This window comes from Stegostoma tigrinum, chromosome 18 (genome assembly GCF_030684315.1).
Source record: "Stegostoma tigrinum isolate sSteTig4 chromosome 18, sSteTig4.hap1, whole genome shotgun sequence".
Lineage (NCBI taxonomy): Eukaryota > Metazoa > Chordata > Chondrichthyes > Orectolobiformes > Stegostomatidae > Stegostoma > Stegostoma tigrinum.
In genome coordinates this window covers 1,665,554-1,737,642 of record NC_081371.1, presented here as the reverse complement: position 1 = coordinate 1,737,642, position 72,089 = coordinate 1,665,554, and the positions used below count along the sequence as shown (strand labels likewise).

The window sequence follows — 72,089 nt, the reverse complement described above, 5'->3', positions numbered from 1 at the left end:
TGTGGCCCCATTCCCTCTCCTTGTTCACTGTTTCGGGGGCAGCACTCAGCAGAGCAACAAATGAGGTGCCCACCCGTTGAAGCTACACACAGGACTACACACACGTTAAACTGTGCAAGCAACAGGCACAGAATAAAGTATTCACATCATCACCAGATCAGATCGAAGCTCTGCTGTTCTGCAACATCCAGGTGTAAATGGAGCTGGACAGTGCAAAAACTAACCAGTGGATATATTTCCAAATATCAGCGTTACCCTGAGCTGCTGTCTGCTGTCCAGATCCACCCCACAATGGGATCTTGATTTCCGTGTTGTTCCCCACTTTGTTGACGTTCCTGGTTAGGAAGGTGAGCTTATCCTTTCGGAATGTTTGGCAATGGAGACAAGGGCAGCAGATGCAGGGGAACATCACCAGCTGTAGGTATCTCCTCACACCACTCACTATCCTGACTCGGAAATACATCACCGTTCCTTCATTGTCACTGTGTCTAAATCCTGGAAATCCCTCCCTAAGGGCATTGTGGTTCTGTGTCCAGCACATGGACTGCAGCCGTTCAAGAAGGCAGCTCCCCACCACCTCCTCTGGGGAAGTGAGGAATGGGACAATCAATGCTGGCAAAGCCAACGATCCCAACATCCCACATATGGAAAGAAAAGTCAGCATGATGGTTTGTTTCAGGGGGCAGTGTGACTAATTGTTGAGAGGATTTCAGGGACACAGCACAATAATTGTATATTTCACAGGCACAGATGTAGAGGGAGCATGAACACTGAAGTTTTAAGTTCACCCTTTGTACAGATGACAGCATGGTGCAGATTTCCACACTTCAAATGCCATGTGTCTCACCCAACTTTGTTTTCCCACAGTCTTTCATGTGACTTTGTTCTTTTACTCTCGGCCAGCTTGAGCAAAGGAGAGACTCGGACCCGAGGGCACAGCCTCAGAGTAAAGGATTACCTTTTAGAACGGAGATAAGGAGAAATGTTTTCAGCCAGAGAGCGGTGAATCTATGGAATTCCCTGCCACAGAACCAGTGGAGGCCAGGTCATTGTGTATATTTAAGGTGGAGTTGGATAGGTTCTTAATTGCCACGGGATCAAGGGTTACGGGGAAAAAGTGGGAGAATGGGGTTGAGAAACTTAGCAACCATGATTGAATGGCAGAGCACACACAATGGGCTGACTGGCCTCGCTTCCACTCCTATGTCTTCTGGTCTTATGGTATTATCCTTTCCAGGTTTCGAGCCGAGGATGAAAACATTATTTGATTCTACTGTCTATATCCACATGTTCGACAGCCAATTTAAATTCCTGTGCAGGAAGCAGGATGTGGGAGATGGTTCAAATTCGTAGGTGTGTCTGTCTATTCATTCCCCAATTCCACAGTCCCTAGGGCAGAGGACAGAGAGTCAATGTTGTCTGCAAACGCTCAGACCTTTTGCTGGAGTGTATAATGCGTCCCACACAATTACGGTCCCCAGGGGCACGAGTGGGATGTTCAGTCACTGATGGGACAACACAGGAGAACTTTTTAAGATCTTGCATAACACGACCCACTCCTTTGTATTACAGAGGAAAGAGCAAAGAACGATACAGCACAAGCCTGCGCTGACTTATTTTCCCCTTTCATACTAAAGCTGCCTTCACTGACAGGATCCATATCCCTCTATTCCCTTCCTTTTCATGTATTTGTCCAGATGCTTCCTGAATGCTGCTGTTTGATTCCACCATCTCCTCTGGCAGCACATTCCATGCACTCACCAACCTTTGTGTGAAAAACTTGTCTCACACGTCTAATTAAACTTTCCTCCCCGCTGCCCCTTAATTTGAATTGATGTTCCCCCTTCTTGACCCCTTCGCCCTGCGACAGAGCCTCATACTTCCCTCGCTTTCTGTGACATTCACAATCTCATATTCTAGAATCAGGTCGACCCTCAGCCTCTTCCTTTCCAGTGAAAACCCAATCTATCCAGCCTTGCTTCATCGCTAAAATCCCTCACACCATGCAACATCCTGGTAAACTTTTTCTCTACCCTCCCCAAAACATCCACATTCTTCTGGTAGTGTGCTGATCCAAACTGTCTGCAATATTTCAACTGTGGCCTCAGTAAAGTGCCACAAAGCTGCGGCACAACTTATCCATACATTTACTCAATGCACTTTCCAATGAAGGCAGCAATGCCACAGGACTTTTTGAGTCAATTATCTCCCTGTGCTGCCACCTTCAGTGACCTTAGGACCTGCAATCCCAGATCCCTCTGCATTTTCATTCTGTGAAGGGATATACTATGACTGCTCTGGTTTCTGCCATTCACTGTATCATTTCCACCTGTACATGATCTTCTAAAATGCATCACCTCACGTTTGTCTGGAAATTTAAATAGATACACCAATCTTTCCCAGCCTCAGTGGCACCCGTTGGTGTAAAAGCAGTGAATAGTTTTCAATTGTGCAAGATCGAATCCTGCAGCAATGTGTAAGACAATAAAACTCATCCCCTACATTTGTATGAGTTCCCTTGTCTTCATCCCATGTCCGACCCTCTCTCTCATCGTTGCCTCATTGACCTGACACAATCTGCCCATCTTCTCTCCCAGCTATCCATCCCACTGACCAATCCCCATCACTCACCTCCTGCATTTATCTATCACCTTCCCATCCAGCTTCACCAGCCCCACCCATCCTCTCCCTATTTATTTCCCAGCTCCCTTCCCCCTCACCAATTTGAAGAAGTGTCCCAAACCGAAACATCAACTCTCCTGCTCCTCTGATCCTGCCTGGCCTGCTGTGTTCCTCCAGCTCCACACTGTGATATCTCCGACTCCAGCATCTGCAGTTCTAATGACTTCTCTGATCATTTTATCTCCATTTCAAGCCATAAACTGCCCTTTATATACTGTATATCAGAGAGGCACATCCTGCTGAATGGGCTACTTCTGGACATCTATATAAACCAGGATTGATGATGTTCCTCACTGTCTCCACTGCATATTGCTGTATATTATGTTCTCTCACATATAACTACCTCAATCACGATCAGTGTATGATCATGTCTAACACATTCCACATTATACACATTCCTCATACATTCGTGTTAAACCCCTGAGGTGGCAGCTGACCAGCCCTTGGTCTCTGTGCTACGACAGATTAAACAAGTGAGCATTAGTTATACACAGGGCTACCTCATCCTGATCAATTTGTCTCAGGTTTTTCTTTCTCTGCTCAAGTACCATTGTTCCAAAAAAACTGCAGCCATCATTTCTGATTGTGCCATCGGAGATATTTTTCTGCACGCTGATTGATTTATGAATGGATCAAAAATGACATCTTCGTGGTATGGCCTGGCTCTGCATTATCCATGTCAGGCCTAAGGCCGTACTCAGCTGTCTGCCCTGAACGCTTGTTCCATTTCCAAGTTTTCTTCAAGTTGTGAACTTAATGTCTGAAGCTTTTGGCCCAAATCAACTGCATTTACAATGGAGTTGTCTGTGTTGGTATAGGAACAACATCATTGAGCAGACTGCATCACAGTCCGACCTTTGCACCCCGCCCGTACTCTCGTCCAGCTATTGCTCACCCTGCTCCATGAGGCCAAGGTGCCTGTGTCATCACTTGTTTCACTAAAACCTTTCCAGTGCTTGGGTCAGGAATGAACACCACTCAGGTCAACCGGTATTTTATAACTACAGGTTACCCCTCATAGGGTACATGATCCTGTCAACATTTATTGCCTTTACAAACACTGGTCCATTTTCCGGACTTCTCTATCAACTATTGTACTCTGTGAGGTGTTTTGTGTATTGTGTATTGTTGTTGATCTGTAGAGCGAACCAACACTCATCATCATTCCCAACAATATTGCTGTCCTTAACCCTAGCTTGATCCACATAAGACTTGGCGCTCCCATCAATGGAATGATTCAACTACTCCTGGAGTGTAATCTTGTAGAAAAGACACATCAGTTAGTGACTTGCTCCAATTGTGACCAGTGCTTACAATGACGTTTCCATCTCCTGTCTATCCAGGCACATGTATTATATGTAATAATAATTTCATCAAGCAGCCGAGGACAAATCTGATCCGGGCCTGGCGACTTGTCAATCTTAATGTTTGACAAAATTTTCAGTACATCAGCTTCCTCTATCTCTATCCATTCCAGCATGCACACCTGCTCTTCAAAGGTTTCATTCACTACACAGGTCGTTTCTTTCGTAAAGACAGAAGCAAAAAACTCATTTAGGGCTTCCCCTACCTCCTCAGGCTCCACACACAAGTTCCCTATGCTATCCCTGATCGGCCCTACTCTTTCTTTGACCATTCTCTTATTCCTCACGTAAGTGTAAAATGCCTTTGTGTTTTCCCGGATTCCTTCTGCCAAGCCTTTCTCGTGCCCCCTCCTGGCTCTCCTCAGACCATTTTTGAGCTCCTTCCTTGCCTGCATGTAATCCTCTCTAGCTGAACTTGACCCTAGCTTCCTCCACCTTATGTAAGCTACCTTCTTCCTTTTCACTAGAAGCTCCACCGCTCTCGTCATCCAAGGTTCCTTTATCTTACCCCGTCTTGCCTGTCTCAGAGGGACATATTTACTCATCACTCCCAACAACTGTTCCTTAAACCATCTCCACATGTCTATAGTTCCCTTACCATGGAACAACTGCTCCCAGTCCATGCTTCCTAACTCGTGTCTAATCGCATCATAGTTTCCTCTTCCCCAATTAAATATCCTCCCATTCTGCCTAATCCTCTCCTTCTCCATAGCTATGTAGAATGAGAGAGTGTTATGGTCACTATCACCAAAATGAGGGATAAGATTTATGACCATCTGGAAGAGCATGGCTTGATCAAATACAGTCAACACGGCTTTGTGAGGGGTAGGTCATGCCTTACAAACCTTATCGAGTTTTTTGAGGATGTGACTAGTAAGGTTGATGAGGGTCAAGCTGTGGATGTGGTGTATATGGACTTCAGTAAGGCATTTGATAAGGTTCCCCATGGAAGGCTCATTCAGAAGGTCAGGAGGAATGGGATACAGGGGAACTTAGCTGCTTGGATACAGAATTGGCTGGCCAACAGAAGACAGCGAGTGGTAGTAGAAGGAAAATATTCTGCCTGGAAGTCAGTGGTGAGTGGGGTTCCACAGGGCTCTGTCCTTGGGCCTCTACTGTTTGTAATTTTTATTAATGACTTGGACGAGGGAATTGAAGGATGGGTCAGCAAGTTTGCAGACGACACAAAGGTCGGAGGTGTCGTTGACAGTGTAGAGGGCTGTTGTAGGCTGCAGCGGGACATTGACAGGATGCAGAGATGGGCTGAGAGGTGGCAGATGGAGTTCAACCTGGATAAATGCGAGGTGATGCATTTTGGAAGGTCGAATTTGAAAACTGAGTACAGGATTAAGGATAGGATTCTTGGCAGCGTGGAGGAACAGAGGGATCTTGGTGTGCAGATACATAGATCCCTTAAAATGGCCACCCAAGTGGACAGGGTTGTTAAGAAAGCATATGGTGTTTTGGCTTTCATTAACAGGGGGATTGAGTTTAAGAGTCGTGAGATCTTGTTGCAGCTCTATAAAACTTTGGTTAGACCGCACTTGGAATACTGCGTCCAGTTCTGGGCGCCCTATTATAGGAAAGATGTGGATGCTTTGGAGAGGGTTCAGAGGAGGTTTACCAGGATGCTGCCTGGACTGGAGGGCTTATCTTATGAAGAGAGGTTGACTGAGCTCGGTCTCTTTTCATTGGAGAAAAGGAGGAGGAGAGGGGACCTAATTGAGGTATACAAGATAATGAGAGGCATAGATAGAGTTGATAGCCAGAGACTATTTCCCAGGGCAGAAATGGCTAGCACGAGGGGTCATAGTTTTAAGCTGGTTGGTGGAAAGTATAGAGGGGATGTCAGAGGCAGGTTCTTTACGCAGAGAGTTGTGAGAGCATGGAATGCGTTGCCAGCAGCAGTTGTGGAAGCAAGGTCATTGGGGTCATTTAAGAGACTGCTGGACATGCATATGGTCACAGAAATTTGAGGGTGCATCCATGAGGATCAATGGTCGGCACAACATTGTGGGCTGAAGGGCCTGTTCTGTGCTGTACTGTTCTATGTTCTATGTTCTATGCTCTAACCATTGTAGTGTGAATCCTGGCTCCTCCAACATGACCTTCACAATGACCTGATCGCCAACACTGGATAGCTCAGCCTGTTCCAATCCTGCCTCAACCTCCCTGTCCTATCTGATCAGTGGATCAGGAACTTCTAGTCTCAGTCGGTGCAGAGACATTCACAGCTTTCTCACAATTGGTTCACTTGTCTCCGCTATTTCCTCATTACCAGTCACAATATCCCCTGGCAATGTCATTATATGAAGTGATGCTGAGTGCAGTGTGACACTACCACCCTTTCCTCTCTTCACTAAATGCAATCAGCACCTTGTCTGTGGTACTTGATGCCTGAGGCGTTCTTTGCTGCCTCAGCTGCACATTGGTCACCCCACTGAATGGGATCTGCTCCTTTCTGATGTGGTTTAAGCTTTATCACAGCTATCTCTAGTGATGGTCACGATCTCTCTGGGATGGTATTGTCCACCCAGAGATTCGCTTCTATAATAACATTGTCGAAAAGACCTTGTTACTCATTCTAAATTGTTATTACTGTGACATAAATCCTTCAACAACCATTAAAATGAACTGTGAATGATAGAAAATTGCTTCAAGCTATTAAAACAAAGTGCATCGAATGATTCTATCTTCTCATGATTCTTAGAAAGGTCCTTACAATATTCTTAACAACAGTAGGCAAATCATTCTATTTGATCCTGCACACTAAGTTTGGAAAATTTACATCCTTTGTCTCTGTTATCATTTCCTCTGGGTGGTCTCCAGAATTTCTGGCTGTTCTCCAGGAGCAAGAGATGAAGAAAATATCTTAGTTTTGTTCCTAAGCCCATCTTACCTGACTCTGACATGATCCATTTATTTCTCCTGCCTCCCAGTCCTTCACGAACACACAGCCCCATCTTACTTGTTTTGTTGGAGGCTCGTGAGGGATCCAACCTCAGTGTGTTTGTTTCTGACTTTCTCACCAAACCTTTCTCACCCTCCTGCTCTGCCAGTGAGGTTCCGACTCCTCGCCCAGTATTTCTGTCCCGATCAGATCCGACCCACCACCTACAAGTCACATGTATTGCATTTCCAACAACACACAAATGTCTCCACATCAAAATGCACAAAGCAGGCCACTCGTGAAAAGGCCCTCATCATCCACCGAAAATAGTCACTCCCTCTACAGTCACCCCTCCAGTTGCTGGTCGGGCTGCCCATGACTAAGCAGCATAAAATGGCCATTGACTGCCTCTGACAAGCTTTGCAGGACATGGCTGACAGATGCTGGAGAGAGTGTGGGAAAGCCCTGCCTAATGTAGTCTCAGCAAGGAACACGATTGGCCGTTTGTCTAAAATACAGCAGAATGTACAACTGCAATGGCCAATATAGGTAAGAACATTTCACAGCAAGCAGATTTTTTTTGAGTTTTTTAATCATTCAATTATAATATGACGAGTGGCATTTAGTTCTGATTCTTCCAGATAATAATAGATATTGTTTTTGAAGTAGTTAATGAATTCACATATTTACAAACAAAAATATCACCAAACGCAATTTAAGGTGAGGTTCAAAAACTAATTTGAGGCAATAGAAGAGATATCTCTTATGTTTTAACAAGCACAGTGACGAGCAGGATTGCCATACATATTGAAATACAATGTTCTCCTTGTAATGGGAACATTGACAATCCCTGTCTCTGGTATATCCTGGTATGAGATAACAGATTTAGCAGACTACAAATGCCATAACTAGAATATAAGGGTGACTTGGTTTCTGAGAGATGCAGAATATCAATTCAAAGTTAAACTTCTAATGCACCAAAATGAGTGAATCAGAAAACAGCAGCAAGAAAATTGCTCATATAGAGCGATGTAACAAGAACGCAATCACTTTTGGACAACCCAGCATTATTGACCAGTAATACACAGTGGGAGGGAACATATGCTGCAGTGATAAAGAAGAGCAAGAAAAAGTATAAAATGAGAATCTGTTTGTCTGAGGGTCGAGTGCATTTGAAACAGCCTTTAAATGGAGTGTCTTGAGTACTTGTCCTTGCAAATTGCAAGTTCTTGCTCGAATAATCTACCATGTACCTGAAGTCTGCTGTCTCTGAAAACTTATTCCCAGATGGGTTGCCCCGACAGAGGCATCAGTGTGTACGACCTGCAGGATGCTCTGCAGCAACTCAACAAGTTTCCTTTGACAGCACCTTCCAGAGTATAAATCTTGACCTCTCCAAAGACATGGACGGCACACTCAGGGCACAACACTGAGCAAGTTCCCCTTCATTTCCAGATTCAGAAACATATCGACTTCCTTCACTGACGCTGGGACTAACTGCAATGATCTCTCCCAAATAGCCCAGTGGGTGCAGCTACACCCCTCAGACTGCAATAGTCTACAACCAACGTGATACATGAGATTAGAGTTAGGAAATGCTGGATTCATCAAAAACATTCATATTCCATGAAAGAAATAAAAAAAACAAATGAGAACAGATGAGAATAAAAGAAAAAAAAAGTTCTGCCCCCATTTACCAAGGACACTGGGTCATGATCCATCACAGGAAGCAAGTCTGTTGCTCCGAACACTAACCCGGGGTCAGTGGGTAATGATCAGGAGCAGGAGCTGGGTCTGATTCCCTCTCACAGTAATACAAGGTCATTGGGTAATCACCTCCAACAGGTATTTAGGCTGATTTCTCCACATGAACTGAGTTCAAGCTTCTCTCCTAAAAATTACTATTCACTATTGAGCTTTTTACTACTTCCTGTTATGTCTCTGAACTGACAGAAAACGTTAAGACAGTTTTACCACTTTTTGTTCTTATTTTAAACAATCAAATTGGTGATATTGTTTCATGGTCTTTGCTTACCTTATGAGATATCTCTCTCCGATGGATAAAGACATCACTGAATACTTGCATAATAAGACAAATTTTAAACTGTCAGAAATCCAATGAGATCATTTTGCTCACAAAATGATGCGTAATAATTTTATTTATTTATTCTTCTCACAGTAAGTTTACTGACAATTGTGATATTGTCTCAGGGAAAGTGTGGACTCTCCAAATGTGTTACTCGCTACCTGATGGCCATGGCAGTGATGGATCTATTGGTTATAATCTTTGCCCTGATACTGAGGCATATTCCAGTGTTTTTTGGGAAGGGTTTCTTTTCCTGTATTCTGTCCCTGTTTGTAATATCCATGCTGTCCTGGTTTATGCAGCCACTGACTGTTCAGTCTGGTTCACTGTCACTTTCACCTTGGATCGATTTGTGGCCATTTGTTGCCAGAAGCTGAAAACTAAATATTGCACAGAGAGAACGGCAGCTGTGGTTCTGGGAATAGTCACAGTCTTGAGCTGTTTGAAGATTGTTTTCTGGTATTTTATGCTGACAGGTTAGTACACGTTGATGAATGTACCCTGGTTTTGTCAAATCACACACGTGGCTCGGATGTCAGAAGCTTGGGGAGCAATTGAGTTCCTTCACTACATTCTCACCCGGGGAGTCCCATTTATTCTGATCCTGCTGCTGAATGCTTTGACCATCAGACACATTTTAATGACCAGCAGAGCCCGCAGGAGACTCCGAACTCACAGAAGTGGGGAGAGTCCCAGAGACACAGAGATGGAAAGTCGAAGGAAATCCATTGTTTTAATTTTTGTTCTATCTGGAAATTTCATCCTGCTATGGGCAGCGTTCATGGTGAGCTCGATATGGTCACGCATGATGGACATTGACAATGCAACTCCGTACATACACATCGCTGTCGGAGATATTGGATTCTTGTTCCAGCTCCTGAGTTGCTGCACAAACACTGCTATTTATGCTGTGACCCAGACTAAGTTCAGGGAGGAGATGAAGACTGTGGTGATGTATCCATGTGCATGAAACGGAAACTTCACCAAATGATTGAAAGAATGTAAGTGACTGAGAAAAAGGAACTCCTGCATACTATATCCAACAACAAATGCTTTGTAGTGTGAGTGATACAGACACAGTGGGGGCAGTCCCTCTCTCTCCCTGATATCTGTGATACAGACACAGTTTGTTCAGTTCTACAGAATCTGCTCCAGATGAGATAAATTGGAATGATGGTGCTGTGGGTGAAATGCTGTCTCAGCAGAGTCAGCCTCTCCTTCAGATGATGTTTCTCAAAGACACTTGTCAATTATTCTTCAGTTACAATGGGATCTCCACATTGTCTCCAGTGCTGTGAGAACAGAAAATCTTTTTCCACAACGTTTCTTGTTTGGAAAGGGACCAACACTTCCATTGATCCTTTCACCAAATCTGGTTTCACTGAAACAATGGATGGAGAAATTGGAAAGCTGTTTGTTGCTAAAACTGTCTCCTCAGGGAGTGCTCACAGGAACCCTTCATGAGCTCCTCTTCGGCTTGGACTCTTTGTTAACGCAATGTTTGAGGAAATATTGAAAATGGATCACACAGCCTTGTGTAAATATCTGAACCAGCGAGTCACTGTGCTATAGAAGGCAGTTATTCGGTCCGTCAACTCAATGCTGATTCAATTCAGACCAACCTATTTTCTCCTACTCCCCGACTCTCTCCTCAGAACCTTCCCAATTTATTCCCTTTGAGGACCTGTCCTATTGGTTTCTGATTGATTAATTGTTTCTGCTTCCATTCCCATAGTGGTCAGTCAGTGCTACTGCAGCATCGACTGCTGAGTGAAACTCACCTTCCTCACATTCTCCTGCAACTCGACCCCAAAACTAAACCTGTAACCCTTTGTTGTTGTACCATCAAATAATAGAAAATCTTTTCTTTATCATCTTTGTCCAAAACTACAACAATTGCATGCACCTCAATTTAATCTGTCCTTGATTTTCCTTGTCTCAAGGAAAACGTCCTCAAATCTGACCCTGTAGCTGTAACTCCTCATCTGGGACTGTCCCAGTGAGGCTGACTTTGAGTTGCCTGTTGGACTGCTTCATCCGATGTGATGAATGAAGACTCGCAGTGCTGTGAGGAAGGGGGTTCCAGGGTTTTAATCCAACAACACTGTGTCACCACTCACTGCGGTGTCCTCATAGAAATCCAGCCCTGTTCTTCTCGGGTTCCTCACAAGGTCATTAAAGATTTTGAAATGAGAGGTCAATATTTCCCAAGCGAGCTGATTTTTAGATTGAGGTTGATCCAAAACATGGTCCAGGGTTCTGTGCTGCCCACGAATTACTATTTATTACTAAAACCCCGATCTGCTGAGAAACTCTCCTTCATGAGACAGACAGATGTACGGACAGCGGGAATATGGCTTTGACAGACAGAAAACCTTGAAAGACCAGTTCAGGGGTCTTTGTTCCCAGGGTCTGTTGAGTTGCTTCTTGCTAATTCTGACAGTTTCTCCCTGGCTTGTCTTTTCCTCGATGCTTCCACTGGTTTGTGAGAGTCACAGGGTGGCTGGGTCGCTTGTGAAATGTCTCTGATTTATCGATTAAATATCACTGCTTATCACAACTGCTAATGAAAAAAGAATGCGATTTCTTCAAGGTGAGAGTGAGTGTTGTCTGCGCAGAACAGAGAGACAGTGCCTGAGCTGGTGGTGATCAAAATCGTTCTGTGCAACTTGTTCACAGCCGCATGCTGCAGTCCCTCCTATCTGCTGATGCTCTTCTGGGTCTCATACAGACAGAGTCTCAGTGAGTTGGTCTCACCAAGGAATATTGTAGATGGGACACACTGCTGCCCCTATGATGGGCGAGTAATTTTAAAGATGGTGGATTTGTTGACCAACAAAGACTGTATTATCCTGAATGGTGTCAAGTTCCTTGACTGTTGTTGGTGGACAGGCTTTGGGGAGGCAGGAGGAGAGTTACTTGCCACAGAATTCCCTGCCTCTGACCTGCCATTGTAGCATGAGTATTTATCAAACTATTCCACGTCCGGTTCTAACCCATTCCTGCCCTTATGATGGGGGGAGGGTCATTGCCCAAACATCTGAAGATGATTAGACCAGGATACACCCCTGAAGAATTCCTGCTGACTTATCGTGGAACTGGGATGACTGGCTTGAACGGTAAATCTGTCAATATTGAGAAAGACACATCCTGGTTCGAGTTCTCGTCTATCTTCAAATGGAACTGCAGTATGAGCAGTGTGCGTATTTCAAAATGCAAGTGGAAGACTGAGCAAGAAGATGGGGATGGATTTGAAGGAGGGTGTTTGGGGGTGTGGGATGGATGTTGGGTCATCCATGACCCCTTCCCCCAAACCTGGTCAACAACTGTCAGACCATTAACATTTTCAACTTGGTGTCACACTGAGGCTGAAACTTTAAAATGGAACCATTTCAGGAAACTATCTCAGGGGCTCAGCAGTGATCACAGACTGACGTTAGTCCTTGATCCACTCAGTCCTTCCTCTAAACCCATTCCTTCAACATCTTTTTCCAGTTCTGGGGGAAGCTCACTGAGTTGGCTAATTAACTGTCTTTTAGGAGTTTCTGACAGGATTTTTCTGTGTTTGCAACATGTTAGGTGTTTATTATTGATCATCGCAGCTTGGTTGGGACAGCACATGGGAAGTAGAAAGTGTTTCGGAGACCTTTTGTCCTGCAGGAAGGTAAGTGAGAGTTCCCTGATAGACAGCAGCCAGACAATGCAGCATGCAGCATGTTAGAGTGAGGCACACTCAGAGAGACTGGCCCAGGGCATGACCTGGGGGAGACTGATCTGGGGAGAGTTGCCCGGGAGACACAGACTCGGCTGGGTAGAAAGAACTGCATGGTGAGCGAGCGGAAGAGAGTGATCCAGTTTCATCTGATGTGAGGAGAGTGATTCGCGGGGAGCGTGATTTGCGGGTAGGGTGACATTGGGAAGGTGACCAAGGGAGAGTGACCCGAGGTGAGGGGCGAGGTGGGACGAGGAGAGTGACCCGGGTGGAGTTGGCCTGAACAGAGGCAGAAGGTACCCCGGAAGAGTGGGGAAGCTGCCTCTGGGAGTGTGTGCCCTCACACCCACTCTCCAGCTTCTCACTCTCCTTACTGCGACTCACCCTGCTTCCGGCCCTCTCGCCCTCCCTTCTGCACTCTCCCTCACCCTGCTGCCCTCTCACCCTCCCTTCTGCCCTCACACCCGGCATGCAACATGCTACAGCGAGGCTCCTACAGGGAGTCACCTTGTCACAGGGAGACTGGGGAAGGGAAGTGGGGACAGACCAGGCAAAGTGACCTGTGGAGAGAGACCTGGAGAGACTGACTAGTGGGAGAGCGATCGGGGGAGAGTGACCAGGAAGAGAGTGACTGGTAAAGACAGGGGCTTTGTGTGCGGGAAATCATGTTTCACAAACTTGGTTGAGCTTTTTGAGGAAGTACCAAAGAGGATTGATGAAGGCAGTGTGGTGGACATGATCGATATGGATTTCAGTAAAACATTTGACAATATTCCTCATGGTAGACCCGTTAGCAGTGTTAGATCACATGGAATACAGGGAAAACGAGCCATTTGGTACAGAACTGGCTCAACTGTAGAAGACAGAGGGTAACGGTGGAGGTTTGATTTTCAGATGGGAAGCCTGTGACCAGTGGTGTGCCACAGGGTTCAGTGCTGGGTCCGCTGCTTTTCATCAATTATATAATTAATTTGGATGCGAGTAAAGGAGAATTTCGATAAATGTGAGTTACTGTATATTTTAGGGACAGATCAGGGGAGGACTGAATGGTACGATCTGGGCTGTGTTGCTGGACAGATAGACCTTGGAGTGCGGGTTCATAGTTCCTTCAAAGTGGAGTCACAGGTCAATAGGACAGTGAAGAAGGCGTTTGGTATGTTTGCCTTTATTAGTCAGTGCATTGAGCATTGAGTATATGAGTTGGGAGGTCATGTTGTGGCTGTACAGGACATTGGTTCAGCCACTATTAGAATACTGTGTGCAACTCTGCTCTCCCTGCTGCAGGAAGGATGTTGTGAAACTTGGAAGAGTTCAGAAAAGATGGACAAAAATGTTGTCAGGGTTTGAGCGATAGGTAAAGGCTAGATACGCTGGTGTTATTTTCCCTCGAGGGGGAGGGGGTGACCTCATCGAGTCATGGATAGCGTGAATAGTTTCGGTCTTTTGCACAGGGGAGGGATTCCAAAACTACAGAGAATCAGTTCAAGATGAGAGGGAAAATGTTACAAGGGACCAAAGGGGCAACTTTTTCACACAGAGGGTGGTGAATGTATGGAATGAGCTGCCAGAGGAAGTGGTGATGGCTGGTACAACAGGAAAAAGCATCTGGATGGGCAGATGAGCAGGAAGGGTTTAGAGGGATCAGGGTCAAATGCTGGCAAATGTAACCAGATTAATTTGGGATATCTGGTCAGCATGAACGAGTTGGACCGAAGGGTCTGTTTCCATGCTCTACAGTTCTGTGAGTCTACGGCTCGAAGCTAATGAATGTGTGTTGTTTCCTCTTGTGAGCAGGAGACTGAACGATTCCCCATTTAGCTCTTCCATTCCTTTGTATTGGAACATGTTATTTTTCCCATCCAGGATGATTCTAGGATAGTCCAACCAAATCAGATGGTGAACAGCAAAACCTGCGAGTCCATTTCCCTTGAATGTGCCTGTTAGCCAGCAAACAGCTCCTCTGACAGTGCAGCATTGCCTCAATAACACACTGACATTTCAGCTTGTCATGTGTCACTCCTGGAGGCAAACCTGAACCCACAAGCTTCAACACCGAGACAGACAGACAATACAGAGACAGTCAGAGGCATCTGGAGATGAAGTCACAAATCTGACAGTGGGTCAATGCTGATGCAGGCTGGTAGCTCAGTCTGAAACACCATCAAACTGTTCTCCAAGTTCAGAGACAGGTGTGTGAGGGAGTGCAGTTGTTTGAAGGGGAGAGGGTCAGAGGAGACTCTGATGGACTGAACTCTTTTCATCGTGAGAAAGATCCGGGGTGAGTGTGGAATTGATGACAAGACAGAAACAAATCATGGGAGGTCACAATAGAGACCAGAATCTATGCAGAAACACCTTTTGACCCAGAAGAACCACCTTTAGTCAAGATCCAATCTGTACTTGAAGCTGAGAAAAATTTTCATTCCCACATCTCATTGGATCCTCTCTTGGGGAGAGGCCTATTGGTGTCAATGGCCAATCGTGAACTTTGCTCATTTTATACTCCCACTGCTGACCAGATTATTCTGCAATCACATTTCTGATCCGAATCTTGTGCCCACGGGGGATAAAGAATGGAAGGAATGAATAAAAAATGTTACGGTTCATGAAGAATCAGAGAAACATAAAAGACACAAACTGTCTTGACACTCAGACTGGAGCTCGAGATCACCCTCTAAAGGTAAAGCATGGAATTACTGAATTCCAGGACCCGGCAAACCCTGTTCAGATGAAGTACTCCCAGGACAGCGAAAGCCTGGGGTTAGATACAGAGTGAAGCTCTATAGTGTCCGTATGAAACTCTCCCGGGACAGGGACAGCACAGGATTAGATGCAGCGTAAAGCTCTCCTTACACTGTCCAGATCAAACATTCCGAGGACAGCGAGAGCACAGGGCTCGATCCCGGCTGTTATAATAATTTGGGTGGATTGTAAATGTGGACCCGGATTATTCTGGATGGTGGGCCACTCTGGGCTGGGATGGTAATCAGGATCTGATTGGGTAAGCTGGTTGTTTGTCTCAAGTGCTCCAGCTCATTCTTTAAGCTCACTGGCAGCAAGTACTTCCCATTCTGAACTCCTTCCCAAAGGATTCTTTCTGGGACACAGAGGGAGAAGGAGCAGGGAACAGGAGTGAAACGAGAAGTAGAGGGAGATGGGAATACAGAAAGTGTATGCAGAATGAATGAGGGATTGAGGAAAGGATAGAGCACAAGTGTTAGCAGGAAGGAGAGGGAGAGATAGCGCATGAGTGTGTGTGTGGGCAAGAGGGAGGGTGAGTGGGAAGGAGGGAGTGTGAGAGGGCAGAAGGAAGATGAGAGTGCAGGAGGGAGGGTGAGAGAGCTCTGGCAGGAGGGTGAGTGGGAAGGAGAGAGAGTGATAGTGCATGAGTGTATGTGAATGGGCGTGAAGTAGGGTGATCGTAGAGGAGGGAGTGTGAGAGGGCAGGGGATAGGGTGAGAGTGCACACTCTCCCAGAGGCAGCGACCCCATTCTTCCAGGGATGCCCTTCTCCCTCTGCTCAGGCTCACTGCCCCAGGTCACTGTGCTCCAGGTCATTCTGATGGAAATTGATATGACAGTGTGTCATTAAATTAATGGAGCAATGCATAGAATCATGTTACAGATGAGCAACAGATGAACACAGGCTGAAAATAATGGTAGCATAGTGTGTGAGGTTCGTCAAATCGCATGATACATGAGCATTGTGTTAAAGACAACGGGGGCATGATGTGACTGTTTAACTGTAAAGTAGAAGACCATTGTGGCAGAAGATGATTTCCTTAGAAAGACAATACAAGCTAATGTGATTGGTTATGATAATGACACCAGAAAATAGAAAAGTACAAAAGTTGCGAGCTCCAAATAGCTGGGGGGAGTCAGGAAACCATTTTTCTGATTCTCACAGCTTTTGTTTGCAAATAAAACTTGAACTCCTTGAGGAATTCTCTACGTCTCCTGGTGTTTTCAACAGAGAATTGGGAAGGGCCTCCCCACCACAGATTTCGCGTCACAAACAGGATCAGAAAGAGGCGGCAGCACCAGGGCACTTCCCGGTCCACTGGGGACACTCCCTAGACTGACAGGATAAGGGCTAGCCACCCACAAAAAGCAGGGTAAGTGTTTTGCTGTTAATTCAGACTACATTCTGTTAAGTGAGGGAGGTCCTCGGGGACGCAGAAGCGCAGGGAAACTGCCGAAGGGTCTCTCCGATCCAAAGAGCCAAAAGGAGTGAGGTAAGTTGAAGTTTGAGGAGATGTAGAGGATTGTTCAAGAAAACCTGCGCAGTGCGGTGAGTGAGCGTAGAACAGAGAGATGAACTAAGATAAAATTCCACGTGGTGTCGGTGAGTCCCTTTGGATACCGCCTCATGGGTAACGAGAGTTTGAATGGGCAGGGCAGTAAGTCTCTTTGGATACCACCTTGCAGGGAACGAGGATCAGAATGGGCAGCGCAGAAAGTTCTGCGGATCCAGCCCCGGAAAATGCAGGGGTCTGTACGGGCAGAACAGGTGCGGTAAGATTGTTTTATCAATAGTACTATCAAACCCGATTAAAGTTGAAAGCCAGCAAACTGGTAATAGACGGCTAATGCAAAATAACAGAGAATAGCCACACTTTCCAAAGCGCTACCAGATTGCTGAGTTGTGTAAAGACAAGGACTGTATGATAATTAGACTGACGTAATTTTAACCATGAACAAAGGGACTGCAGTTGAAATACTAAGTTAGAAATTTCCAGTAGCAAGAAATGATATCATAAAAATTTCCAAAAATTGGGAAAACAGAACTAAGAAATTACAAACTCAATCCCAAAGGGCGGTACCTTTGATATAAATTTGTGCCATGAAATGGAAGGGTTAACTATAAACTACAAACCAGGAGATGACTCTAAAAAAAGGAACCAGAAGAGGGAGCAGGGGGCTGAGATACTACAACTTTCGGACAGTGGGAGAAGAGTTGAGGAAAGCCCATTGTGACCAGAAGGGGTACCAAGGATCAAAATGAACAGCCTTCAGAAACAGAGGGTCAGAAAGAGAAAACCTCCATATATCCGGGCTTAAGGGAGCTAGATAAATCCACCTCCCTATTCAAACAAAGGGAACACAAAACAGCGTCCCATAATAAGGGGAAGGGTAGATATAGAGGGAGAATTGGATTTGGAGAGAGATGAAAAAGAGGAGAATCCATTAAAAGAGAAAAGAGAGGCAGAATAGAAGGCAAGGCATGAAGAAATGGAAGCGATACAACACGAAAAACATGACCTGTTGCATGAAATTAACACATTATACACGTTGAGAAACAAAAGGATTATGAGGAATATCTACACCATAAAAGGGATGTTCAGCGGGGACAGAAGGGGAGTGATGTGGTGACGGGAGAAGTGGATGCAGAGGAATGGGCAAGGAGTTGGGCCCGAGCGGGGCAACTGGGAAAAGGATGGGGTGAATTTGAGATAGAGTCAGAATCAGAATCCAATGAGGAATCACAATGTGGCAGCCTCAGCAAGGGAAAGAAACCCCCACAGGGAAGATGCTGCCATTGCTTATAAAAGGGGGAAGACAGCTGCAATATATTCCTTGGGGACCCAGGATCTGCAGCGCCTGTAAAATGTGTGTTGCCCAGTTTACATGAGGGAGCAGGGAAGTGGATGAGAGCCTTTGAAGATGAAACCATGGGACAATTATTGGCTCTGGGAGATTTGAAGGCGCTGCTGGTAAAGGTGACAGGGTTCCCGAAGTTAAGAGAGATAATGGACCGAGCCGGCTTGAAGAATGTAGTTGACAATCCAATGATTGATGGGGCTGGGTTTGATCAAGTAAGACCAAGGGTATGGCAGGCCCTTAGAGACTGTTACCCACCTAAGATTGATCCCAAAGCTCTGAGAGGGGATCCACTGGGAGACACTGAAAACCCAGCAGCTCATTTAGAAAGCCAACTCAGAAAATGGGAGGCTTGAAATGGAGCAAAACATGGAGGGTAACCAACTGTTGGCCACAATGTTCCGAACTGCTATTACTGAGGCAATGCCCTTTCATGTCAGGCCACAACTCAGGGAGGTGGTGGGTCTAACGTCAATGGCCTACCAGGAATTTAGAGGCCATATAGTCCACGCAGTCGAGAAGAACCGAAGGGACAAATAGAAACTGTCTGATCAACAGGAGGAGGTGCAAAGAAAGCCGGCACAAATGCAGCTTAAAGAGCTCAAAATGAGAAAGAAACAGAAAGGAAAAAAATCTTCCCCCGGCAACTGACTCAATGGCCAACACTGACAAGAACAAAAGTCCGGCTCAGGGAGGACCCCCTCACAATGCCTGGCAGGGGCCAGGAAACCCCACGTCGATTATAAACGTCTTTGGGTAACCTTTCCACAGATGCCATCCCAAAGGGAAAGTAAAATTAAACAACAGCCCAGACAGAACTGGGGCTCCCGAGGACAAGGAGAAAGAAGTGGAGGATCACCAGAAGGAAAAACGGTTGGATGCATTGCCAGTTATTTTATGGTCACAACATGACACAGATGTGGGGAGAGTGAAATCAGCAAGTCCAGTAGAAATTAGATTAAAACAGGGAGCAATTACACCTAGAAGACCACAATATCCCTTAAAACCAGAAGCATAGGATGGAATAGCAGGAACAATACAGGGATTGCTGGAAGCAGGAGAGCTTCGGGAAACGGTCAGCCCCTGTAATACTCCACTGATGCCAGTCCTAAAAGCAGAAGGATCCAATTGGAGACTTGAGCACGACTTGAGAGCAGTAACTGAGGTGGTGGAAGATTGGCCAACAGGAGTCCCAACCCACATACACTGTTGACTAATATGCCTCCGATGGCAGCTTGGTTTTCGGTTATTGATTTGTGTTCTGCTTTCTTCAGTATTCCACTGGCAGAGCAATGCCAGTACCTGTTTGGGTTTACATACAGGGGTCAGCAGTGCACTTAAACTTGAATGCCGCAGGGGTTTAAGGATTCGTCACATGTGTTTAACCAAGCTTTGAAGTCAGATCTAGAGGGTATGCCGTTGGAGAGGACGCTAATCCAGTACGTTGATGCTTTGTTAGTCTGCTCAGAAAGTCAGGAACAATGCGAGCGAGAGACAATTTTTATTCTAGAAAAGTTGGCATGTGGAGGTCACAAGGTGTCCAGGAAGAAGCGATAATTTTGCAAACAGCGTGTCGAATATTTAGGCAGACTAATTTCTAAAGGAACTAAGCTGATCGCACCAGATCAGATTGAGGCAATGACTGGAGTCCCCAGATCTGGGACAGTAGGACAGGTGATAACGTTTCTCGGAATGGCGGGATTTAGTTCAGACTGGATTGAAGGATATGCCAAAATTACGGCTCCCCTGAGGAAAGCAATGAAGGGGGCTGGATGTTCAAACTTGAGGAATGTTTTGCAGTGGAAGGAGGAAGCTGCAACAGCTTTCAACAGCCTTAAGCAAGCATTGCAGTGTGCTCTGGCATTGGCCTTGCCTAACTATGAAGAGCCTTTCCACCTTTACATGTCCAACAGACAGGAAGGTTATGCTGCCGCAGGAATTACATGGGGTGGTGGTGGGCGGCGGGGGCAGAGGGGTGGGGTGGGGGCTGCGTGTAGGGAGATCTAAGCAACCCATTGCGTATTATAGCACCAGATTGGATGAAATGGCTCAGGGATATCCACCTTGTTATCAGGGGCAGTGCATCTTGCATGTAAGAAAACATCCTCCGTGACAGTGGGTTATCCTATGGTCTTGCACACATACCATAAGGTAGTGGTATTATTAGAAAAAGGACAATTTGTATTGACACCTGCCGGGATAATAGCATATCAGATGTTACTGACAGTTCCAGGCAGAACTAAACAGAGATGCGCTACAAGGAACAGAGCGGACTATGTTCCACTGGAACATGAGGGTGAGCCCCATGAGTGTGTAAGGGAGGTGACTACATTTGCTAAATTAAGGGCTGATTTACAATCGGAGCCGCTGCCTGATGAAGATTAAAAGGTTCCATTTGTTGATGGCTCATCCTATCGAGACTACGATGGGTGTCATGTGGGATTTTCGTTGGTGCAACAAGAGCATTGTCAGTTTAGGACAATCAAATTGGAGGCCTGTCCACACCCCTGTTCAGCACAACTGGCTGAGATTAAGGCATTAACAGCAGCATGTGAGTTGATGGGAGGTGAGAAAATGGATATCTGTACTGATTTGGCTTTTGCCCAGGGGGTATACCATCTGCTTGGGGCAGTTTGGAAGCAAAGGGGCTTCAGAAAGAGCAACGGAGCCCCCATACAGCATTACCAACAGATTGTAGAGTTGGCAACCGCGTTAATGAAGCCAAAAGCGTGAGCTGTTATAAAGTGCCAGGCACACAAAATCGGAAGTGATGTGGTGGTCAAGGGTAATCAGGCAGCAGAAGAATCGGCGAGGATGGCCTCTGGGTGTACTTCAGCTGTCACTGCGCCTCAGATGCGCTTGGACCCAGAGCCTACAATAGCAGACCTCATTGAGATGCAAGGTAAGGCAACCTTAGCAGAGCAAACAATGTGGAGACAAAGGGGAGCCAGGTGAAACCAAGAAGGCCTGTGTAGCACAGATGAAGGTTTGTGGGGAGCACCTACCCCTTTGTTGACTATTCTCATTTCAGAGGCGCATGGGTTGGATCACTGTGCGAGGGGGGAAGTAATGAGGAAGATTAAAAAGGACAGATTCTGGTCACCATACTTGCAGGCTTCAGTGGATTCCATATTGTCACAATGTGAGGTATGTGCTCAAAATAATGTCAGAAAGGGAATAGCAACCCCTATAGGACACAGACCCAGTACCTGAGGGACCATTGAAGCATTTGGTGATTGATGATGTGGACATGACAAAGACGGGAAGAGGGAAAAGATACATGTTGGTGGTGATTGATAGGTTTAGTAGATGGGGAGAGTCGACTCCATCTAAAGACTCAGGAGCAGAAACGGGAGTGAAATTTTCACCAAATGAAGTGCTTCCACGGTTTGGCATACCGTCAGAGATCAGCTCGGAGAATGGGTCTGCCTTTATCCAAAGAGTGGTTAAATTGGTGCTGCTGACCTGGAGGATCAAGCAGAAATTTGGATGTGTGTATCATCCCCAGTCACAAGGCATGGTGGAAAGGATTCATGGAACTTTAAAAGACAAGTGAAATAAAATTTGTGCAAGTACCAACCTTAATTGGGCCGATGCGTTGCCACTGGCACGAATGAGCTACCGTATACAGACTAACCACATGACAAATTTGATGCTGCACGAAATGCTGACCGGTAGAGCCATGGCGGTGCCCAAGTGGAGGGGTCCGTATGAAGGAGCTCGCTTGGAACAATTGGAGCTGGAACTGAAGCAGTATCTGCAGCAACTAACTATGATACATGAGTCTATCCACACACGGGAAAAACAAAAGGAGCTGGTGCCTGACAGAGAGGGGGGACCAATTACAGAGATAATGGGAACTGCAGATGCTGGAGATTCCAAGATAATAAAATGTGAGGCTGGATGAACACAGCAGGCCAAGCAGCATCTCAGGAGCACAAAAGCTGACGTTTCGGGCCTAGACCCTTCATCAGAGAGGGGGATGGGGGGAGGGAACTGGAATAAATAGGGAGAGAGGGGGAGGCGGACCGAAGATGGAGAGTAAAGAAGATAGGTGGAGAAGGTGTGAGTGGGGAGGTAGGGAGGGGATAGGTCAGTCCAGGGAAGACGGACAGGTCAAGGAGGTGGGATGAGGTTAGTGGGTAGCTGGGGGTGCGGCTTGGGGTGGGAGGAAGGGATGGGTGAGAGGAAGAACCGGTTAGGGAGGCAGAGACAGGTTGGACTGGTTTTGGGATGCAGTGGGTGGGGGGGAAGAGCTGGGCTGGTTGTGTGGTGCAGTGGGGGGAGGGGATGAACTGGGCTGGTTTAGGGATGCAGTGGGGGAAGGGGAGATTTTGAAACTGGTGAAGTCCACATTGATACCATATGGCTGCAGGGTTCCCAGGCGGAATATGAGTTGCTGTTCCTGCAACCTTCGGGTGGCATCATTGTGGCAGTGCAGGAGGCCCATGATGGACATGTCATCAAGAGAATGGGAGGGGGAGTGGAAATGGTTTGCAACTGGGAGGTGCAGTTGTTTGTTGCGAACTGAGCGGAGGTGTTCTGCAAAGCGGTCCCCAAGCCTCCGCTTGGTTTCCCCAATGTAGAGAAAGCCGCACCGGTTTGAATCCCACCACAGCAGATGGTGTCATTTGAATTCAAGAAAAGAATTCTGAAATTAAGAACCTTCTGATGATCATGAAACCATTGCCGTTTATCTGAAAAACCCATTTGCTTCACAAATGTCCTTCAGGGAAGGAAATCTGCCATCCTCACCTGGTCTGGTCTACATGTGACTCCAGTCCCACAGCAAGGTGGTTGATCTCACCTGCCCTCTGAAATTGCTGAGCAGGCCATGCAGTCGTATCGATCAGGACAAAGTCGCAACAAACAAATGGAACCAGACAGGCCACCTGGGCTCCGATAAAGACAATTACAGAAACAGCCCTGTCGCCCCTGCACAGTCCTCCTCACTGACATCTGGGGGCTAGTGTCAAAATAGGGAGAGCTGTCTCACAGACTGAACAAGTAAGAGCCTGACCCAGTCATACTCACTGAATCATACCTTACAGACAATGTCCCAGACAGCAGCATCACCATCCCTGGGTACGTCCTGATCAACAGGCAGTACAGACCCAGCAGAGGTGGCAGAACAGTGATATACAGTCGGGAGCGAGTTTCCCTGGGAATCCCCAATATTAACACTGTCCCCATGAAGTCTCATGGGTTAGGAAACCTCCTGCTGATTACCACGTACCGTCCTCCCTCGGCTGATGCATCAATCCTCCTCCATATTGAACAACACTTGGAGGAAGCACTGAGGATGGGAAGGACACAAAATATCCTCTGGGTGGGGGATTTCAATGTCCATCGCCAAGAGTGACTCGGCAGCATCGCTACAGATCGAGCTGGTCGGGTCCGAAAGGGTACAGCTACTAGACTAGGTCTGTGGCAGGTGATTAGAGATACAGAGAGAGGGAAAACATAATTGACCTCATCCTCACCAATCTGCCGGCTGCAGATGTACCTGTCCATGACAGTATGGGTAAGAGTGACCGCTGCACAGACCTTGTGGAGACAAAGTCCCACTTTCACATTGAGAATCGTGTCGTGTGGCACCATCACCGTGTCAAATGGGACACACTTTGAACAGAGCTCGCAGTTCAAGTCGGGCCACCCATGAGGTGCTGTGGGCCATCAACAGCAGCAGAATTGTACTCCAGCACAATCTGTAACCTCATGGCCCTGGATATCACCAACTCACCCATTCCCATTAACCAGGGGATCAACACTGGTTCAATGTATAGTGCAGGAGGGACTGTCAGAAACAACACGAGGCAGGCCTGGAGATAAGGTGGCAACCTGGTGAAGCGACCAAACAGGATTCCTGGCAAAACCGAACAGCAAAAGCAGCAAGTGATAGTCACAGCTCAGTGATACGTCAGCAAATGGATGAGATCTGAAATGTACAGTCCTGCCACATCCAGTCATGAATGGTGGTGAACAATGAAACAACTTCCAGGAAGAGGAGGTTCCATTAATATCTGCATCCTCAATGATGGAAGAACCCTGCGCATCAGTGCAAAAGATAAAGCTGAAGAATTCAGAACAATCTTCATTCAGAAGAGCCAAGTGGATGATTCATCTCAGTCTCCTCCAGTGGTCCCCAGCAAGACAGATACCAGTGTTCAGCCAGTTCGATTCAATCCACATGTTGTCAAGAAACATTTGGAGACACTGGATACTGCTAAGGCTATGGGCCAAGACAACATTCCAGCAATAGTCCTGAAGACATGTGCTGTGGAACGTGCTTTCCCCTGGCCAGGATCTTCCAGTAAAGTTACAACACTGACATCTACACAGCAATGTAGGAAATTGTCCCGTCATGTCCTGTACACCAAAAGCAGGACAAATCCAATCTGACCAATTACTGCTCCATCAGTGCCCTCTCAATCCTCAGTAAAGTGATGGAATGTGTCACCAATGGTGATATCAAGCAGCAGCTGCTTCACAATAACCTGCTCAGTGATGCCCAGTATGGGTTCCACCAGGGCCACTCAGCTCCTGATCTCATTACAGTCGTGGGTCAAACATGGACAAAAATAGCTCAATTCCAGAGATGATTTTGAGACAGACAGGCCTTGATACTGTTGCTGCATTGCATCATTCGTGGCAAAACTGGGTTCATTGAGTATAAGAGGCAAACTCTGCACTGGTTGGCACCTCGGAAGATGGTTGTGGTTTTTTGAGGTCAGTCATCTCAGCCCCAGAGCGTCCCTGCAGGAGTTCCTCAAGATAGTGTCATCGAGCTCACCATCTTCAGCTGCTTCATCACTGACCTACTCTACATCATAAAGTCAGAAGTGGGTATGTTTGCCAATGATTGCAGAATGTGCCACATGATTCAAAACTCTTTGAAACTGAAGCAGTCCATGTTGAAATACAACAAGATCTGAACAAGATCCAGGCCTGAGCTGACATGTGACAAGAGACACAACAAGATCTGAACAAGATCCAGGCCTGAGCTGACATGTGACAAGAGACAATCTTCCCACACTAATGCCAGACAATGACAATGTCCAATAGAGATGATATAACCATTGCCCCTTGACATTTAATTGTGTTAACATCACTGAATCCCTGCCCCCTCCCCATCAACATTCTGGGAGTTACCATGAAATAGAATCTCAACATGGAGTTAACTGCCAATGTAGTTAACTCAGCCTCATTAGGAGCATTTAAACAGTCCTTGGATAAGTGTATGGATGATGATGGCTTAGTGTAGAGGGCTGGGCTTACATTAGTTCACAAGTCAGCGCAACATGGAGGGCCGAAGGGCCTGTTCTGCGCGGTGTTGTTCTATGTTCTATGTTCTATGATTTATGGAAGTGGGACTCATTCGATCCTGCCATTGAAGGCAGGGCCCAGTATGTGGAAAGAATGTGTTACTTTTTCTGGGAAAATAATATTGAGGCAGACAAAAAGAAACGAGGAATTGTCCTGACAACTTGTGGGCCCACAGATAGTTTAGATATTAGGACCCTGTGGTTAGCTGAAGCAAAAAAACTTACAAAAATTATTTTCAAGACAAACTTCAAAACATGGTGAGCCACTTTTCACAGCTGGGTAAATACCCAATCTTTCACTGAGAGGACTTATCTGCAAAATTGATGGTTTTGGTGAGGTTTGGGGCACTGTCCTTCAAAAAGCTGGGCATGAGCCCTGCGTAGCTGCATTTACATTTAGATGAGGATTCCCAGAGGATTGCTACAATTCATACCCATCAGTTTTTGTACCAATACATGAGACGGCCATTTGGGAGATCATCAGCCATTTTCCAGCTGACAATGGAGAATACTTTACAATGTTTACCCCAATTTGTCCGCTGAAAATTGCACCTGGGTGGCAACGTGGCACAGTGGTTAGCACTGATGCCTCACAGTGCCAGGGACCTGAGTTTGATTTCACCCTCGGGTGCCAGTCTGTGTGGAGTTTGCACATTGTCCCCGTGTCTGCGTGGGCTTCTTCCGGGTGTTCCAGTTTATTCCCACAGTCCACAGCTGTGCAGGTTCAGGGGACTGGCCATTGCTAAAGTGTCCATAGTGTTCAGGGATGTGCAGATTAGGTGGGTTGGAGGGTAATGGGTCTGGGTGGGATATTCTGAGGGTCAGTGCGGACTTGTTGGGCTGAAGCGCATATTTCCACACAGTAGGGATTCTATGATTCGACAAAGATAGTGTTAGAATTTTTAAACATTCCAAATTCTGATGAATTATAAGAAAGAATTTTCTGTGAGTCTGGTGAAATTCAAAACCAGGCTGTAATTAGCATCAGAAATGAGATAGAGACATAATGAAACCTACCCTGAGGCTTTGCACACGCTGGCTGAGAGTTACTGTGTAATCATTAAAAATATCCAATCCTGTAAAGAATGTGAGCTTTCTGTATATTTGACAATCTGTCAATCCAGAGAAATAGTGCAGCATCATAGATGAAACAACTTAAATGCTGATCATTGAGGGATGATGGTGACTGCAGATTTTCTTGTTCTGTTGAATTCACCGATCTGCATGTGCGAGGCAGACAGATACTGCAGGAGATCCACTGGTACGTGAGGGCAGGGAAAGAAGTGAAAGTGAGGTTTTCTTGGTCAGAGTGATCAGGTCGGTTTCTGCAGCAGTGAACATGTGCCGCTTTCCTGGTGCCACGCTCAGGAATGTGGTGGATTGGAAAGAAATAAGGATGGCAACAGGAAGTAGGAAAGCTTCAAGTGAAGTCAGAAGAATGACAAACCATAAAATGCAGAATCATGTGAAATACGGAAGGGAGCTTTTGCTGAATGTACACAGCGTTCACAAAAAGGGCGAGGATTGGAAGGGAATCTTTTTTTGTGAGAAGCACTCAATCAGAAGTACAGGCAGTAGAATCTGTTTTGAATGAAGATTAGAAGCAGCAACGGAGAGTGAAGATTGAGAGGAGTCGTTTCTAGGTCACCAAACAGTCCTTGGAATATAGGACAATGTATAAAGCAGCAAATCAGAGGGGCATGGAGCAAGAGCTGGAATAAAGCCAGAGGATCAGCTGTGGATGGTCAGACAGGAACTGAACCTTGGTCTGATTCGCCACAGCCCCTGGCTCTCCTTCGCTGCTATCATTGCCAATTGGGTACAATTACGAGCCTCAGGAATCATTGGGAAGACAGAAATTATCACAAATCGTCTCCTTCCCACCATCTCACTCTCCTCATCTGTTCGGATCTTTCAAAAGGAGTTTCCCCTCTCCTGTACAGTCCATCACGGCCCATGCAGTCGGGGGGTCGAAGACTGATTCAATGCAGAGATCTCCTGGGGCACTCTGCAATGACATTGAGAATCCTACAGCCCCCACACTCTGGCAACACCTAGGACAAGGGCAGCAGATCCATGGGAACATCGGCATAGACAGACTCCCCTCCAAGCCCCTCCCCATCATGACCGTGGGAATATAGGGTCATTTGTTCACTGTCACTCCCTCCCTTACAGCATTTTGTGTCTACTTCCAGCACACAGGACTGCAGTGTTTCAAGAAAGCAGCTCACCACCACCTTCTGAAGGGCAACTCGGGACGGCCAATGAATGCTGGTCCCGTCAGCAACACTCACATCCTGTGAAAGAATAAAAATAAAACCCATTGAGGCTTTAAGTACGACATCATTACCATGACCATGAGAACTCTCTCCCAATCACAACCTGTGTTAATGTAAGAGGTTATTTCCTGGTATTTTACTTTAAGTGTAATTGTAAGGCACAAGTGCGAGTTGGTTACTGAGGATCTCCTGAGTAAACAGCTTCAAACACCATCAGGTTTTTTTTTGGAAAAGAATGTCGCCAGGTCAGGGTTTCTGAGAAACATCAGAAGCTATCGTGGTCTCAGAAGAGGTGGCACCTTCAGTGAATTTCTCCTGGCAGCTGTTCTGTCTGAAATTTCACTTGATATTTTCTTTTTTTGGTCCCTTCTGGATTGGAGAACTGCTGATGAGTATCTGTGTCTGAATTTTCCTTATTGCCAAAGTGTGTGTTCATTGGATGTCAGGAAATTGGAACAGTTAGTTAGTCATTTGTACTTCATCTATCATTTGGTTATGTTTTCCTGTGAAATTAAGTTATTCTAATTTCCTTTTTTCTATTGTTAGCATTTTAACGATCGTGTTTAAATAAACTGTGTTCTGCTTAACGTTGAGTAGCGCTGCATCTCAACACAGCACTTCACATCCACCTTTAAATCACATCCAATATCACAATGAACCAAAACTGTATTCCTGTCTGTTCGATGTCAAACTGAATGAATAATTCACTGGAACTTATTGTCCTTATGCATTGATAATCAAGCTCAATTCATCAATTAACTTGTCTTTGAAAGATTTTCTGTTAATTTATAAACACAATCTCACAACTAAATTTTATGTTATTTCCAAATGTGAATGAAATAAAATGTCACAATGAGGTCTTTGTCTCCCTAACTCTCTAATGCTGGGGAATGATAATCAGTGAAAGTTTCTCCCCTGATCTCTGCTGAAGGTTATTATTGTTTTCAGTACTTTCCAATCTGATGTGTATCTTTCTGGAAAAGAGGTTTCTGTCCATATTCAGCTGCATGGATCATGTACAGCTCCCGTGCCTGAGGAGGAATGAATGGAGCTGACCACTGTGCACACAGCAGTGATCATCCCTACTCTGACTGAATAATGAAGGAAACATTATTGATGAGGAATCTGACGCTCGTCGGTACAAGAGCTTGATCCTGGGGAACTCATGCAGATGATTCCTCTGATGGCAGGACTGATGTGTGAAGAGGGACTGGATCTGTTCAGTGAGTTTTCACTGAGTTTAGAAGAACAAGGCAGGGGTGTCTCATAGAAACCTATATCGACACAGAAACCTTCATACATCACCCCCAGACCAGGGACATGTTCTCCTTTACTCTGGTACAACAACTGTTGGATTGACAGGGGTTAACTGAACCTGTTTGTTCAGTGACTGTAATTAACAGCAGTCCCCATGGAACCTCATTGTCTCACTGGAGAGTTTCCACCTTCTATTAATGAGGCAAGACTTTCAAAATGTTATCCCATAGTGTCAGCGGCAGCGTCATCCTGAGATTAACAGCAGCTGGAGAGAGAGGGAGAGGACAGATCGGAATCTGGGAATGATAGACTGGAAGGCTACAGCAATGGGCAGAAGTTTCCATGATATGATTGGGTATCTTACTGCAAATTATGATCGGATCCCATTTCGTGCTCGGATTGAGATAGTAATTCTGACTATTAAGCACATTTTCTATCCCATCCTGGCTATTATTGGTGTCCCTGGTAAGTCTCAGTACTGTGTTATTAATTGTATAAACCACCTTTCTGTCACTTACTGTTCTTGCCATTGAAGCCTTGGGAAGACCAGCTCCATTGTCTTTTGTCACCGTCACAAATTCTGTTTCCTGTTGACTCACTCAATCCCCTCTTTTACCAACATCTCACATTGTACCAGACTGTTCATAAACTCACTGTTGTATTTCACCCTGAACTGAATTCTAACCCCACATTCTCTCCCTTCCCAGTTCTGCCCAATACCCTCGTGATGATGCATACACCTCCACTTCTAGCTCCATCTTTAATCAATCTTGCGTTATTTCCTGTTAAATATTCATTTTGTTTGTGACTCAGCGATCACTTTGGATTAATTTACTGTTGATGTCCCATTGGAAACCTTTCCAGTTAACATGTAATGGGAAGATGTATTTGCTGTAGTTTTGCTATTGCAATTGTTTCTGAAACCTCAGGGCACTGTTCCCCATCACCAACATTAATTAGCAAAATAGAATAATTTAGTCCAGAAAACATTTTGATATTGGATGTTCCATGAATTATGGTATGTTGATCTGATATTTTAGGTGCAACCCACTTTGAGTTTGTATGCTCTTCTTCCCGTTCTGAATTGAACTGATAATTGAATTACCAAAACACAATGTTCTCTATGATTTATGATCCTCGCCTACATCTGAACAGTTTTCTTTCTCCTTTCCCGGGTTTGTTGTCTTCTTGCTGGATTCTGCTTCCACAGGGCACTCTGGTCCTCACAGGAGACTTCATTGAAAAGTGTGGCCCCATTCATTCTCTTGTTCAGTGCTTCGGGGGCAGCACTCAGCATATCAACAAATGAGGTACCAACCCTGAGAAGCTACACACAGGACTACACTCATGTTAAACTGTGAAATCAACAGGCAAAGAATAAACTGTTCACATCATCAGCAGATCAGATCGATGCTCTGCTGTTCTGCAACATCCAGGTGTAAGTGGAACTGGACAGTGCAAAAACTAACCAGTGGGTATGTTTCCAAATATCAGCGTTCCCCTGAGCTGCTGCCTCCTGTCCAGATCCACCCCACAATGGGACCTTGATTTCCAGGCAGTTCCCCACCTTGTCGATGTTCCTGATCAGGAAGGTGAGCTTATCATTTCGGAACATTTGGTAGTGGAGTTAAGGGCAGCAGATGCAGGGGAACGTCACCAGCTGCAGGCTTCCCCTCAAACCACTCACCATCCTGACTTGGAAATACATCACCGTTCCTTCATTGTCACTGCGTCTAAATCCTGGAATTCCCTCCCTAAGGGCATTGTGGTTCTGTGTCCAGCACATGGACTGCAGTGGTTCAAGAAGGCAGCTCCCCACCACCTTCTCTGGGGAAGTGAGGAATGGGACAATCAATGCTGGCAAAGCCAACGATCCCCACATCCGACATATGGAAAGAAAAGTCAGGATGATGTTTTGCTTTGGGGGCAGTGTGACTAATTGTTGAGAGGATTTCAGGGACACAGCACAATAATTGTACATTTCACAGTCACAGATGTGGAGAGAGCATTAACAATGAAGTTTAAAGCTCCCTCTGGTGGGTTGAAGAACACCTACAAGTTTTGTACAGATTACGGCATGGTGTAGATTGCCACACTTCAAAGTCCATGTGTCTCACACCACTTTGATTTCCCAGAGTCTTTGAAGAGACTTTGTTCTTTTCCTCTCGGCCAGCTTGAGTAAAGACGAGATTTGGAGCTGAGGGCACAGCCTTTAGAGTAAAGGATTACCTTTTAGAACGGGGATAAGGAGAAATGTTTTCAGCCAGAGAGCGGTGAATCTCTGGGATTCCCTGCCACAGAACCAATGGAGGCCAGGTCATTGTGTATATTTCAGCAGGAGTTGGATCGGTTCTTAATTGCCTCAGGGATCAAGGGTTGCTGGGAAAAAGTGGGAGAATCGGGTTGAGAAACTTAGCAACCATGATCGAATGGCATAGCAGGCACAACGGGCTGAATGGCCTCGCTTTCACTCCCATTTCTTCTGGTCTTCTGGTGTTATCCTTTACAGGTCCTGAGCCTAGGATTATAACATTATATGGTTCTACTCTCTGCATTCATATGTTAGACAGCCAGTTTAAATTCCTTGTGCAGGAAGCAGGATGTGGGAGATGGTTCAAATCCATCGGTGTGTCTGTATATTCATTCCCCAATTCCACAATCCCTAGGGCAGAGGACAGAGAGTTAATGTTTTCTGCAAAGGCTCAGACCTTTTGCTGGAGTGTATAATGTGTCCCACACAATTACGGTCCCTCCGCAGGCGTTCGGGTGAGATGTTCAGTCAATTATGGGACAACACAGGAGAACTTTTTTAACATATCGCAAAACACCACCCATTCTTTTGATATAGAGGAAGGAGCAAAGAACAATACAGCACAACCCTGCGCTGACTTATTTTCCCATTTCATACTAAAGCTGCCTTCACTGACAGGATCCATATCCCTCTATTCCCTTCCTTTTCATGTATTTGTCCAGGTGCTTCCTGAATGCTGCTGTTGTGTTTGCTTCCACCACCTCCTCTGGCAGCACGTTCTGGGCACTACCAACCTTTGTGTGAAAAACGTGCCTTACACGTCTTATTAAACTTTTCTCCCCGCTGTCCGCGAAATTTGAATTCATGTTCCATAATAATTGACCCCTTCACCCTGCAAGAGACCCTCACACTTCCCACTCTTTCTGTGCCATTCCCAATCTCATAATCTAATATCAGGTCGGCCCTCAGCCCCTTCCTTTCCAGTGAAAACCCAGTCTATCCAGCCTTGCTTCATCGCTAAAATCCCTCACACCATGCAACGTCCTGGGAAACCTTTTCTCTACCCTCTCTAAAACATCCACATTCTTCTGGTAGTGTGCTGATCCAAACTGTCTGCAATATTTCAACTGTGGCCTCAGTAAAGTGCCACAAAGCTGCAGCACAACTTATCCATACATTTACTCAATGCACTTTCCAATGAAGGCAACAATGCCACAGGACTTTTTGAGTCAATTATCTCCCTGTGCTGCCACCTTCAGTGACCTGTGGACCTGCAAACCCAGATCCCTCTGCATTTTCATTTTCCAAAAGGGCATACTAATACTGCAGTGTGTTCTCCCATTCACTGTTTCATTTCCACCTGTACATGATCTAAAATGCATCACCTCACGTTTGTTTGGAAATTTCAATAGATACACCAATCTTTCCCAGTCCGAGTCGCATCCGTTGGTCTAAAAGCAGTGAATGGTTTCAGATTGTGCAAGATCGACTCCAGCAGCAATGTGTAAGACAATAAAACTCATTCCCTATGTTTGTATGAGGTTCCTTGTCTTCATCCCATGTCCAACCTTCTCTCTCATCCCTTCCTCGTTGACCTGACACAATCTGTTCATCTTCTCTCCCAGCTATGTATCCCACTGACCAATCCCCATCACTCACTTCCTGCATTTAACTATCACCTTCCCATCCAGCTTCACCAGTCCCACCCATCCTCTCCCTATTTATTTCCCAGCTCCCTTCCCCACTCCCCATTTTTGAAGAAGTGTCCCAAACCGAAACATCAACTCTCCTGTTCCTCTGATGCTGCCTGGTCTGCTGTGTTCCTCCAGCTCCACACTGTGATGTCTCTGACTCCAGCATCTGCAGTTCTAATGACCTCTCTGGTCATTTTATCTCCTGTTTCAAAACACACACTCTCACTTCTGTTCTGCTGATCAGAGGGGCACTTCCTGTTGAATGGGGTACTTGTGGACATCTATACAAACCAGGATTGATCATGCTCCTCACTGTCTCCGCTGCATATTGCTGTGTATTATGTTCTCTCACATAAGAGCCCCGAATTAACCATCAGTGTATGATCATGTCTAACACATTCCTCATTAACCTCATACACAACTGTTAAACTCCTGAGCTGGCAGCTGACCAGCCCGTGGCTTCTGTGCTGTGAGAGATTAAACAAGTGGGTATTAGCTAAACAGAGGGCTACCTCATCGTTATCAATTTGTCTCAAGTTTTTCTTTCTCTTCTCAAGTACCATTGTTCCAAAAGAACTGCAGCCATCATTTCTGATTGTGCCATCGGAGATATTTTACTGCACGCTGTTTGATTTATGAATGGACCAGGAATGGCACCTTCGTGCTATGGACTGGCTCTGCTTTATCCATGTCAGGCCTAAGGCCGTACTCAGCCGTCTGTCCTGAATGCTTGTTCCATTTCCAAGTTTTCCTCAAGTTGTGAACTTAATGTCTGAAGCTTTTGGCCCAATTCAACTGCATTTACAATGGAGTTGTCTGTGTTGGTATAGGAACAACATCATTGAGCAGACTGCATCACAATCCGGCCCTTCCTCCCTGGATTCTGGGCCTGCTCCATGATGCCAAGGTGCCTGTGTCATCACTTGTTTCATTAAAACCTTTCCAGTGCTTGTGTCAGGAATGAACACCAGTCGGGTCAACCAGTATTTTATAACTGCAGGTCCCCCCGCATAGGGCACATGATCCTGTCAACATTTATTGCCTTTACAAACACCGGTCCGTTTTCTGGGCTTCTCTATCAACTCTTGTACTCTGTGAGGGGTTTTGTGTATTGTGTATTGTTGTTGATCTGTGGCGCTCCCATCGATGGAATGATTCAACTACTCCTGGAGTGTAATCTTGGAGAAAAGATATATCATTTAGTGACTTGCTCCAATTATGAACTTTCATCCAATGACCTTCCAATCTCCTGTCTATCCAGGCACGTGTTATATGTAATGATAATTTCATCATGCTCTAACCATTGTAGTGTGAATCCTGGCTCCTCCAACATGACCTTCACAATGACCTTATCACCAACACTGGATAGCTCAGCCTGTCCCAATCCTGCCTCAAACTGCCTGTCCTATCTGATCAGTAGATCAGGAACTTCTAGTCTCAGTCCTTGCAGAGACATTCACAGCTTTCTCACAATTGGTTCACTTGTCTCCCCTATTTCCTCGTTACCAGTCACAATATCCCCTGGCAATTTCATTATATGAAGTGATGCTGAGTGCAGTGTGATGCTACCACCCTTTCCTCTCTTCACTAAATGCAATCAGCACTTTGCCTGTGGTACTTGATACCTGGGAAGTTCTTTGCTGCCTCAGCTGCACATTGGTCACCCCATTGAATGGGACAGTGCTCCTTTCTGATGTGGTTTTAGCTTGATCACAGCTATCTCTGGAGATCGTCACGATCTCTCTGGGATAGTATGGTCCACCTACAGATTCGATGCTATAATAACATTATCGAAAAGACCTTGTTACTCATTCTTAATTGTTATTACTGAGACATAAATCCTCCACCAACCATTAAAATGAACTGTGAAAGATAGCAAATTGCTTCAAGCTATTAAAACAAAGTGCATCGAATGATTCTATCTTCTCATGATTTTTAGAACGGTCCTTACAATATTCTTAATGACAGGAGGCACACCATTCTATTTGATCCTGGACACTAAGTTTGGAAAATTTACACCCTTTGTCTCTGCTGTCATTTCCTCTGGGTTCTCTCCAGAATTACTGGCTGTTCTCCAGGAGAGAGAGATGAAAAAATGTCTTAGTTTTGTTCCTCAGCCAATCGTACCTGACTCTGACATGATCCATTTATTTCTCCTGCCTGCCAGTCCTTCCCAAGCACACAGCTCCATCTCACCTGTTTTGTTGGAGACTCGTGAGGGCTCCAACCTCTGTGTGTGTGTTTCTGACTTTCTCACCAAACACCCTCCTGCTCTGCCAGCGAGTTTCCAGCTCTTCGCCCAGTATTTCTGTCCCGATCAGATCCGACCCACCACCTACAAGTCACATGTATTGCATTTCCAACAACACACAAATGTCTCCACATCAAAATGCACAAAGCAGGCCGCTTGTGAAAAGGCCCTCATCATCCACCTAAAATATCCACTCCCTCTACACCCAGCCCTCCAGTTGCTGGTAGGACTGCCCATGACTGAGCAGCATAAAATGGTCAATGGCTGCCTCTGACAAGCTTTGCAGGACATGGCTGACAGAAGCAGGAGAGAGTGTGGGAAAGCCCTGCCTAATGTAGTCTCAGCAAGGAACGCGATCGGCCATCTGTCTAAAATACAGAAGAATGTCCAACTGCAATGGCCAATATAGGTCAGAACATTTCACAGCAAGCAGATTTTTTTTGAGATTTTTAATCAATCCATGAGAATATGATGAGTGGCATTTAGTTACGATTCTTCCAGATAATAATAGATATTGTTTCTGAAGTAGTTATGGATTCACATATTTACAAACAAAAAATCACCAAGCGCGTTTGAAGGCGAGATTCAAAAACTAACTTGAGGCAATAGAAGAGATATCTCTTATCTTTTAACAAGCACAGTGACGAGCAGGATTGCCATGCATATTGAAATACAATGTTCTCCTTGTAATGGGAACATTGACAATCCCTGTCTCTGGTATGTCCTGGTATGAGATAACAGATTTAGCAGACCACAGATGCCATAACTCGAATATATGGGCAACTTGGTATCTGAGAGATGCAGAATATCTATTCAAAGTTAAACTTCTAATGCACCAAAATGACTGAATCAGAAAACAGCAGCAAGAAAATTGCGAATGTAGAGCGATGTAACTAGGACCCAATCACGTTTGGACAACCCAGCATTCTTGTCCAGTAATACACAGTGGGAGGGAACATATGCTGCAGTGATAATGAAGAGCAGGATAAAGGATAAAATGAGAATCTGCTTGTAAGAGGGTAGAGCGCATTTGAAACAGCCTTTGCATTGAATATCTCGAGGACTTGCCCTTGCAAATTACCAGCACATGCTCGAATAATCTACCATGTGCCTGAACGCTGCTGTCTCCGAAAACTTATTCTCAGATGGGTTGCCCCTACAGAGGCATCAGTGTGTACCACCTACAGGATGGTCTGCAGCAACTCAACAAGTTTCCTTGGACAGCACCTTCCAAGGTAGAAATCTTGACCTCTCCAAAGACATGTACAGCAAACTCAGTGTACACGACTGAGCAAGTTCTCCTTCATTTCCAGATTCAGAAACATATCAACTTCCTTCACTGAAGCTGGGACTAACTGCAATGATTTCTCCCAAATAGCCCAGTGGGTGCAGCAACGCCCGTCAGACTGAAATAGTCTACAACCAACGTGATTCATGAAATTAGAGTGAGGAAATGCTGGATTCATCAAAAACATTCATATTCCATGAAAGAATTAAAAAACAAATGAGAACAGATGAGAATAAAAGAAAGGAAACTTCTGTCCCCATGTACCAAGGACACTGGGTAATGATCCATCACAGGAAGCAAGTCTGTTGCTCTGAACACTAACCCAGGGTCACTGGGTAATGATCAGGAGCAGGAACTGGGTCTGATTCCCTCTCACAGTAATACAAGGTCATTGGGTAATCACCTCCAACAGGCATTTAGGCAGATTTCTCCACAATGACTGAATTCAGGCTTCATTTCAAAAAATTAATATTCACTATTGTGCTTTTTACTACTTCCTGTTATGTATCTGAACTGAGAGAAAATGTTCAAACAGTTTTACCAATTTTTGTTCTTATTTTAAACAATCAAATTGGCTTTATTGTTTCATGGTCTTTGCTTAGCTTATGAGATACCTCTCTCCGATGGATAAAGACGTCACTAAATACTTGAACATTTAGAGAACTTCTAAAATGTCAGATATCCAATGAGCACATTTTGCTCGCAATGTGATGTGCAATAATTTTATTTATTTCCTTTTCTCACAGTAAACTTACTGACAATTGTGATACGGTCTCAGAGAAAGTGTGGACTCTCCAAATGTGTCACTCGCTCTCTGATGGCCATGGCTGTGACGGATCTATTGGTTATAATCTTCAAACTGATTTTAAGGCATATTCCACTTCTTTTTTGGTAAGGGTTTCTTTTCTGTAATCTGTCCCTGTTTGTAATATCCATGCTGTCCCGCTTTTTCCAGTCACTGACTGTACAGTCTGGTTGACTGTCACTTTCACCTTGGATCGATTTGTGGCCATTTGTTCCCAGAAGCTGAAAACTAAATATTGCACAGAGAGAACGGCAGCTCTGGTTCTGGGAACAGTCACAGTGTTGAGCTTTTCAAAGAATGTTTTCTGGTATTTCATGCTGACAGGCGGGTATGCGCTGGTGAATGAACCCTGGTTTTGTCATGTCACACTGGAGGCACAAGATTCAGAAGTTTGGGGAGCAATTGTGTTCCTTCGCTACATTCTCACCCCGGGACTCCCATTTATTCTGATCCTGCTGCTGAATGCTTTGACCATCAGACACATTTTAATGACCAGCAAAGCCCGCAGGAGACTCCGAGCTCACAGAAGTGGGGAGAGTCCCAGAGACACAGAGATGGAAAGTCGAAGGAAATCCATTATGTTAATTTTTGTTATATCCGGAAATTTCATGCTGCTATGGGCAGTGTTCATGCTGAGCTCAATATGGACACACATGATGCACACGCAACTCCGTACGTACACATCGCTGTCAGCGATGTTGGATTCTTGCTCCAGCTCCTGAGTTGCTGCACAAACACTGCTGTTTATGCTGTGACCCAGACTAAGTTCAGGGAGGAGATGAAGACTGTGGTGATGTATACATTTGCGCGAATCATGAACTTCGTCAAATGGTTGAAAGAATGTAAGTGTACTGAGAAAAAAGAAATCCTCTTTCACATTTCCAACAACAAATTCTTTGTAGTGTGAATGATACAGACACAGTGGGGTCAGTCCCTCTCTCTCCCTGATATCTGTGATACAGACACAGTTTGTTCAGTTCTACAGAATCTGCTCCAGATGAGATAAATTGGAATGATGGTGCTGTGGGTGAAATGCTGTCTCAGCAGAGTCAGCATCTCCTTCAGCTGATGTTTCTCAAAGACACTTGTCAAGTATTCTTCAGTTACAATGGGATCTCCACATTGTCTCCAGTGCTGTGAGAACAGAAAGCCTCCTTCCACAATGTTTCTTGTTTGGAAGGGGACCAACACTTTCATTGATCCTTTCACCAAATCTGGTTTCACTGAAACAACGGATGGAGAAAGTGGAAAGCTGTTTGTTGCTAAAATTGTTTCCTCAGGGAATGGTCACAGGAACCCTTCATTAGCTCCTCTTCTGCTGGGACTCCGTGTTAATGCAATGTTTGAGGAAATATTGAAAATGTATCACACAGCCTTGTGTAAATATCTGAACCAGCGAGTCACTGTGCTATAGAATGCAGTTATTCGGTCCTTCGACTCAATGCTGACTCAATTCAGACCAACCTATTTTGTCCTACTCCCTGACTCTCTCCTCAGAACCTTCCCAATTTATTCCCTTTGAGGACCCGTCCGATTGGTTTCTGATTGATTAATTGTTTCTGCTTCCATTCCCCCAGTGGTCAGTGAGTGTTACTGCAGTATCGACTGCTGATAGAAAATGACCTTCCTCACATTCCCCTGTACCTCGACTCCAAAACTAAACCTGTAACCCTTTGTTGTTGTATCACCAAATAATAGAAAGTCTTTTCTTTATCATTCTTCTGCAAGACTCCAACATTTGCATGCACCTCGATTGAACCTCTCCTTGATTTTCCTTTTCCCAAGGAGAACATCCTCAAACCTCACCGTGTAGCTGTAACTACTCATCTGGGACAGTCCCAGTGAGGCTGACTTTGAGTTGCCTGTTGTACTGCTTCGGCCGATGTGATGAAGGAAGATTTGCAGTGCTGTGAGGAAGGGAGTTCCAGGTTTTTAATCAAACAACACTGTGTCACCACTCACTGCAGGAGCCTCATAGAAATCCAGCCCTGCTCTTCTTGGGTTCCTCACAAGGTCATTGAAGATTTTGAAATGAGTCCTCAATGTTCCCCAAGTGAGCTGATTTTTAGATTGAGGTTGAACAAAAACATGGTTCAGGGTTCAATGCTGCCAATGAATGACTATTTATGACGAAAACCCCGATCTGCTGAGAAACTCTCCTTCAAGAGGCAGACAGATGTACAGACAGGGGGAAATAGTTTTAACAGACGGGATAACCTGGAAAGACCAGTTCAGGAATCTTTGTTCCCAGGGTCTGTTGAGTTGCTTCTTGCTAATCTTGACAGTTTGTCCCTGGCTTGACTTTTCCTGGATGCTTCCACTGGATTGTAAGAGTGACAGGGTGGCTGGGTTGCTTGTGAAATGTCTCTGATTTATTGATTAAATATCAGGGCTTACCACAACTGCTGAATGAAAAAGGAATGAGATTTCTTCAGGTGAGAGTGAGTGTTGTCTGCACAGAATAGAGAGACAGTACCTGAGCTGGTGGTGATCAAAATCGTTCTGTGCAACTTGTTCACAGCCGCATGCTGCAGTCCCTCCATCCTGCTGATGCTCTTCTGGGTCTCGAACAGACAGAGTCTCAGTGAGTTGGTCTCACCAAGGGATTTTGTAGATGGGACACGCTGCTGCCCCTATGATGGGCGAGTAATTTTAAAGATGGTGGATTTGTTGCCCAACCAAGACTGCATTATCCTGAATGGTGTCAAGTTCCTTGACTGTTGTTAGTGGACAGGCTTTGGAGAGGCAGGAGGAGAGTTACTTGCCACAGAATTCCCTGCCTCTGACCTGCCATTGTAGCATGAGTATTTATAAAGCTATTCCACGTCCGGTTCTAACCCATTCCTGTCCTTATGGTGGAGGGAGGGTCAGTGCGCAAACATCTGAAGATGGTTAGACCAGGATACACTCCTGAAGAATTCCTGTTGAGATGTCGTGGAACTGGGATGACTGGCTGGGAGGGAAAGTCTGTCAACACTCTGAGAAAGACTCATCCTAGTTCAAGTTATCTTGTGTAGCTTCAAATGGAGCTGCTGTATGAGCAGTGTGATCATTTCCAAATGTTTCACTTTGTTCCTTTTATCTCTATTTTTCCATCTGAGTGGGCACCAGGAAAGTCAGGAATGTGGTGAAGGAGAGGAATGGAGGAGAGATCGAGAATGAAAGAGGGTAATTGGAAAGAAGGGGCTGACAGGGATGATGGAGCAGGTTTGGTGTGAATTGGTTGGGTGGGGGTGAAGGAGGGAGGAGGACAGCCAGAGAGGAAGATGCAGGTGTAAGGCTGAGCAAGAAGATGGGGATGGATTTGAAGGAGTGTGTTTGGGGGTGTGGGAGGAATGATGGCGCATCCATGACCCCTTCCCCCAAACCTGCTCAACAACTGTCACACCATTAACATTTTCACCTTGGTGTCACACTGAGTCTGTCACTTTAAAATTGAGCCATTTCATGGAAATAGCTCAGGCGCTCAGCTGTGATCACAGACTGACGTTGGTCCTTGTCCCACTCAGTCCTTCCTCAAAACCCATTCCATCAACATCTTTTCCCAGTTCTGGGGGAACCTCACAGAGCTGGCTAATTTACTGTCTTTTAGGATGTTTCTGACAGGCTTTTTCTGCAGGGGAGATAGATCTGGGCGCTGAGTGAGCGTGAGAGATTGATCCAGTTGTGTCTGACCTGAAGAGAATGGCTCAGTGGGGAGAGTGGTTCGGTGGGAGGGTGACTTGGGGAGAGTGATTCAGGGCAGGGTGACATAAGAAAACTGACCAAGGGAGAGAGACCCGAGATGGGGGTGGGGGTGGGACGAGGAGAGTGACCCATGTGGAGTGGGCCTGAACAGAGGCAGTAGGTACCCCGGAAGAGTGGGGAGGCTGCCTCTGGGACAGTGTGCCCTCACACCCACTCTCGTGCTTCTCACTCTCCTTCATGTTTCAAACTCTCCTTCTGCTTCTCAACCTCCTTCCGGCCCCCTCACCTTCCCTCCTGCACTCTCCCTCACCCAGCTGCCCTCTCACCCTCCCTTCTGCCCTCACGCCCGGCATGCAACATGCCACAGCGAGGCTCCTGCGTGGAGTCACCTTGTCACAGGGAGACTGGGGTAGGGAAGTGGGGACAGATCATTCAAAGTGACCTGTGGAGGGAGCCCTGAGAGACTGACCAGTGGGAGAGTGACCGGGGGAGAGCATCCAGGAGGAGAGTGACTGGTAAAGACAGGGGCTTTGTGTGCTGGAAACCATGTTTCACAAACTTGATTGAGCTTTTTGAGGAAGTACCAAAGAGGATTGATGAAGGCAGAGTGGCGGACATGATCAATATGGACTTCAATGAGACATTTGACAAGATTCCTCATGGTAGACCTGTGAGCAGTGTTAGATCACATGGAATACAGGGAAAACTAGCCATTTGGATGTAGAACTGGCTCGAATGTGGAAGACAGATGGTAATGGTGGAGGTTTGATTTTCAGATGGGAAGCCTGTGACCAGTGTTGTGCCTCAGGGCTCAGTGCTGGGTCCGCTGCTTTTCATCAATTATATAAATAATTTGGATGCGAATAAAGGAGAATTTAGATAAATGTGAGTTACTGCATATTTTAAGGACAAACCAGGGGAGGACTTACGTTCTCAAGGTACGGTCCTGGGGCAAGTTACCGGACAGATAGACTTTGGAGTGCGGGTTCATAGTTCCTTCAAAGTGGAGTCACAGGTCGGTAGGACAGTGAAGAAGGCGTTTGGTATGTTTGCCTTTATTGGTCAGTGCATTGAGCATTGAGTATATGAGTTGGGAGGTCATGTTGTGGCTGTACAGGACATTGGTTCAGCCACTATTAGAATACTGTGTGCAATTCTGCTCTCCCTGCTGCAGGACGGATGTTGTGAAACTTGGAAGAGTTCAGGAAAGATGTACAAGGATGTTGTCAGGGTTGGACAGTTTGAACAATCGGGAAAGGCTGATTGCGCTGGTTTTATTTTCCCTGGAGGGGGAGGGGGTGACCTCATAGAGATTTATAGAATCATGAGAATCATGGATAGATTGAATAGTTTAGGTCTCTTGCACAGGGTAAGGATTCCAAAACTGCAGAGAATCGGTTCAAGATCAGAGGGAAAATATTACAAGGGCCCAAAAGGGCAACGTTTTCACACAGAGCATGGTGAATGTATGGAATGAACAGCCAGAGTAAGTGGCGAAGGCTGGTACAACACGAAAAAGCATCTGGATGGGTAGATGAGCAGGAAGTGTTCAGAGGGATCAGGGTCAAATGCTGGCAAATATAACCAGATTAATTTGGGATATCTGGTCAGCATGAATGAGTTGGACCGAAGGGTCTGTTTCCATTCTGTACAACTCTGTGACTGTACGGCTCGAATCAAATGTATGTGTGTTGTTTCCTGTTGTGAGCAAGAGATTGAATAATTCCCCATTTAGCTCTTCCATTCCTTTTTCTTGGAACATGTTATATTTCCCATCGAGGATGATTCTAGGATAGTCCAACCAAATCAGATGGTGAACAGCAAAACCTGAGAGTCCACTTCCTTTGATTGTGCCTGTTAGCCAGCAAACAGCTCCTCTGACAGTGCAGCACTGCCTCAATAACACACTGACATTTCAGCTTGTTCTGTGTAACTCCTGGAGGCAGACCTGGACCCACAAGCTTCAACACCGAGACAGACAGAGAATACAGAGACAATCAGAGGCATCTGGAGATCAAGTCACAAATCTGACAGTGGGTCAATGCTGATGCAGGCTGGTAGCTCAGTCTGAAACACCATCAAACTGTTCTCCAAGTTCAGAGACAGGTGTGTGATGGAGTGCAGTTGTTTGAAGGGGAGAGGGTCAGAGGAGTCTTTGATGGACTGAGCTCTTTTCATTGTGAGAAAGATCCAGGGTGAGTGTGGAGTTGATGACAAGGCAGAAACAAATCATGAGAGGTCACAATAGAGACCAGAATCTGTGCAGAAACATCCTTTGACCCAGAAGAACCACCTTTAACCAAGATCCAAACTGTACTCGAAGCTGAGAAAACTTTTTCATTCCCACATCTCATTGGATCCCCTCTTGGGGAGAGGCCACTTGGTGCCAAAGGCCAATTGTGAAGTTTGCTCATTTTATACTCCCACTGCTGACCAGATTATTCAGCAATCACATTTCTGATCCGAATATTGTGCGCACGGGGGATAAAGAATGGAAGGAATGAATAAAAGATGTTACTGTTAATGAAGAATCAGAGAAACAGAAGAGATCACCCTCTAAAGGTATGGAATTACCGAATTCCAGGACCCCGGAAAGAACTGTCCAGATCAAATATTCCCAGGACAGGGAATGGACGGGGATAGATATGGAGTAATACAACCCCTACACTGTCCCTATGAAACTGTCCCAGGACAGGGACAGCACAGGGTTAGATACAGAGTAAACTTCCCCTGGCACTGTCCATATGAAACATTCCCAGGACAGGGGCAGCACAGGGCTCAATCCCGCCTGTGAGAATAATTTGGGCGGATTGTAATTGTGGATCCGGAATGTTCTTGATGGTGCGGTGCACTCTGGGCTGGGATGGTCTCCAGGATCTGATTGGGTAAGATCAGTTGTTTGTCACTCGTGCTCCAGTCCATTCAGTAAGCTCACTGCCAGCAAGTACTTCCCATTCTGAACTCCCTCCCAAAGGATACTTTCTGGGACACAGATGGAGAAGGAGCAGGGAATGGGAATGAAACAAGATGGAGAGGGTGCTGGTGAATGCAGAGAATGTAAGACAATGAGGGATTGAAGAAAGTATCGAGCACCAGGGTTAGCGGGAATTAAAGGGAGTGATAGTGCACAAGTGTGTGTGAGTGGGCAGGAGGGAGGGTGAGTGGGAAGGAGGGAGTGTGAGAGTGCAGAAGGAAGGTGAGAGCGCAGGATGGAGGGTGAGAAAGGGCTGGCAGGAGAGTGAGCGGTAATGAGTGAGAGTGATAGTGCATGAGAGTATGTGAATGGGTGTGATGGAGGGTGATAGTAGAGGAGGGAGTGTGAGAGGGCAGGGGGTAGGCTGAGAGTCCACAGCCTTCCATAGGCAGCCACCTCTACCTTCCAGGGATGACCTTCTCACTCTGCTCAGGCTCACTGCTCCAGTTCACTGTGCCCCAGGTCATTCTTATGGAAATTGATATGACAGTGTGATATTAAATTAATGGAGCAATGCATAGAATCATGTTACTGATGAGCAACGGTTGAGTACAGGCTGAAAATAACTGCAGCATATTGTGTTCGGTTCGACAAATCACATGATACATGAGCATTATGTTAAAGACAACAGGGGCATGATGTGATAGGTTCAGTGTAGAGTAGAAGACCATTGTGGTTGAAGATAATTCATTTAGAAAGACAATACAAGCTAATGTGATCAGTTATGCTAATGACACGAATTAAGCGCAGCAACTAGAAATGTACAAAAGTAGCGAGCCCCAGAGCGTCGGGGGCAGTCGGGAAACCATTTTTCACATTCTCACAGCTTTATTTGCAAATAAAAGTTGAACACCTTGAGGAATTCTCTGCGTCTCCTTGTTTTTGAAAAAGAGATTTGGGAAGGACCTCCCCACCACACTCTCTGCCTGGGTTATTCTCGTCAGGGCCACTTTTCCCAGATTACTCTCCCTCTGGGTCACTCTCCCCAGGTCACTCACCTCTGGTCGCTCTCCCCAGTCTCCCCCCTGTGCACCCCCCACCCAGGGTCCCTGTGACAAGGTGACTCTCCCCAGGACCCTCACTCTAACATGCTCAATGCTGCATTGTCTGGCTGCTGTCTATCAGGGAACTCTCACTCACCTTGCTGCAGGACAAAAGGTCTCCAAAACACTTCCTACTTCCCATGTGGAGTAAGATGACTCAAGGCCAGATGATCATTAATAAACACTGAAAATGCTGGAAACATGGAACAAGAAGATCACAAACTTGCTAAAAGGCAATGAATGTGCCAGCTTTTTGAAGGGTTTAACACACTCTGGGTGAAGAAATTTCAACCCATCTCAGTCTTAATTTGCCTTCCTCGTATCCTTAGTTTGTATCCCCTGATTCTGGAGTCCCTGGTCATGAGGAACATTCTTTCTCCATTCACTCTGTTAAGTGCTGTTGAAATTTTGTATATGTCTACGAGAACCCCCACATTCTTCTAAGCTCAGTGAACATAATCCAAACAGACCCAATCCCTCTTCACATATCAGTCCTGCCATCAGAGGAATCATCTGCATCAGTTCCCCAGGATCGTGCTCTTGGCCCAACCAGCATCAGATTCTTCATCAATAACTTTGCCTTCATTATTCAGTCAGAGTAGGGATGCTCACTGCTGTGTGCACAGTGGTCAGCTCCATTCATTCCTCCTCAGGCACGGGAGCTGTACATGTTTCATGCAGCTGAACATGGAGAGAAACATCTTTTTCAGAAAAATACACACCAGATGGAAAAGGAGTGACCCAAAAGTCACCCTCAGCAGAGATCAGAGGGAAAACTTTGACTGATTATTATGTCCCAGTGATAGAGTGTGATGCGGAGACAAAGAGTAGGAACTGAGTCTGATTCCTCCCGACATTAACCCAGGGTCACTGGGTAATGAGAGTGAACAGGAACCAGGTCTGATTCCACACCCCTTACCAAGCTGTTCCACTACAGTTACAACACTGGCATCTACCCGACAAGATTGAAAATTACCCAGGTATGTCCTGTCCACAGAAAGCAGGACCAATCCCACCAGCCAATGACTGACTGATGAAGTGCAGCAGCAGAGTAAGGGAACGGGACAACGACAGTGCGATCAAGAAGCAATCACAAAGGAATAACCTGCTCCCAGACGCTCAGTTTTGGTTCCACCAAGGCCACTCACCTCCTGTTCCTCATTACAGGCTTTGTCCAAATGTGGACAGAAGAAATGAATTCCAGAGATGAGGTGAGAGTCTCTGCGCTTGACATCAAGGCCAAATGTCACTGAGTGTGTCATCAAAGAACCCGACAAAAAGTCAAACATGCAGAAGAGAGACATCACACGTTCACTGCTGCAGAAACTGATCTGATCCCCCGACCAAGAAAACCTCACTTTCACTTCTTTCCCTGCCCTCACGTACCGGTGGATCTCCTGTTGTGTCTGTCACATAGTCCTCTGTCTCCCTCACACTCGCAGATCAGTGAATTCAACAGAACAATAAAAATTACTCATTACAATTAGAGTAAGTTCAGTAACTTAACAATTAATCTCCAATCCACTTCATCCTCTGTCCCAGAGCTGGTTTCCTTCTGAGTTGAATGTACTTTGTTCAATCATTTCCAAGTCCTGCACCTGATTGCTTCCTGTCCTCTGGCAACAGGGTTTGAGGTCACGTGTTGTCTCAGATGGCCCATTGGTCTGGAGAACCCTGGAGATTGCTGTCTGGTAGCTGGAAGCAATGAGGGCCCTAACTGTATGGGAGGGCCTTGCTTCGGAGCAGGGCTCTCCTCAATCACTGGGAAATCCAAATATAATCCTGTCAGGGGCAGACAAACTGCGGTCACCATCATTTAACAATGATCAGAATTCAAGTTGTTTCATCTATGATGGTGAGTCATTTCTCTGGATTATCAGTTTGTAAAATATACAGACAACTCACATTCTTGACAAGATTAGATATTTTTAATGATTACACAGTAACTCTCAGCCAGTGTGTGCAAATGCTCAGGGTAGGTTTCAGTTCATGTCTCTACCTCACTTGTAATGTTAATTACGGCCAGGTTTTGAATTTCACCTGAGAATCAGACAGAAACTTTTTTTTAAAATTCATCAGAATTTGTGGATTGTTTAAAAATTCAATCACTATCTTTGTCGAATCATAGAATCCCTACAGATGGAAACAGATCCTTCAGCCCAACAAGTCCACACCGACCCTCAGAACATCTCACCCAGACGCATCCCCCTATCACCCAACCACTTACACGTCCCAGAACACTATGGATAGTTTAGCTCAGCTAATCCACCCAAACTTAGACAGCTTTGGCCTACAGGATGAAACCAGAGCAAACGGATGAAACCCACGCAGACACAAGGGGAATGTACAAACTCCACACAGACAGTCACCCAAGGCTGCGATCAAACCTGTGTTGTTGGAGCTGTGAGGAAGCAGTGTTAGACCGTGACACCCGAACGACAGAGCATCTTCGTGCAGTTTGTTGACACAGAACTCATCACGCAACGTCCTCAGCTCGACAATGTCCCAGCACAAATGGCAGCGGTGGGATTCGAACCCACGTCTCCATAGGTACTGGATTCAGGCTTCAGCCTCCAGGGAGTGGTGTGTTTATTGATTTGTCTGTTTATTTATTGTGCACATTTTATTTGTCTGTTTGTTTATTTACCTGTTTATTTGGGTATTCACTTGTTTGTTTGTTTATTTATTTATCTTTCTATTTATTTACTGTCACATGTGCTGGGGATATGTATTTGTTACAAATACAGTGAAAATTGTATAATGTTACCGCTCACCAGCATCATCTTAAGGCACAGAAATAAACCAAGACATGAAAAAACTAACTAAAAACCAAAGCATTACCTTTCAAGGTGCACCATGACAGTCCCTCCTGTTAAGTGCTGAGCCATGGGTGTGGATTTGGGATGTTCCTCTGTGATGCTGGGACCAACACCAGCACAATTTAAAATGCTCCGGCTCGAGCCCCGGGTGTGGGTCTCCCGGTGTTACTGTGGTGGGGGTGGGGAGTGCTGCAGGTGTAGCATTGCCACTAGCGACCGCCGGTATGGTTCCGGCAGCCTGCAGGGGGCAGCAATTCCTCCTCATGTGCCCCACCCCTCGGCACAGGTGACACCACATGCCGTCTACCACCCAGAAGGTGCGGTAGGCTGCCCCCTCATGGAGCACAGTAAAGGTGTCGCTCTGTGACCTTCTCCTGGGCCAAGCAAATAAAGTCCTGGTGCTGGATGGAGTAGATATGCTTCAGGTCAGGTCCTTCAGCCCGAATGGGATAGGAGGAACCACTGACCGGATTTCACCCAGTGGCTGTAAATGGGGGAGGAGGAGCTCGCGCGCAATGAGTGGGCGGGATGTTGGAAATCATTCCCCTCTGGGTCATGACCCCCACAGGGTCGACCAGGAGATACATCCCACCCACAGTGAGACCCTTCTCGCAGCTCAAGTACGCGCCCCCCACCATCCCAGCTTAGACCGAAGGAAGAACATGGCATTCTCAGACAGCTTTGCAGCAGCAATGATGGCTGATGGGTAAACTGCATTAACTGTGGCCTTCGTGCAGGGCCCAATGGTCATATCAGGGTGGGAATAGGCTTTAACCCCCAGGCCCTTTGTCAGGAGCCTGAAGGGGGACTGAGCTGCAGTCAGGGCAGAAGCTGGAGGCTGTTTCTCTAAACCTGCCTTCAAAGTTAGGACAGCTCCTTCTCCCAGACCTTTGGATGGTGGATAGTATCGTGCTGTCCGAATGCCATTCGACTTCAGGAAATACTCAAACTCTCTGCTGGGAAATGGTGGCCCGGTGTCTGTGACTGACACATTTGGGAGCTGCTGTATTGCACAAGATGCTGCCAAGGTTTCAATCGTCATCCCCGTGTGTGAGGAATGAACTCTTATCATGTGCACAGTTGGATATTGCCAGCGGTGAGCAGAAGGTGTGCAGGAAGTTTAAAGGCAGAATGGATTCTTCTTGTTGTGGTCCCACGGGTGGTGTATCCTCATGGATAGTGTTCCAATTTGTAATTGTATCCACTTAGCATTAGAGCCCACTGCTGAATGTGACCTGAAACTGTGGGCGACACAGCACTGACCTCCTTAATTGATCCGGGTTGGGGATTGTAGTCTGTTATTGTGACAAATTTACATCCGTAAACATTTTGATGGAACTTTCTCATACCCAACATGATCACCAAACCTTCCTTCTATAACTGGGAGTATATTCTTTCAAAATCAGCCAAAGTATGGTATGCATATGCAATCGGGCATTCCTCTCCGGTGGGCCACCAGTCAGCCAACACTATCCCGATACAGGATGAGGAGGAATTCCATGTCAGCACCAGATCTCGATGGGATCAGGGTGAGCCGACACTTTAGATGGTGAGAGCTGCTTCTTCACCTCTGTAAAGGCCACTTCTTGGCTACAAGGTCATTTACTAGGCTGACCTTTTTGCAAAAGGAAATGTAAAGGCACCAGGATGGAAGCCAGGTTGTGTATGAACTTTCTGTAATAATTCCCCAATCCGAGGAAAGTCCTTAGCTCCAAAACAGATGTGGGAGCCAGGGCTCCTTAGATTGCTCCTCACTTGATCTTCGAACGGGTATAACGACGTCTTGCTGACTCTGTAGCCCAATTAGGTCAATTGGGGCACCGGGAACACATTACTTTCCCCTCCTAAGGTGTACCTCCGCTGTGGAGAAATGTGTAAGCACTATGTCCATGTTCTCTAAATGCTCTTTATTGGTCTTCCCAGTTATTAGCATGTCATACAGATAAATGACAAACTGGGGTCGACATTGTTAAATATTCTCCATTGACCGCTAGAAAATGGCTGATGATTCCCCCAGATATATTGGAACAAACACTTCTGGGTATGAATTGTCGCAAACTTCTGGGAAATCTCATTGAAATGTAATTGCATGAATGCTTGTGTCATGTCAACCTTGGGGAAAGACAGCACACTGCCCCCCAAAACCCGCCAATTGATCATGTATGCTTTCTAGCAAGGGATTGGTATTTATCCAGCTGCGAAAATTGGTTCACCAGGTGTTTGAAATGCCCATGAAGGCAAATCGACCTGTTAAGCTTCACAATCGGTACCATCTTAACTGTCTATTACACAAACTGGACTGATTTGATGATTCCTCCACTTTCCTGCCTCCTGTTTTCTGCCTTGACTTTGGAATGTCATTAATCCCACAGACCAAACAGTCTCTCAGCATCTCATTAAGGATTAAAACACAGTCACATACCTCTACCAGTAATCTTTACAGTGTCAAAATTCCCAATAAGGATTCCACTAGTTCTTGAACAGCCAAGTAAAACTGAGAGCATCTCAGAATGAAAGGGAGGTTGTAGTCAAATTATTCTTTGGGTCACTCTGTCAAATGATGAAAGGTTTTGTATGTACTGCTTCAGGGAAAGTTATGTTGTTAATAACCAAAACATCTGTGGGTCCACAAGTTGTCAGGAGAATTTCTCATTTCTTTTTTTCTGCTCCAATGTCATTCTACCAGAAAAAGTAGCACATTCTTTCCACATACTGGCCCAGTCTCCAACAGCAGGATTGAACAAGACAAGCTTCCCAATTAGCAGCATGAGGGTGGGAATGTTTACCCTCACTCAAAGACGACTGTTGGAAGTGAATCTCTTCAGGGACATGTTTTTCTCTCATCACCACTGAAATAACTCCATGAAGGCCAGCATCCCATCACCAAGACACCAACCATTTTCACGTGCATATGACGTGACACTGACCCAGCAAACTCAGAGCCAGCTCCTCGTGTGAACAGAACCCCTGACACTCCTGCTTATATCTGCCTGCCAGGGTTCCCTGATTGAACCAGGATAACAAGCCCAATCAGGGCACAAATTCTATGAGGTCCACCTGTCCGACCTGACTAAAGTCACTGCACACAGCGATCTATCTTCTTGAAATGTTCCAGCCCTCCTGCTGTGGGTTGACCCACGATACCATTTGAAAGGGCATTCCCGGATTTTGACCCAGCGACCGTGAAGGAACAACGAAATATTTCCAAATTCAGATGGCGAGTGCCTCGAAAGGGACCTTCACTAACGTGGTGATCTCATGTATCTGCTGCCCTTGATTTTCTAGATGGATGTGATTGTAGGTTTGGAGGATGCTGTCTGAGGATCTCCAGTGAATTTCAGCAGTGCATCTTGTAGATAGTACACACTGCTGCTATTCAGTGCTGGAGGGAGTATATACTTGTGGATGTAGATCACCTCAAGCAGGTTGCTTTTTCCTGGATGGTGTCAAGCTCGTTGAGTATTGTTGTGGCTGTAACCATCCAGGCAAGTGGGGAGTATTACATCACACTCCTGACTTGTGCCTTGGAGATGGCAGACGGGCTTTGGAGAGTCAGGAGGTGAGTTACTCGCCGCACTGTTCCTCACCTCTGACCTGGACTTGTAACCGCTGTATCTATATGGTGAGCCATGTTGAGTTTCTGTTTCATGGTAATTCCAGAGAGTTGATTGAGGGGGATTCAGTGATGGTAACTGCTTTCAATGTCAACGGGCAGTGGTTGGATCGTCTCTTATTGGACTTTGCCACTGTCTGGTAATTGTGAGGCACGAATGTTACTTGCCACTTGTCAGCTCAAGCCTGGACACTCTTCAGATCTAGTTACATTAGGACATGGATAACTTCATTTTCTGAGGAGTCATGAGTGGTGCTGAACATTGTGCAATCATCAGCAAATGTCCCCATTTTGGACCTGACGATGGAGCTGTGACACTATCCTGAGGAACTACTGCAGCGATATCCTGAAACTGAAATGTCTGACTCAAAAATACCCACAACCATCTTCCCAGATGCCAACAATGACACCAAATAGTGAAGGGTTTGCCTCCAATACACATTGAATCCAGTACTGGATGCCACCAATGGTCCAATGCAGAAACGATGTCAAGGCTTTTCACTCTCACCTCATCTCTAGACTCCATCTCTTTTTGTCCATATTTGAACGAGAGCTGCAATGAGGCCAGGAGCAGAGAGGCCCTGGCAAAACCCAAACTGGGTGTCACTGAGCAGGTTATTGCTGAGCAGGTGCTGCTTGATAACGCTGTTGATGACACCTTCCATCATTTTCCTGATGATTGAGAGGGCACTGACGGAGCAGGATTTGGGCAGATTGGATTTGTCCTGCTTTTGGTGGAACAGGACATGACGGGGCACTTTTCCACATTGCAGTCCACACACCAGTGTTGTAACTTTACTGGTAGAGCATGGCCATGGGAATGCAGGCTCGACAGCACATGCCTTCAGGACTATTGCTGGAATGTTGTCTTGGCCCATAGCCTTAGCAGTATCCAGTGTCTTCACATGTTCTTTGACAACATGTGGATCGAATTGAACTGTCTGAACACTGGTATCTGTCCTGCTGGGTACCATTGGAGGAGGCTGAGATGGATCATCCCCTCGGCACTTCTGGATGAAGATTGTTCTGAATTCTTCAGCTTTATCTTTTGCACTGATGCGCAGGGTTCTTCCATCATTGAGGATGTGGATATTTGTGGAACCTCCTCTTGCAGGAAGTTGTTGAATTGTTCACACACATTCATGACTGGATGTGGCAGGACTGTACAGTTCAGATCTCATCCATTTGCTGACGTATCACTGAGCTGTACCTATCACTTGCTGCTTTTGCTGTTTAGTTTTACCAGGAATCCTGTTTGGTAGCTTCACCAGGTTGCCACCTTATCTCCAGGCCTGCCTGATGTTGTTTCTGACAGTCCCTCCTGCACTATACATTGAACCAGTGTGGATCCCCTGGTTTGATGGGAATGATTGAGTTGGAGATATCCAGGACCATGAGGTTACAGATTGTGCTGGAGTACAATTCTGCTGCTGTTGATGGCCCACATCACCTCATGGGTGCCCCAACTTGAACTGCGAGCTTTGTTCAAAGTGTGTCCCATTTGACACGGTGATGGTGCCACACGACACGATTCTCAATGTGAAAGTGGGACTTTGTCTCCACAAGGTCTGTGCAGTGGTCACTCTTACCCATACTGTCATGGACAGGTACATCTGCAGCCGGCAGATTGGTGAGGATGAGGTCAATTATGTTTTTCCCTCTTTCTGTATCTCTGACCACCTGCCGCAGACCCAGTCTAGCAGCTATGTCCTTCAGTACCCGACCGGCTCGATCTGTAGCGATGCTGCCGAGTCACTCTTGGCGATGGACATTGAAATCCCCCACCCAGAGGATATTTTGTGTCCTTCCCATCCTCAGTGCTTCCTCCAAGTGTTGTTCAATATGGAGGAGGATTGATGGGAGGACAGCACGTGGTGATGCTGCTGTCTGGGACATTGTCTGTAAGGTATGATTCAGTGAGTGTGACTGGGTCAGGCTCTTACTTGTTCAGTCTGTGAGACAGCTCTCCCAATTTTGACACGAGCCACCGGATGTCAGTGAGGAGGACTGTGCAGGGGCGACAGGGCTGTTTCTGTCATTGTCTTTTTCGGTGCCCAGGTGGCCTGTCTGGTTCCATTTGTTTGTTGAGACTTTGCCCTGATTGATGCGACGATATGGATTGCTCGGCTATTTCAGAGGGCAGGTGAGAGTCAACCACCTCGCTGTGGGACTGGAGTCACATGTGGACCAGACCGGGTGAGGATGGGAGATTTCCTTTCCTGAAGGACATTTGTGAAGCAAATGGGTTTTTCAGACAATCGACAATGGTTTCATGATCATCAGAATGTTCTTACTTTCAGATTTCTTTCATTGAATTCAAATGACACCATCTGCTGTGGTGGGATTCAAACCCGAGTCTCCAGATCTTCAGCTCAGTTTCTGGATTAATAGCCTATCGATAATCCCAGGAGGTCAGAGCCTCCCCTTTGACCATTGAACATGTGCTCTAAAGAAAAGACATTTATTCCGCTTCTACATCAAAGGTGAATGAGGAAAATAAAAGCTGATAAAGTGTTCTGCTTTATTGTGCGGGGAATTGAATACAAGAGACAGGGGGTTACGAATCAGCTAGACAGGGGTATTGACTGGCTGGATGTGGAAAGGAGGTTTCTTCTTGTGGGAGATTGGAGAAGAAGGGGTCAGAGTTTAAAGATAAGTGGGTCACTCATTTTAAATAAAGATAAAGATTTATTTTCTCTCTCAGAGCATTGTGAATCCCTTCCGCAAATGGCAGTGGATAAAGAACATCCAAATATTCGGGAGGCAGAGGTAAATAGCTTCGTGATGACCAAGGGGATGAAAGATTATCAGGGATCGACAGGAATGTAGAGTTGAGTTTAAAATCAGATCAGCCATGATCTTATTGAGTGGGGGAGCACGCTGGAAGGGGCGAGTGCCCTATCCTTGTCCCTTTTCCATATGTTTCTCCATTTTTCAGGTTTTTTTAATGACACACTTGTTGACGTTTGGCCTTGATGTCAAGCGTGGATACTCTCACCTCATCTCTGGAATTCTCATAGAAACACATAAAATTTGAACAGCAGCAGACAGAGTGTTCAGACTATGTTCACTGAGTTTTGAAGAACAAGGGGGTTCTCACAGAAACATATAAAATTAGAACATCCTGAGACAGGGTGAATACAGGAAGAGTGTTCCCAACCACCAGGCAATCCAGAACCAGAAGTGACAATCGAAGGATACAGTGAAGACCAGTTTAGACTGAGATGAGGTGAAAAGTCTTCACACAGCGTATGGTGAGCCTGTAGAATTCCTGACCAAATAGAGCGATTGAGGTCAAAACATTGAATAATTACGAAAGGAGTCATTTGTAGGCTTTCAGCCAAAGTGAGAAAAGGATATGGGGTGAATGTTGAACAGGGTCAGCAATGATCAGAATGAATGTGGGAGCAGGATCAAAGGGCCGATTGGACTTCTCCTGATCCTGTTTTCAATGTTTTCACTTTTCTCTATCCTCGCCTGAGGTGTTTCGCATCCAAAGCCCACATTTCCCTTTCATTGTAACAACAATTCCTTCAAGTGGATTGTTTTTGATCTGATTCTCATTGTGTTCCGGTTTCTGGATTTCATCCCATCACTGATGTTAGTCTGACCAGACTGTACTTACAGGAGTTCTCTGTCTGTCTGGCTGTCTGTTTCTGTCTCTCTCTCCCCCTCCCACTCTCTCTCTCTCTCTCTCTCTCTCTCCCTCTCTCCTGATGATGGAATTTACCAAATATGCAGTATCCCCAGTTCTGTGGTACCATTATTACATTCACAGAGGATTGAAAATGTGACCCAGTGCTTCACCATTTCCAACATTCCTTCCCTCAGAAACCTCCATACATCACCCCCAGACCAGGGATATTTTCTCCTTTACTGTGGTACAACAACTGTTGGATTGACATTGGTTAACTGAACCTGTTTATTCAGTGACTGTAATTAACAGCCGTCTCCAAAGAGCTTCATTGTATCACTGGAGAATTTCGGTCTTCCATTAATAAGGCAATCCTTTCAAAGAGTTATCCCATAGTGTCAGCGGCAGCGTCATCCTGAGATTAACAGCAGCTGGAGAGAGAGGGAGAGGACAGATCGGAATCTGGGAATGATAGGGTGGAAGGCAACAGCAATGGGCAGGAGTTTCCATGATATGATTGAGTATCTTTCGGCAAATTATGATCGGATGCCATTAGGTTCTCAGATTCAGATAGTAATTCTGACTATTCAGCACATTTTCTATCCCATCCTGGCTATTATTGGTGTCCCTGGTAAGTCTCAGTACTGTGTTATTAATTGTATAAACCACCTTTCTGTCACTTACTGTTCTTGTCACTTAAGCCTTGGGAAGACTAGATCCATTGTCTTTTGTCACTGACACAAAGTCTGTTTCCTGTTCACTCACTCAATCCCATCCTTTACCAACATCTCACATTGTACCAGACTGCTCATAACTTCACTGTTCGATTTCACCCTGAACTGAAGTCTAACCTGACATTCTCTCCCTTGCCAGTTCTGCCCAATACCCCCTCGATGATGCATACACCTCCACCTCTAGCTCCATATTTAATCAATCTTGCATCATTTCCGATTAAATATTTATTTTGGTTGCAACTGATGGATGGTGATTCAGCAAGCTCTTTGGATTTATTTACTTTTGATATCCCATTCGAACCTTTCCAGTTAACATGTAATGGGGAGATGTATTTGCTGTCGTTTTGCTCTTGCAATTGTTTCTGAAACTTCAGGGCACTGTTCCCCATCACCAACATTAATTAGCAAAATAGAATAATTTAGTCCAGAAAACATTTTGATACCCAATGTTCCATGTATGTTGATCTGATATTTTCGTTGCAACCCGCTTTGAATTTCTATGCTGTTCTTCCCCTTTTGAATTGAACTGATACTTGAATTAGTAAAGCACAATTTTCCGTGTGATTTATGATCCTGGTCTACCTTTGAACAATTTTCTTTCTCCTTTCCTGGTTTGTTGTCTTCTTGCTGGATTCTGCTTCCATAGGGCACTCTAGTCCTCACAGGAGACATCATGGAAAAGTGTAGCCCCATTCCCTCTCCTTGTTAACTGTTTTTGGGGCAGCACTCAGCATATCAACAAATGAGGTGCCAACCCTGAGAAGCTACACACAGGACTACACTCATGTTAAACTGTGCAAGCAACAGGCACAGAATAAACTGTTCACATCATCAGCAGATCAGATCGAAGCTCTGCTGTTCTGCAACATCCAGGTGTAAATGAAGCTGGACAGTGCAAAAACTAACCAGTGGATGTGTTTCCAAATGTCAGCGTTCCCCTGAGCTGCTGCCTGCTGTCCAGATCCAACCCACAATGGGACCTCGATTTCTGTGCAGTTCCCCACTTTGTCGACATTCCAGGTGGTGAAGGTGAGCGTATCCTTTCGGAACGTTTGGCGATGGAGATAAGGGCAGCAGATGCAGGGGAACTTCACCAGCTGCAGGTATCCCCTCAAAACACTCACCATCCTGACTTGGAAATACATCACCGTTCCTTCATTGTCACTGCGTCTAAATCCTGGAATTCCTTCCCTGAGGGCATTGTGGGTCTGTGTCCAGCACATGGACTGCAATGGTTCAAGAAGGCAGCTCCCCACCACCTTCTCTGGGGAAGTGAGGAATGGGATAATCAATGCCGGCAAAGCCAACGATCCCCACATCCGACGTATGGAAAGAAAAGTCAGGATGATGGTTTTTTTCCAGGGGGCAGTGTGACGAATTGTTGAGAGGATTTCAGGGAAACAGCACAGTAATTGTATATTCCACAGGCACAGATATAGAGGGAGCGTGAGCACTGAAGATTAAAGCTCCCTTTGGTGAGTTGCAGAACACCTACAAGCTTTGTACAGATGACAGCATGGTGCAGATTTCCACACTTCAAAGTCCATGTGTCTCACCCAACTTTGTTTTCCCACATTCTTTCATGTTATTTTACTCTCAGGCAGATTGAGTAAGGGAGAGACTCGGACCCGAAGGCACAGCATAGAGGAAAGGATTATCTTTTAGAACGGGGATAAGGAGAAATGTTTTCAGCCAGAGAGCAGTGAATCTCTGGAATTCCCTGCCACAGAACCATTGGAGGCCAGGTGATTGAATATATTGAAGGAGGAGTTGGATAGGTTCTTAATTGCCACAGGGATTAAGGGTTGCGGGGAAAAAGTGGGAGAATGGGGTTGAGAAACTTAGCACCCATGATTGAATGGCAGAGCAGACACAAGGGGCTGAATGGCCTAAGGTTCGCTCCTATATCTTCTGGTCTTATGGTGTTATCCTTTCCAGGTCCCGAGCCTCGGATTATAACATTATATGGTTCTACCGTCTTTATCCACATGTTAGACAGCCAATTTAAATTCCTGTGCAGGAAGCAGGATGTGGGAGATCGTTCAAATCCATCGGTGTGTCTGTGTATTCATTCCCCAATTCCACAATCCCGAGGGCAGTGGACAGAGAGTCAATGTTGTCTGCAAAGGCTCAGACCTTTTGCTGGAGTGTATAATGTGTCCCACACAATTACTGTCCCTCCCCATGGGTTCGGGTGAGATGTTCAGTCACTGATGGGACCACACAGGAGAACTTTGAAAGATACTGCGTAACACTACCCATTCTCTTTGATATCGAGGAAAGAGCAAAGAACGATACAGCACAACCCTGCGCTGACTTATTTTCCCCTTTCATACTGAAGCTGCCTTCACTCACAGGATCCATATCCCTCTATTCCCTTCCTTTTCATGTATTTGTCCAGGTGCTTCCTGAATGCTGCTGTCGTGTTTGCTTCCACCACCTCCTCTGGCAGCACGTTCCAGGCACTCACCACCCTTTGTGTGAAAACCCTGCCTCACACATCTCTTTAAACTTTCCTCCCCGCTGCCCCTGAAATTTGAATTCACGTTCCCTGATAATTGACCCCTTCACCCTGCAAGATAGCCTTATACTTCCCACTCTTTCTGTGCCATTCCCAATCTCATAACCTCGTGTCAGGTCGGCACTCAGCCTTTTCCTTTCCAGTGAAACCCCAGTCTATCCAGCCTTGCTTCATCGCTACAATCCCTCACACCATGCAACATCCTGGTCAACCTTTTCTCTTCTCTCCCCAAAACATCCACATTCTTCTGGCATTGTGGTGATCCAAACTGTCTGCAATATTTCAACTGTGGCCTCAGTAAAGTGCCACAAATCTGCAGCACAACTTATCCATACATTTAGTCAATGCACTTTCCAATGAAGGCAACAATGCCACAGGACTTTTTGAGTCAATTATCTCCCTGTGCTGCCACCTTCAGTGACCTGTGGACATGCAAACCCAGATCCCTCTGCATTTTCAATCTCCGAAGGGGCATACTAATACTGCTATGGTTTCTGCCATTCACTGTACAATTTTCACCGGCACATAATCTTCCAAAAGGTATCACCGAACATTTGTCCAGAAATTTAAATTATACACCAAGCTTTCACGGTGTCAGTGGCACCCGTTGGTGTAAAAACAGTGAATAGTCTTAGATTTTGCAAATTTGACGCCAGCAGCAATGTGTAAGACAATAAAACTCATCCCCTAAGTTTGTATGAGGCTCCTTGGCTTCATCCCATGCCCAACCCTCTCTCTCATCATTGCCTCATTGACCTGACACAATCTGCCCATCTTCTCTCCCAGCTATCCATCCCACTGACCAATCCCCATCACTCACTTCCTGCATTTATCTATCATCTTCCCATCCAGCTTCACCAGCCCCACCCATCCTCTCACTATTTATTTCCTAGCTCCTTTAACCCATCACCATTTCTGAAGAAGGGTCTCGAACCGAAGCATCAACTCTCCTGCTCCTCTGATCCTGCCTGGCCTGCTGTGTTCCTCCAGCTCCACACTGTGATATCTCTGACTCCAGCATCTTCAGTTCTAATGACCTCGCTGGTCATTTTGTCTCCATTTCAAGCCATTAACTGCCAGTTCCATTCTGTATATCAGAGGGGTACATCCTGCTGAATAGGCTACCTACTTAACCATCAGTGTATGATCATGTCTAACACATTCCACATTAACACCATACAGACGTGTTAAACCCCTGAGCTGGCAGCTGACCAGCCTGTGGTCTCTGTGCTATGACAGATTAAACAAGTGAGCATTAGTTATACACAGGACTACCTCATCGTTATCATTTTGTCTCAGGTTTTTCTTTCTCTGCTCAAGTACCATTGTTCCAAAAGAACTGCAGCCATCATTTCTGATTGTGGCATCGGAGATATTTTTCTGCACGCTGATTGATTTATGAATGGATCAGGAATGGCACCTTTATGCTATGGTCTGGCTCTGTGTTATCCATGTCAGGCCTTAGTCCGTACTCAGGTGTCTGCCCTGATCGCTTGTTACATTTCCAAGTTTGCTCAAGTTGTGAACTTAATGTCAGAAGCTTTTGGCCCAAATCAAGTGCATTTAAAATGGAGTTGTCTATGTTGGTATAGGAACAACGTCATTGAGCAGACTTCATCACAGTCCGACCTTTCTCTCCCATACTCTGGGCCAGGTATTGGTCACCCTGCTCCATGAGGCTAAGGTGCCTGTGTCATCACTTGTTTCACTAAAACCTTTCCAGTGCTTGTGTCAGGATTGAACACCACTCGCGTCACCCAATATTTGTGTTGTTTATAGCAACAGGTCCCTTCTCATGGGGCACGTTATCCTATCAACATTTATTGTCTTTACAAACACTGGTCCATTTTCTGGAGTTCTCCATCAACTGTTGTACTCTGCTCGGGGTTTTGTATATTGTGTATTGTTGTTGATCTGTGGAGCGACCCAACAATCTCATCATCATTCCCAAATTTGCTGTCCCTAACCATAGCTCTATCCCCGTAACACTTGGTGCTCCCATCGATGGAATGGTCCAACTACTCCTGGAGTGTAATCTTGCAGAAAAGATACATCAATTAGTGACTTGCTCCAATTGTGAGCTTTTCGCCAATGACCTTTCCATCTCCTGTCTATACAGGCACATGTATTATATATAATGATAATTTCATCATACCCTACCCATTGTAGTGTGATTCCTGGCTCCTCTAACATGACCTTCACAATGACATTATCTCCGACACTGGACAGGTCAGCCTGTTCCAATCCTGCCTCAACCTCCCTGTCCTATCTGATCAGTGGATCAGGAACTTCTAGTCTCAGTCCGTGCAGAGACGTTCACAACTTTCTCACAATCGGTTCACTTGTCTGCCCTATTTCCTCATTTCCAGTCACAACGTCCCCTGGCAATCTCATTCCCATTACTGTCATTAACGCCGAGGGAGTAAATCCAATCAATCCACATGGTGTTTCCCTCAATCCCATTGGGATACTGAGCAACAGATCTGCCCATCCCTCTGACATCTCCTGGAAGGTTTCAGCTCATTCTCTATTTCATGCCTTGTACATTGACTTACACACACCTAAGCTCTGCAGTGGGAGGGGGTCTGGAATTTTGCTTGATTCCCATCTAATTACAAACTTCCCATAATCATAAGAACTAGAAACAGGAGTCGTCCATTCAGCTCACGCGGTATAGGATTGACACAACCCCTAAATTAGTCACGACTGACCAACAGGCAGTTTCTCCTAAACTCAGTGAGAGGGTTCCTGTGAAGTCTGTTTGTAACTGTTCGCAAGAACACTTTGGTCTGGCCTGGTGTGAGATGCAATACTGGACTGGGCTAAGTGGATCAATGAGGGCACATAACTGACAGAACTTTGTTACATCTCTTCTCATTCCTTTCCAGCACCAACACCTGCCCATTGTCTGCAGCAGAGAACTCTCTCCCATGGTGTGCGTTTACACAGTACGTTCTATGAAGTGATGCTGAGTGCAGTGTGACACTAGCATCTTTTTCTCTCTTCACTAAATGCAATCAGCACCTTGCCTGTGGTACTTGATACCTGGGACGATCTTTGCTGCCTCAGCTGCCCATTGGACACCCCATTGAATGGGGCAGTGCTCATTTCTGATGTGGTTTAAGCTTTATCACAGCTACCTCTCGTGATGGTCACGATCTCTCTGGGATGGCATTGTCCACCTACAGATTCGTTTCTATAATAACTTTGACAAAAAGACCTTGTTACTCATTCTTAATCATTATTACTGTGACATAAATCCTTTAGCGACCATTAAAATGAACTGTGAAAGATAGTACAGTTCTATTCACATAAGCTGCTTCAAGCTATTAAAACAAAGTGCATCAAATGATTCTATCTTCTCATGGTTTTTAGAAAGGTCCTTACAATATTCTTAACAACAGGAGGCAAATCATTTTATTTGATCCTGGACACTAAGTTTGGAAAATTTTCATCCTTTGTCTGTGCTATCATTTCCTCTGGGTGCTCTCCAGAATTCCTGGCTGTTCTCCAGGAGCGAGAGTTGAAGAAAATATATTAGTTTTGTTCCTAAGCCCATCTTACCTGACTCTGACATGATCCATTTATTTCTGCTGCCTCTCTGTCCTTCCCGAACACACAGCTCGATCCTACCTGTTTTGTTGAAGGCTCGTGAGGGCTCCAACCTCTGTCTGTGTGTTTCTGGCTTTCTCACCAAACACCCTCTGGCTCTGCCAGCGAGGTTCCAGCTCCTCGCCCAGTATGACTGTCCTGATATGATCCAACCCACCACCTACAAGTCACATGTATTGCATTTCCAACAACACACAAATGTCTCCACATCAAAATGCACAAAGCAGGCCACTTGTGAAAAGGCCCCAATCATCCACCTAAAATATCCACTCCCTCTACATCCAGCTCTCAGTTGCTGGCAGGGCTGCCCATGACTAAGCAACATAAAATGGCCAATGACTGCCTCTGACAAGCTTTGCAGGACATGGCTGACAGAAGCTGGAGAGAGTGTGGGAAAGCCCTGCCTAATGTAGTCTCAACAAGGAACACAATCGGCCGTCTGTCTAAAATACAGTAGAATGTCCAACTGCAATGGCCAATATAGGTCAGACATGTCACAGCAAGCAGATTTTTTTTGATTTTTTTAATCAAACAATTATAATATGACAAGTTGCGATTAGTTATGATTCTTCCAGATAATAATAGACATTGTTTCTGAACTAGTTATGGATTCACATATTTCCAAACAGATAAAAAATCACCAAGCGCGTTTGAAGGCAAGATTCAAAAACTAACTTGAGGCAATGGAAGAGATATCTTTTATGTTTTAACAAGCACAGTGACGAGCAGGATTGCCATGCATATTGAAATACCATGTTCTCCTTGTAATGGGAACATTGACATTCCCTGTCTCTGGTATATCCAGGTATGAGATAACAGATTTAGCAGATCACAGATGCCATAACTAGAATATAAGAGTGACATGGTATCCGAGAGATGCAGAATATCAATTCAAAGTTAAACTTCTAATGCACCAAAATGAGTGAATCAGAAAACAGCAGCAAGAAAATTGCTCATATAGAGCGATGTAACAAGGACGCAATCACTTTTGGACAACCCAGCATTATTGACCAGTAATACGCAGCGGGAGGGAACATATGCTGCAGTGATAATGAAGAACAAGGAAAAGTATAAAATGAGAATTCGTTTGTAGGAGATTAGAGTGCATTTGAAACAGCCCTGCATGGAGTGTCTCGAGTACTTGTCCTTGCAAATTATAAGTTCTCACTCGAATCATCTACTATGTGCCTGAACTCTGCTGTCTCCGAAAACTTACTCCCAGATGGGTTGCCCCTACAGAGGCATCAGTGTGTACCACCTACAGGATGCTCTGCAGTGACTCACCAAGTCTCCTTTGACAGCACCTTCCAAAGTACAAATCTTGACCTCTCAAAAGACATGGACAGCACACTCAGGGTACACCACTGAGCAAGTTCCCCTTCATTTCCAGATGAGGAAACATATCAACTTCCTTCACTGAAGCTGGGACTAAAGACAATGATCTCTCCCAAATAGCCCAGCGGGTGCAGCGACACCCCTCAGATTGCAATAATCTACAACCAACGTGATACATGAAATTAGAGTGAGGAAATGCTGGACTCACCAAAAACATTCATATTCCATGAAATAAATTAAAAAAACACAAATGAGAACAGATTCGAATAAAAGAAGGAAAAGTTCTGTCCCCATGCACCAAGGACACTGGGTAATGATCCATCACAGGAAGCAAGTCTGTTGCTTCGAACACGAACCCAGGGTCAGTGGGTAATGATCAGGAGCAGGAACTGGGTCTGAGTCCCTCTCACAGTAATACAAGGTCATTGGGTAATGACCTCCAACAGGCATTTAGGCTGATTTCTCCATAATAACTGTGTTCAGGCTTCATTTCTAAAAATTAACATTCACTATTGTGCTTTTTACTACTTCCTGTTATGTCTCTGAACTGACAGGAAATGTTCAGACAGTTTTAATAATTTTTGTTCTTATTTTAAACAATCAAATTGGTGATATTGTTTGATGGCCTTTGCTTAGTTTATGAGATATCTCTGTCCGAAGGATAAAGACGTCACTAAATCCTTGAACATGAAGACAAATTTAAAAATGTCAGAAATCCAATTGGTTCATTTTACTCTGAAAATGATGTGTAATAATTTTATTTATTTCCTTTTCTCACAGTTAATTTACTGACAATTGTGATATTGTCTCAGAGAAAGTGTGGACTCTCCAAATGTGTCACTCGCTATCTGACGGCCATGGCTGTGATGGATCTATTGGTTCTAATCTTCGACCTGATACTGAGGCATATTCCAGTTGTTTTTTGGGAAGGGTTTCTTTTCCTGTATTCTGTCCCTGTTTGTAATATCCATGCTGTCCTGGTTTATGCAGCCACTGACTGTTCAGTCTGGTTCACTGTCACTTTCACCTTTGATCGATTTGTGGCCATTTGTTGCCAGAAGCTGAAAACTAAATATTGCACAGAGAGAACGGCAGCTCTGGTTCTGGGAACAGTCACAGTGTTAAGCTTTTCAAAGAATATTTTCTGGTATTTCATGCTGACAGGCTGGTATGTGTTGGTGAATGACCCCTGGTTTTGTCGAATTACACTGGAGGCTCAGAAATCGGAAGCTTGGGGAGCAATTGAGTTCCTTCACTGCATTCTCACCCCGGGAATTCCATTTATTCTGATCCTGCTGCTGAATGCTTTGACTATCAGACACATTTTAATGACCAGCAGAGCCCGCAGGAGACTCCGAGCTCACAGAAGTGGAGAGAGTCCCAGAGACACAGAGATGGAAAGTCGAAGGAAATCCATTATTTTAATTTTTGTTATATCTGCAAATTTCATGCTGCTATGGGCAGTGTTCATGGTGAGCTCAATATGGGCACGCATGATGAACATTGACAATGCAACTCCGTACATACACATCGCTGTGAGAGACATTGGGCTCTTGCTCCAGCTCCTGAGTTGCTGCACAAACACTGCTATTTATGCTGTGACCCAGACTAAGTTCAGGGAGGAGATGAAGACTGTGGTGATGTATCCATTTACACGAATCATAAACTTCATCAAATGATTGAAAGAATGTAAGTGACTGAAAAAAAGGAATTCCTATTTACCATTTTCAACAACAAATTCTTTGTAGTGTGAGTGATACAGACACAGTGGGGTCAGTCCCTGTCTCTCCCTGATATCTGTGATACATACACAGTTTGGTCAGTTCTACAGAATCTGCTCCAGATGAGATAAATTGGAATGATGGTGCTGTGGGTGAAATGCTGTCTCAGCAGAGTCAGCCTCTCCTTCACCTGATGTTTCTCAAAGACACTTGTCAATTATTCTTCAGTTACAATGGGATCTCCACATTGTCTCCAGTGCTGTGAGAACAGAAAATCTCCTTTCACAACGTTTCTTGTTTGGATAGGAACCAACACTTTCATTGATCCTTTCACCAAATCTGGTTTCACTTAAACAACGGATGGAGAAAGTGGAAAGCTGATTGATGCGAAAACTGTCTCCTCAGTGAGTGATCACACGAACCCTTCATTAGCTCCTCTTCTGTTTGGACTCTTTGTTAATGTAATGTTTGAGGAAATATTGAAAATGGATCACACAGCCTTGTGTAAATATCTGAACCAGTGAGTCACTGTGTCGTAGAAGGCAGTTATTCAGTCCATCATGCTTCCACTGGTTTGTGAGAGTCAGAGGGTGACTGGGTCATGAGTGAAATGTCTCTGATTTATTGATTAAATATCAGCACTTTCTGCAACTGCTGAATGAAAAAGGAATGAGATTTCTTCAACGTGAGGGCGAGTGTTGTCTGCACAGAAAGAGAGACAGTGCCTGAGCTGGTGGTGATGAAAATCATTGTGTGCAACTTATTCACAGCTGCATGTTGCAGTCCTTCATATCTGCTGATGCTCTTCCAGATCTCATACAGACAGAGTTTCGGTGAGTTGGTCTCACCAAGGAATTTTGTAGATGGTACACACTGCTGCCCCTATGGAGGGCGAGTAATTTTAAAGATGGTGGATTTGTTGCCCAACCAAGGCTGTATTATCCTGAATGGTGTCAAGTTCCTTGATGTTGTTGGTGGACAGACTTTGGGGAGTCAGGAGGAGAGTTACTTGCCACAGAATTCCCTGCCTCTGACCTGCCATTGTAGCATGAGTATTTATAAAGCTATTCCATGTCCGGTTCTAAACCATTTCTGTCCTTATGTTGGAGGAAGGGTCATTGACCAAACATCTGAAGATGGTCAGACCAGGATACACCCCTGAAGAATTCCTGCTGAGATGCCGTGGAACTGGGATGACTGGCTGGAAGGGAAAGTCTGTCAATATTGAGAAAGACACAGTGATAATGGGAACTGCAGATGCTGGAGAATCCAAGATAATAAAATGTGAGGCTGGATGAACACAGCAGGCCAAGCAGCATCTCAGGAGCACAAAAGCTGACGTTTCGGGCCTAGACCCTTCATCAGAGAGGGGGTTGGGGTGAGGGTTCTAGAAGAAATAGGGAGAGAGGGGGAGGCGGACCGAAGATGGAGAGAAAAGAAGATACGTGGAGAGGAGAGTATAGGTGGGGAGGTAGGGAGGGGTTAGGTCAGTTCAGGGAAGACACACAGGTCAAGGAGGTGGGATGAGGTTAGTAGGTAGGAGATGGAGGTGCGGCTTGGGGTGGGAGGAAGGGATGGGTGAGAGGAAGAACACGTTTGGGAGGCAGAGACAGATTGGACTGGTTTTGGGATGCAGTGGGTGGAGGGGTAGAGCTGGGCTGGTTGTGTGGTGCAGTGGGGAGAGGGGACGAACTGTGCTGGTTTAGGGATGCGGTGGGGGAAGGGGAGATTTTGAAACTGGTGAAGTCCACATTGATACCATTAGGCTGCAGCGTTCCCAAGCGGAATATGAGTTGCTGTTCCTGCAACCTTCGGGTAGCATCATTGTGGCACTGCAGGAGGCCCATGATGGACATGCCGTCTAAAGAATGGGAAGGGGAGTGGAAATGGTTTGCGACTGGGAGGTACAGTTATTTATTGCGAACCGAGCGGAGGTGTTCTGCAAAGCTGGTCCCCCAAGCCTGCGCTTGGCTTCCCCAATGTAGAGGAAGCCACAACGGGTACAGTGGATGCAGTATACCACATTGGCAGATGTGCAGGTGAACCTCTGCTAAATGTGGAAAGTCATCTTGGGGCCTGGGATAGGGGTGAGGGCGGAGGTGTGGGGGCAAGTGTAGCATTTGCTGCGGTTGCAGGGGAAGGTGCCGGGTGTGGTGGGGTTGGAGGGCAGTGTGGAGCGAACAAGGGAGTCACGGAGAGAGTGGTCTCACCGGAAAGCAGACAGGGGTGGGGATGGAAAAATGTCTTGGGTGGTGGGGTCGGATTGTAGATGGCGGAAGTGTCGGAGGATGTTGCGTTGTATCCGGAGGTTGGTGGGGTGTGTGTGAGAACAAGGGGGATCCTCTTTGGGCAGTTGTGGTGGGGGTGGGGTGTGAGGGATGTGTTGCGGGAAATGCGGGAGACACGGTCAAGGGCGTTCTCGACCACTGTGGGGGGAAAGTTGCGGTCCTTGAAGAACTTGGACATCTGGGATGTGCGGGAGTGGAATGCTTCATTGTGGGAGCAGATGCGGCGGAGGCGGAGGAATTGGGAATAGGGGATGGAATTTTTGCAGGAGGGTGGGTGGGAGGAGGTGTATTCTAGGCAGCTGTGGGAGTCGGTGGGCTTGAAATGGACATCAGTTACAAGCTGGTTGCCTGAGATGGAGACTGAGAGATCCAGGAAGGTGAGGGATGTGCTGGAGATGGCCCAGGTGAACTGAAGGTTGGGGTGGAAGGTGTTGGTGAAGTGGATGAACTGTTCGAGCTCCTCTGGGAAGCAAGAGGCAGCGCCAATACAGCCATCAATGTAACGGAGGAAGAGGTGGGGTTTGGGGCCTGTGTAGGTGCGGAAGAGGGACTGTTCCACGTAACCTACAAAGAGGCAGGCATAGCTGGGGCCCATGCCGGTGCCCAAGGCCACCCCGTTAGCCTGTAGGATGTGGGAGGAATCGAAAGAGAAGTTATTGAGGGTGAGGACGAGTTCGGCTAGGCGGATGAGGGTGTCGGTGGAGGGGTCTGGTCGGTCCTGCGGGACAGGAAGAAGCGGAGGGTCTTGAGGCCTCTGCATGCGGAATGCAGGTGTATAGGGACTGGACATCCATGGTGAAAATGAGGTGTTGGGGGCCAGGGAATTGGAAGTCCTGGAGGAGGGGGAGGGCGTGGGTGGTGTCACGGACGTAGGTGGGGAGTTCCTGGACCAAAGGGGAGAAAATGGAGTCCAGATAGGTGGAGATGAGTTTGGTGGGGCAGGAGCTGGCTGAGACGATGGGTCAACCAGCGCAGGCAGGTGTCGAAATGACGCTGCACGAAATGCTTACCGGTAGAGCAATGGCAGTGCCCAAGTGGAGTGGTCCGTATGAAGGACCTCGCTTGGAACAATTGGAGCTGGAACTGAAGCAGTATCTGCAGCAACTAACTATGATACATGAGTCTATCCACACACGGGAAAAACAAAAGGAGCTGGTGCCTGACAGAGGGGGGGGGGGGGGGGGGGGGACCTATTACACCCGGGTTTTCCGGAGAAAGAGGAACGAGCTGAGGAGAGAGGGACCCTTCACAGTAACCAAGGCAACACCCACTGCTGTTCAAGTGGAGGGACGTTCCAGATGGTATCATCTTAATCACTGCACCAAAGCTGTCCCGCAGACGCAGACTGACTCTGGAGCTGAGGTAAGTGAGGGTGAGCAAGGGGCAGTGGAGAACGAACAGGATGCACAGGAATGAATTACACCGATGATGCCCTCTCGGCCTTGGGGGAGCAATTGGAGGCAACTACCTAAATGATATGGCAAAATAGACAGACTCTGGGCTGGTTGTGAGCCGAAAGAGGAGGGGTTCGTGTAATGTTTGGGGAATTTTGCTGCACCTTCATACCCAATCATACTAGCCTGGGGATCATTTACTAAGGCGATGGAGGAGCTGAGGAATCTAAGGAAAGAGCTTAAGGAAAATGCAGGGTCCGGCCATCATTTTTTCGACGGGTTGGATAGCGCTTTGTGGAAATGGGGGCTTGGTTCGCCAAGATTGGGATTGTTGCAGGTATTGTGCTGCTTATTGTTGCATTTGTATTCTGTTGTGTGTTACCTCTTGTTAAGTCTTTTTTAGTGCGTCGCGCTGCACGGCAGCTCCCTGTCATTCCACCGAACTCTGGACCATTCCCTTCTTCCAATTGGGTTCCATCACTCTATCACTATGATCTGGTGTCCGCTGAGGTGCAGAGGGTTGTCCAGACGAAGGTGCCTGAACTATTTTATGTATCCTGGTGTTTTAAACAGAATTGGGAAGGACCTCCCCACCACACTCTTGCCCTGGGCTATTCTCGTCTGGGCCACTTTTCCCACATCACTCTCACTCTGCGTCACTCTCTCCAGTCTCCCCGCTGTGCACCCCCTCCCAGTGTCTCTGTGACAAGGTGACTCTCCCCAGGGTCATCACTCTAACATGCTCCATGCTGCATTGTCTGGCTGCTGTCTATCAGGGAACTCTCACTCACCTTGCTGCAGGACAAAAGGTTTCCAAAACACTTTCTACTTCCCATGTGGAGTAAGAGGACTGAAGGCCAGATGATCATTAATAAACACTGAAAATGCTGGAAACATGGAACAAGAAGATCACAAACTCGCGAAAAGACAATGAATGTGCCAGCTTTTTGAAGGGTTTACCACACTCTGGGTGAAGAAATTTCAACCCATCTCAGTCTTAATTTGCCTTCCTCGTATCCTTAGTTTGTATCCCCTGATTCTGGAGTCCCTGGCCATGAGGAACATTCTTTCTCCATTCACTCTGTTGAGTGTTGTTGGAATTTTATATGTTTCTATGAGAACACCCTACTTCTTCCAGGATCGTGCTCTTGGCCCAACCAGCATCAGATTCTTCATCAATAACTTTCCCTTCATTATTCAGTCAGAGTCGGGATGCTCACTGCTGTGTGCACAGTGGTCAGCTCCATTCATTCCTCCTCAGGCACGGGAGCTGTACATATTCCATGCAGCTGAATATGGACAGAAATGCCATTTTCAGAAACAGACACATCAGATGGAAAAGGCATGACCCAAAAGTCACCTTCAGCAGAGATCAGAGGAAAAACATTGATTGGCCTTCCTCGTATCCTTAGTTTGTATCCCCTGATTCTGGACTCCCTGGTCATGAGGAACATTCTTTCTCCATTCACTCTGTTGAGTGCTGTTGGAATTTTATATGTTTCTATGAGAACCCCCTCGTTTTACTAAACTCACTGAAATTAGTCCGAACAGATTCAATCCCTCTTCACACAATAGTCCTGCCATTAGAGGAATCATCTGCATGAGTTCTCCAGGATCGTGCTCTTGGCCCAACCAGCATCAGATTCTTCATCAATAACTTTCCCTTCATTATTCAGTCAGAGTAGGGATGCTCACTGCTGTGTGCACAGTGGTCAGCTCCATTCATTCCTCCTCAGGCACGGGAGCTGTACATGTTCCATGCAGCTGAATATGGGCAGACGCATACACATCAGATGGGAAAGGAGTGACCCAAAAGTCACCCACAGCAGAGGTCAGAGGGAAAACATTGACTGATTATTATGCCCCAGTGATAGAGTGTGATGCGGAGACAAAGAGTAGGATCTGAGTCTGATTCCTCCCGACATTATTCCAGGGTCACTGGGTCATGATGGTGAACAGGAACCAGGTCTGATTCCACGCCCCTTACCAAGCTGTTCCAGTACAGTTGCAGCGCTGACATCTACCCGACAAGATGGAAAATTACCCAGGTATGTCCTGTCCACAGAAAGCAGGACCAATCCCACCAGCCAATGACTGACTGATGAAGTGCAGCAGCAGAGTAAGGGAAGGAGACAACGACAGTGCGATCAAGAAGCAATCACAAAGGAATAACCTGCTCCCAGACGCTCAGTTTTGGTTCCACCAAGGCCACTCACCTCCTGTTCCTCATTACAGGCTTTGTCCAAATGTGGACAGAAGAAATGAATTCCAGAGATGAGGTGAGAGTCTCTGCACTTGACATCAAGGCCAAATGTCACTGAGTGTGTCATCAAAGAACCCGATAAACGGTGAAACATGTCGAAGAGAGTCAAATATAGACCACTCAGCCCTTCCATTCTGCTCCCCGACTCAATAGGATCGTGGATGATCTGATTTAAACCTCAACTCTACAATCCTGCTGACCCCCAACAATCTTTCATCCCCTTGGTCATCAGGAACCCATCTACCTCTGTCTTTCAAATATTCAAAGATTCTGCATACACTGTCTTTTAAGGAAGGGAATTCTGCAGGTTCACAACCCTCTGAGAGAGAAAATCAATCTTTATCGCTGTTTTAAATGAGTCACCCACTTATGTTTAAACTCTGATCCCTTCTTCTCCAATCTCCCACAAGAGGAAATCTCCTTTCCACATCCAGCCAGTCAAGAACCCTGTCGAGCTGATTCATATCTTCCCAGCCCTTTTATTCAATTCCCCCCACAATAAAGCAGAACATTATATCAGCTTTTATTTTCCTCATTCACCTTTGATGTAGAAGCGGAATAAATGTCTTTTCTTTGGAGCACATGTTCAATGGTCAAAGGGGAGGCTCTGACCTCCTGGTACTATCGATAGACTATTAATCCAGAAACTCAGCTAATGTTCTGGAGACTCGGGTTTGAATCCCACCACAGCAGATGGTGTCAGTTGAATTCAATAAAAGAAATCTGAAAGTAAGAACCTTCTGATGATCATGAACCCATTGTCTATTGTCTGATAAACCCATTTGTTTACCCTAATGTCCTTCAGGGAGGGAGATCTGCTCTCCTTACCTGGTCTGGTCTACATGTGACTGCAGTCACAGAGCAAGGTGTTTGACTGGTCTCAGAAAAGCCGAACAAGCTGTACAGTCATATCGATCAGTACAAAGTCTCAACAAACAAATGGAACTAGGCAGACCACCTGGGCAC

General features: G+C 45.8%; 1 protein-coding gene across 1 annotated transcript; it reads left to right on the top strand.

Moving 5' to 3' along the window:
• Positions 1-55,747: 55,747 nt before the first annotated feature.
• On the top strand, positions 55,748-65,136 carry LOC125460911 (probable G-protein coupled receptor 139). The gene is made up of 3 exons (XM_048549124.2): positions 55,748-55,886; positions 64,238-64,929; positions 65,065-65,136. Exons 1-3 carry the CDS (start codon positions 55,748-55,750, stop codon positions 65,134-65,136), a joined length of 903 nt encoding a protein of 300 aa, XP_048405081.2.
• The last annotated feature ends 6,953 nt before the right edge of the window (positions 65,137-72,089 follow it).

Bases quoted from the DNA above. Each gene is read 5' to 3' on its own strand.
- LOC125460911 (XM_048549124.2), top strand. From the start codon at position 55,748: ATGGGCAGGAGTTTCCATGATATGATTGAGTATCTTTCGGCAAATTAT. The intron at 55,887-64,237 runs GTAAGTCTCAGT...CTTTTCTCACAG, and splicing joins GGCTATTATTGGTGTCCCTG to TTAATTTACTGACAATTGTG. The intron at 64,930-65,064 runs GTGAGCTCAATA...GCTGTGACCCAG, and splicing joins TGCTATGGGCAGTGTTCATG to ACTAAGTTCAGGGAGGAGAT.